General features: G+C 42.4%; 3 protein-coding genes across 3 annotated transcripts; 2 read left to right on the top strand and 1 right to left on the bottom strand.

Moving 5' to 3' along the window:
- Positions 1-276: 276 nt before the first annotated feature.
- On the top strand, positions 277-5,416 carry iba57 (iron-sulfur cluster assembly factor IBA57). Its single transcript, XM_049597642.1, has 3 exons — positions 277-735; positions 4,221-4,570; positions 4,715-5,416. Exons 1-3 carry the CDS (start codon positions 407-409, stop codon positions 5,104-5,106), a joined length of 1,071 nt encoding a protein of 356 aa, XP_049453599.1. The 5' UTR covers positions 277-406; the 3' UTR covers positions 5,107-5,416.
- A 24-nt stretch (positions 5,417-5,440) lies between these two features.
- jmjd4 (jumonji domain containing 4) lies at positions 5,441-7,872 on the bottom strand. The gene is made up of 6 exons (XM_049597635.1): positions 7,185-7,872; positions 6,914-7,079; positions 6,710-6,835; positions 6,334-6,601; positions 6,075-6,221; positions 5,441-5,971 (listed from the first exon to the last, which is right to left on the bottom strand). Exons 1-6 carry the CDS (start codon positions 7,435-7,437, stop codon positions 5,636-5,638), a joined length of 1,296 nt encoding a protein of 431 aa, XP_049453592.1. The 5' UTR covers positions 7,438-7,872; the 3' UTR covers positions 5,441-5,635.
- Positions 7,873-7,901: 29 nt separating this feature from the next.
- Positions 7,902-15,406, top strand: snap47 (synaptosome associated protein 47). Its single transcript, XM_049597636.1, has 5 exons — positions 7,902-8,173; positions 8,281-8,802; positions 8,982-9,490; positions 9,793-9,917; positions 14,268-15,406. The coding sequence occupies exons 2-5, from the start codon at positions 8,306-8,308 to the stop codon at positions 14,412-14,414; spliced, it is 1,278 nt and encodes a 425-aa protein (XP_049453593.1). The 5' UTR covers positions 7,902-8,173; positions 8,281-8,305; the 3' UTR covers positions 14,415-15,406.
- Positions 15,407-60,948: the final 45,542 nt, after the last annotated feature.

The raw sequence follows: 60,948 nt of genomic DNA, 5'->3' as shown, positions 1-60,948 counted from the left end.
AGATATGTCATGTATTGTTTGATGTTACCTGTTCAGGCCTATATTTTTTCAGTGGGGGCCAACATACGGATTGTGATAAGTAAATTAATAAATTATCGATAAATTGAGATTGTGTTAATCATATTCAATTAAAACCTCATGAGTTAGTGTAACTTTACAGCATAGAGTAAAGTAACAAACACTCTTACATGAGAGAGGCTGTGTTGTCCATGTCTGATGTGGCCTGAGCACCACCCACGTGATCTGTTCCGTTATTATGGAGCAGTGCATTGTGGGATATCAAAAATGGAGCCCATGCTGCGCAAGTCAACAGCGCTGTCCTGTGTTATGTAGCCGTTTGCTGCTGTCATAGGCGGAGTAGACCCTTAAACTAAACACGTAACACACTCCTGTGACAGTGAACAACATGGGGGTTCTGTGTTTCGCCCGTGGTGCGTTCACGTCCGCCACAAAATACAGTGGTCGGTTTGTGTGCGTAACGTTTCTCTCCGGTGTTACAGCTCCAGCAGGTGTCCGTGTCCGACGGTACAGCCAGAGACAGGTCCCCGGACAGTATGTGTGCTACCACCTTCCTCACAGGACGTTGCTTAAAATCCAGGGACAAGACACGAGCCCGTTTCTTCAGGGGATTATAACCAACGACATGGGGCTGCTGGTGGAGCCTGGACTCACTGCCATGTACTCACACATGCTGAATGTACAGGGGAGGACTCTGTATGACATCATGTTGTACAGGTACAGTAACACCTCGTTAATGTACATGTTGTCAGTAGACACCAGGGTGGGGCTGCTTATCTTGAGCTGCAGTTGGTGGTGGTGACAGCTGAGTCACTGAGCTGCAGAGCCAGTCTGTCCTAGTCACTTTAAACTGAGCTAAATTAAACACAGTCCACCTCTGAGGTCAGTCAGCTTATGTGTTGTGCTCTCAAAATTTGGACCTGTTTCACATTAGATACAAAAATAAAAGTATTAAAGGAACACTTCACCCAAAACATGACCATTTGTGTATCAGTCAGTCATGCCATGTTACCTTGAACTGGTGAAGAAAACTTTTTCTCATATACCTCCACAGAAAACAGCGAACTTACTGATTTATTGATTGGGGGCCACGTTGGGGGCCAACAGCAAACCTATAGTGAATAGGCATCATGGCGCACTGCATTGTGAGATGTATCGTCCAACTTTTAGGACACGCTTCCTCAACAGAGACAAAACAAGACTGGATTGGTCAAAGACTAAAGGCAGCATTCCCTACAAGAGACTCGGAAGCAGTGATGCGATCAAGTTGTTTGGGTAAAGCTTGTGTTTAGAGTAACTTTTTAATTATCTTTTAGAAACAAAATCAGAGTGCCATAATACAACCTTGACCTTCTCTTCCCCTCTTTGTGTCTCTAACACAACAAGCAGCTCAGGCTTTTCGTAATTTGGCTTTTGAACAGAACGATCAGTTGAAATCTGACATTTAAATCTGTCCTGTCATCGTGTCCTCTGCAGATTTGTAGGGTTGACTTCTTCTATAGCAACATCTAAACAAATCACTGTACACACTGTCAACATTTTACCGTGTTTTCAAGCTGGATAAGAGAGAAGCTCAGCCACGTGTAATAGTACAGTCCTTACTGGAGCTTCTGTGTCCTGAAGTCCCCTAGTCTCGCCACCAGACAATCAGAGATCTCCGCCTCCTGATAACCTTGGGACACTCCTTTCTAAAGTGTGTTTAACACACCGGAGAAAGCGGCCAGCAACAAAGCAACGCCTCTTGAATTTTTTAAAAGGATACGCCCTCCCGTAAATGTGCGCTCCCCCTTTTCTCGTCTGCAAGGAAACAAACACACAGAGAGCTTGAAAATGGATGCCGAGAGTTTTAACTCCATTTTATCAAACGTGTGCTCAGTCCACAAGATTGTGGAACTGAAGGACTGACAGCGACTTTGTTTAAAACTTTTAACACAGTCGGACTATGTTTACGAGCACAAGAGTTCAGCGAGCCACCGAAGGACCGCCCTGCGGATTTACTATTGGTTCTGCAACGTAGGGAGTTTTTTTAAACTCTGAAATTGTATCCGCCCATCGAAACACAAAATCAAGGAGAAAGACATCAGTCTTTAGTTAAGCAAAGGGTCTAAAGACTGACTTGTGAGTCTAGAAGTCCCCAGATGCTTTGTGTTGCTCCCTGCCGCTGACGTTGGGATCCTACTCTCTGTATCAAAACTTTCATTCATTCATTATCAGTAACTGCTTATCCTGGTACATGGTCGTGGGGGGTCCGGAGCCTACCCCAGGAGTCATTGGGCGAGAGGCATGAACACCATGCACAGGTCGCCAAACTATCACAGGGCTGACCAATACAGGTAGATAACCATTTCCACTCACATTCACACCTACAGGTGATTTAGAGTCACCAATGAACCTGCATGTCTTTGGACTGTGTCAGGAAGCCGGAGAACCTGGAGGAAACCTACACTGGTTGGTTCGAACCCTGAACCCCGTTTCTGCGAGGTGACAGTGCTCGCCACTGCAACACCATGCCTCTAAGCTTACAGCACTGGGCATTCTCAGGCGGTCTCTCATTCAAGTATAGACCTGGCCTGACCTAAGTTTCCGAGATCAGATGACACAGGGTGTGCTCAGGGTGCTATGGCTGTATATATTTATTGTATATCAAAACATCCATTTACAAACTCTTAAAGAGCTCGTCTCACTTATCCAGTCGTATGCTGAGTACTTCCAAAGTAGAAAGGGTGTGCGGTTAGTGGTGCGTTCCATGTGCACCGGAAAGTCAGAATTTCTGAGTTACCAGTTGGAAATTTGAATTGAAATGCCCTCTGGAGTGGAAAGTCAGAGGAACGTTACCAACTCCAACCTCAAAATCCAGTATGGCTGCTCCGCACATCAAAAGTCCATTCTCTCAACAGTAGTGAAAGAACCAGCTGCAGCAACACTGTTTATTAACACGTCTGTTTTAAAGATGTGCCTCATTAAATTAATCACAGCACCTTCCAACGTCTGACTGTTTGCATCACAAAATACAGTGTAATGCATTGTTCTCAGCTGGTACTGCTAACGATGGCTCACCTTGCTTGAACTGATACCGCTAATGACATGTTAGTTGTCTGACTTGTACTGGAATGCAGTCAACTCGGGTGTGACATCAATGTTAGCTTCAACGTCTGAGGTAAATGGAGCGCAGCAGTAATATTTGTGCGAGTTGTGTGAGAGTTCGTAAACAGATGTTTTGATATAGTTTTGCTGTTGTTTAACACGGTCCCCAATCAATCAGTATCTTCACTGATTCTCATGGAGGCATTTGAGAATTTTATTTCACAAATTCAAGGTGACAGCATGACTTACTCATGTACAAATGTTCTTAGTGGGTTAACTATTCCTTTAACAGTCATAACTCTAGATTTTCTCTCTTTGTCTTAGTTGTTTTGAATTCTCTGGGAAGGTGTGTCCTCAGTTGTGACCGCATCTTAAGAAACGAAGTCCCTCGTGTTCTCCTTTGAATCACCCTTCCTGTGTTATGTCTTGACCTGATGTACTTTCAAGAGGAAATAGCTTTCATCAAATACAGGAAGTGAGATCCTTTTGTATACAAATGCTATTTCTGTAAGGCGCTAAAACAAAGAGTTGTTTTAAATTGCTGGATCAGCTATTTGTGATGAACCTTGACTAAAAAAAGTCATAATAAGCTCAGGCAATTTAGTTAAACCTCTATTTTGATAGAGAGCACAACCAAGCTGGTCAAAAAATGCAAGGTGAACATTTGAAGGACATGTTTACAAAGTTTAGTTGCCAGTGAAGTTTTCTCAGGTGACTGATGCCAGATGTTTGGTGTGAACTCTGCCTGGTTAACTAGACTTCAAATCCAGCTGCAGATTCATTTATTTACTTTATTTGTGTACTTATCGGCTTGTAGCACCAAGATAGATTTGTGGCAAATTGTTAAACTGTATGTTGATATTCACATCTTCTGAGCTACAAAAATCGTAGACTCCGCCCTGAAATAACACAAGTATAGTAAATGAAAGTGAATCTGGGGTTGGCTTTTACTTATGCTGACAATTCTGTTGACAAACTGTAACTATCAAATCTGCGTAATATATTTTTAACGCAGGTAGATCAGACAGACTGAGTCGTCATGAAAGTATATTGTCATTAACTGACTGTGGTTGATTTTCTTCTTCACAAGGCACTAAAATCGCTGCATTCCCTTTCAGACTAAAAGAAGCTGATGCAGGACAGGGTGTCTTCCTGGAGTGTGACAGCACAGTTAGAGACTCACTCTTGAGACATTTGAAGGTGTACAAGCTCCGCAGAAAGGTCAACATAAACCCCTGTCCAGAGCTCTCGGTGTGGGCGGTGCTTTCCAAGCAGAAGGAGGCAGGTGAAAAGGCCAGTAAACCTGAGCTGTCCTCCCCAGACAAAGCTCTGGTATGGGAGACTGATCCTCGAACTGAGGACATGGGCTGGAGACTGGTGTTGGACAATCAAACTGACCCCTTGGATGTCATTGCATCATGTCAGAAAGGTGACACGGGGGAGTATCACAGACATCGTTATGCAATAGGTAAGACCACTAGGTATGTTAGAATATATGCAGTTTGTTTTAAAGAGAAATAGGACGGCAAGTTAGGATTGTACGCACAGCACATGTGCTCTTGACTCATTTTGACAAGTTTTGTTTATTCCCTCTGCTGTCACTGTTGTCTAGGACTTCCTGAGGGAGTGAAGGACCTTCCGCCCGGGGTGGCACTACCACTCGAGTCGAACCTCGTCTACATGCAGGGTATCAGCTTTAGCAAGGGCTGTTACATTGGCCAGGAGCTCACAGCCAGGACTCATCACACTGGGGTGATTCGGAAACGCCTGATGCCAGTGCGCCTGTCAGCTCCAGTCCAAGACCTCGAGGAAGGTGCCGCGCTGCAAACGCAGTCGGGCAAACCAGCTGGGAAGCACCGAGCAGGGGTTGGAGAGCTGGGTCTGGGTGTAATCCGCATAGCTCATGCCAAAGAGGCTTTGATGCTCAAATCTTCTGACGACACCACAGTGACACTTGAGGTCTCTGTGCCAGACTGGTGGCCTGAAGACGCGAAAATCAAGTGAAGAGGAGGATGTTTTATTGTTCCCTGAAATGTGACATAGATCGCATCTGACAGACTTCTCATAGACACAACCCTGAAGTACAGTATGTTACTCTGTCATTGCTTAATAGCTGTGTGGCACTTACCCATATTTGTTTTTGTTTTGTTTGTAAGAAAACATACTTTTAGAGTGATTTCCTAACTGTAAAGTATCACTAACCACAAACCACAGAATTATGTTATTTAACTGATCTACTGCAGCATTATACAACAGGATATACCAAAGGTGAGATGGTATTGGTGGTTGTTGAATAAATATGCAAGAAAGCAATACAAACTCAGTTAACTTGTGATTTTTTTTTTAAATTTATTCACCAGTTTTATCTTTCTGTGCAAAAACTAACTCCAAACATTCTACGTTTGAGATTGCATCTCAAACCAAAGATGTAGTAACACCTTCATCATCATCTTTTTCACACTATACAAATTGGCACTTCTCATTCAAGCCATTTCCAGATAACGAGAACATTGTTAAGACGCCACTGAACATCTTAATCCTGATAAAGGAGATGCTGCCCCCTGGTGGACTGTATGGTGTCTCGAATTTGCTGTAACATGGTTTCTGGCTGCAAAGTCAAAGCTGAATGATCGAGGCGCTTAAAATCTTCATTGATGAGCAGACATTCAATTATGTGAGCCACTCTTTGCAGGTCAAAGGCAGCGTGGTAAGGTCCAAGTGTGGTGAGGATCTCTGAGAGATGCCGTGGGTAATCGGACGAATCCCCAGAGGAACAAGCATTCAGGAAAGCCATTCGGTTGTCAGCAATGATTTTGAGGAAGGAGGCAAATTCTGCATAGTTAATACCAGAGCAGGCCTTCATAATGAGCTGGAAAGAAACAAATGACTTTTAGATATGATAAACATTCACAGCAGCAGCATTTTTCTAGAAAGCATGCTGGCTGAACAGTCTTGTCCCGTCCCTGAAGTACCTGACAGTGCTGATGCCACGAGTCCATTGTGTTTCTCCACTCATCTATCTCCTTTTGAACAGAAGACAGCTCACTCTGAAGGAACTGCCACATGATGTCCACGTTGCAACCATTCAACCAGTTATGATTAATGGAGATGGTGTCCTCCTGTAAGAAAAACACTGACAAGAGTGAGAATTCCTATGTCTGATATGTCCTCTGGTGTCTGATTTTAATGTAACCCAGCTGCTTAGATTTCTGTTGCCTCTACAGTTCTTACCAGATTATAGACTTGATGATGCCAGCCACTGGGTACGAAAATGATTTCACCCGCCTCTTGAATAATTTCAAGAGGTTGACAGGCTTCTTCAGAGTGTGGGAAAAGACCTCTGTCTCGCAGCTCAGCTGATGTTACATCGTAAGGGAGGTTGCCGTGAGTGTCTCGTAAAAACTCCTCCTGACCCGGGGGATACAGGAGCCATTTCTTCCTGCCACAGATGTTTGCAGACCAACTGTAGGAGCGGAACACATCAGCATGGAACGGCGTCCTGTGAGGAGAGAGTGAATTCATCTAGAGATGTCCCACATATATTAAATTATAATAACAGGAAGCTATTTTTTATGTGACAAATGAATAATATGTTTAATTCTTGCACCATGAGCCTTTAGGTCCCATGTAGACAAAGCGGTAGTCATCAACTTCAAGTGTATCCCAGTACTCATTAAGCCAGTCAGACGAAAAGAAGACTGGTGTGGTGTAAACATTATGCTCTGGAAAGTCCCTGTAAAACAAGAACATTAAATGCATCATATTCTGCACCTTGTGCTGCATGAAACAAATTCCAATCTGCATTAATTACCTTGACATGTGCCAGTCTTTCAGATAGAGGCATCCTTTAGGTGACGAGTGGCCATTCTGGATGTATTCCTTCCAGTAGTGTATAAATTCTTTGAAAGGCATAACTTGTTTAGGGTTTGCATTGTACTCCTTTGCATTGCAGTTTGCAACAGGAACAGGAGTCTCATCTGTGATACAGAACAAATACATCATCTTACAGTACATGACATCATTGCAGCAGCTGCATTATGGTGTGGCAGTTAGTTTGTAGCATGTCTCACAGGCTTATTTACCAAAATCTTGCAGCAGTTTCTGGAAATTCGGCTTCCCCTCCTCTGACACCCACTGTCTCCGACACTTCCAGTCCTCTGTGAACCTTCTTGAAAACATACATGGGTGATTGGGGAGTAAGTATTTCTTGAAAAACTTCGAATAGCTCAGCTCCTTGTCGATGTAATCTACAAAATGTGAGGACCAAAACTGTTCATACGACTGTCTCGGGATTTTGACCAGGCTGCTGCAGTTACGGTACGCCTCCCTGTCCATGATGGTAAACAAGACCTCGGCTAGCCAGTTAGCTAGCTAGCTTAGCTGTCACCGCTTAACAGCAACAAAACGGTAAGGACAAGCTAGCTCGGTTTGTGTGACATTACATAGCGCAGTTCTTTTAATATTAGCGGTAAAATTCACGCTAGAATCGGCGTGAAAGATAACGTTATGCTAAAACGTATTTTTTTTCTATTATAACAAGTCGCTGCATCGGACTCCTTCCCGAGGACCGCAATTTATGGTTCCTGAACGACGCATTTATAAAACCGTCTCTACGTATTTATTTCAAACGCTGCCTTTATAAGCGTATCAATTAATACATATATACATGTATTTGACCTAATTTAGAAACCGCCGACCAAGCTAACAATAACTGTTTTCCCGAAACCTTGTCGCTTTTTCTGACAGCAGCATTTTCGAGTCGGACAGTAAATACAGCCGTACCTCTACGTGACGTCACTTCCGTAATAAACATCAGCGCTACAGAGCACAGTATGAGGTAACGCAATGCTCAGCCCAACGAGGTCATGTTGTCGTTTAATGTGGTGTTAGACGGGTGTAATTGCGCCGAGAGGAAGTGATACATGCTTAGAGGGGTTATAACGTTTTAATGACGCAGTCGTAATGCGCTCAGCTGGATAGAAAGGTCGCTCCTCCACAGCTGAAGCTGCCAGTGTGAACGCCTCAGCTGAGCCCAGCTGCTGCCTGGATCCCTTATTACAATCTACAGAAAGTATGTTCATCATCATCCAGTGCAGTGTCCTTATGATGCAACTGTAGACTCAAACAGCAACATGTGTGTTGTGCATGTGTCATATAAAGGCTTATTTGTCCTTCCAGGTGAACCAGTGTGTCTCCTTCTAAAATGAGCCGGGACGTTCCCATCCACAGCTGGCCCGGCTCCTATTACATCAACAGTGAGAAGCGGTGGGAAAATGGCACCCTGTCCCTCACCAGGACCATGGTGCGCTTCGTCTCTAACCAGAGCAAGGAGAGTCTTGCCAGTTTCCGCCTGTCAAAGATCATGGAGATCAAGATGGAGTCGTCCAGCTTCATCTTCAGCACTCTCACGGTGCTCGAAGAAGGCAATGTGAAACACTGGTTTGGCTCCCTTAAGCCCAACAGGGTGGTGGTTTATAATGTGTTGGAGCATTTCTGGAGGGAGCGCCTTCTCTCGCCCAGCTCAGAGGCCCGGGGGGCAGAGTGTCAACCCTCAAAAGGCAGAGAGCTGATCAACCTGGTGGCAGGGGCACAGAGGAGACTGGAGGACACTGGGAGAGTCCTCAGCCACCAAGGAGAGCAGTTTGACAATATGATGCAGGGGCTGGAGAAGATTGACTCTGATCTGGGCGTGGCTGATAAGTAATTGTCCTCCTGTTTCCTGGCTCATTGATATTATGCACATTTTAAAAATTTGGAAGTCTTGTTCATGTTGTATTCTGTTATAACTAAGTAGCTGCACTCCAAAAACAGGCCAAGTGTAATAGTAAAACAAGTCATACACTCATGAATCCTTCCTTTCCCTTTGTATCATGTTGCAGACTTTTGTTAGAGCTGGAGTCTCCCTCCTGGTGGCCTTTTGGTAAACTCCCCTGGAAGACTCAGCAGGACGCCAAGGCTGAAGATGCTGCAAGAGCTGCAGCTGCTGCAGCCTCTGCAGCCAACAGAGGGTCTGTCAGACATAAGGTGATCGCAAGCATCCCAGCTGTAGTGAGCAAAGGTGGCAGCTCGGACTTAAAACCCGGATGCTTGCTGGTGCTGGTGTCCTCTCTGGAGGTGCGAGACACAAACTGCCAACTCCTCCATCGCTTCGAGCGGAATGAAATTGACGAAATCAGAGTGCACAGTCCGTATGAGATCACTGTTAGACAGCGGTTTATCGGGAAGCCGGACATATGCTACAGGTTCCTGTCTGCCAAGATGCCAGAGGCGATGTCAGTGTTAGAGATGCAGTACAAAAAGAAAGTGGAGTTCACTAGTGAATACAGTGCTTTCAAAGCAACTCCACTTTCATCTCCGTGCGACACAGAGGGGCCAAACTGGAATGAAGGTAAGACGGATAAATAAATAAGGGTGCTTACACTGTTTTCATGTGTAGTATAACACTGACCACTAAGGGGCAGTACAGATCCATGTTTCCACCTCTGTGTATTTATAGGTGTGTAGCCACATGTAAAAACATTTCATCCACATGACTTTGGACATGATTATTGGTGTCTCTCCTTGACAGAAATGTGTTTTGATGAGTCACTTCATCCTGATTGCCTCAGTTACTTTGAGTTTACTGTCTGGTTTCCTCATAAACAACATATGCACTCTGCACTTTTTCACCATCTCCACCCATGGAGTCAGGTTTGCTGCAGAGGTGCCAAGACACAGAGCTCCCGCTGGCGGTCCCAGCAGGGGAGCTGTCCCAGTTGCAGGTGCACGTCCTCCAGCCATCTGTCAGTCAGGCTGAGGCCCAGGAACTCAAACAGGTGAGACCTTTGTGAATGTATGACTTGCTCTATTGTGGCAGTGAGATTTTTGTTTTTTATATTTATACGTATGAAAGCAAACAGCCCGGTGGTTTCAGTGACATGTATTTTGATAGTTCCATTCCAACCAGAAGTACACCAGAATGATTCTTATTTTTCATCCTGTATGATTAAAGTGTTATTCAGTGAGACCACAAACCAAAGTCCATCCTGGTTTTAAGAGAAGGAAAGAAACCTGTTCTGTCGTTTGGTCAGAATTTACAAAGTCTTTCCATTCAGAAGCTCGCCGCACTGAGAAATGTTACGGACATGGTCTGTGGTGGTAAGACCTACACAGTGACGCATATTCAGACCTATGATTCAAACAAATGTTTTGTGTGTGACGCACTATTTCAGGTAGCTAAGAATAATTTATTTAAGGTAGAACATTTTCAGTAGTCTACTTTTTTGTTAACTCATGCGTAGATACACATTATATACGGTAGTTAGAAGAATGAATGGATGCAGACTTAATGAGTTCACACCAAGGCTCTGCTACATGGAGCCAAGATCATATTAAAGCTTGCTTTATGTAAACACCTCCAACACACGAGTAACAAAACCATCTTTGCAAAGAATGCCAGTCAGAACTAGAACCCCACAGATAGCATTATTCTAAAGGCTGATACAGGTAAATATTTGAAAGTCCATAAACACATAACATAAGCAAACGTTGTTGATGATGATCTCACAAAATCGTATTTCAAAAAATTGTGACTGAATTATAAATCAATTTACAGTTAAAAATAAACCTGCCAGTGCTCTCTGGTTGACAGAATATTCTAATATTAATCTTTTGATATTGTTTCTGTTCTGCCAGTCATTGTTGCGTATTTGCCGACGTATGCAGACATCACTTTATCTGCAATCACCTAATATCGGCCGATATATCAGTCGGGCTCCAGTTACCAAAGAGGTCATGCTGTCAGTTGGGTTTGTTGGTTTGTCTGTTCCTCAGCAGGATTATGGAAAAACTGCTGGCCCAGTTTTCATGACACTTGGTGGAAGGGTGCAGCATGCAGATCCAAATCACAGTGTGGATACACAAAGTTTTTTTTACTTTCATTTATATTGTGAGATAGGGTATTTGGCCTGTGTGGAATAAATGCAATACATCTAAAATCCAGCAGATGGTAGTAACGGTGAACAGCGACAAAACATAGCCAGTTGTAGAAATACAATTATTTCATATCACCATGAACGTCCATAGGTACCAGTAATCCTTTAGGGTAGCCCAGTACACATGTAGTTGTTCAAACTTCATACAGCAAGCAGTCGGTATGGAGCACTTAGAGACAGTAGTCTCATGGGAGAACTGGTATCATTGTAACGCCGCCACAATTGTAAGAACGCTGTTTATTCAAACTAAGCTGTGGCTATGGAAATGTAAAAACACAAATAATGGAACTTCTTATAATGTTACTCAGTGTTGGGCAAGTGTTGAGTTATTACACTACTTTTGCGTTACTTTAAGCATAATGACCTCAGAAGAACGACTAGGCATTTTAAATGGAAGAGACTCATGTTGTTTCACAGCAGGTACTCAAAGCACAGAAGCTCCAAATTATTACAGTTCATTTTAAATCCAGTGCTGCAGGTCTGACCCATTCATGCATTCGCATACAGTTGTCACCACTTTGTGTTAGAATCCACTGCTTATATGAATCATAGCGTGATTATATAGAACAATTAAATAGCCTAGACTGTTTAGAATAAGTGAATAGGGTCAGGCAGAGGATCAGAGTCTATAATCATGAGATATGGATAAATATTTGTGGGCCTGTGATAAGAAACACAAAAAAATATATTGAGGTCAGCACAATAAACAGAATGGTGTGCGATCAAGTCACTATGACTTAATACACTGGAGCTGGAGGACCCACTGCCGGTTCCCGGTGTGCCAGAGCTGCTGGAAACACATCCAACATATACTAACATCACTTATATATGTCGATCACTGGGAGCAGGAAGAAACAAACCAGATACCAGCTCTTTATTCCCGTTGCTTTCAGGCAGCCTTAGGATGCAATTGCTTAACGGGTTATAGTGTATGTATGTGAATGGAGACACACTGTAAATGATAACACACACAGGGTCACTGGCACCCTTCTGTAAGGTAGCTTAAACCACATGACGACACACAACAACCTTCAGGGGATGTGTTTTCTCAATGAGAAAAGAAATCATTTTATTTCGGGCGGTAATGCCTTACCTGACATTGTAAATGTAATAATATTACCCCAAAACCTTTTTGGTAACGTGTTATATTACTTCATTACTGCTCAAAAGTAACATATTACCCCTAACACTGCTGTTATTCGTATCCAAACGTGGACTGTCTGCAGTCAACTCCACCAGAAATAATACATGGAAATGTATTTCTGGAAATATATCCAGACGCAGTGGTTGTGCTTGTAGATTTGCATAACCAAAGCCTGGACCACTGGCCTTGGCGGAGGTCTGCGCTCTCTGAGTGCCCTTTTAAATGAAGCTATGAGTCAGCTGAAGAAGATACTCGACAATCAGCTCTTTGATATGTGAATTATGAACGCAGTGTGTTAGAGACATGTTGATAGAAAGCTGAAAATGATTCAGTATGTTAAGAGGAGCTGCCAAAAAAATACAGAACATGATTGGCATGTACAGAATAATGGAGTTCCTGGGCATTTGCCTGCGTCCTTATGTGACCCCACCTTTGTTGTATTATGGTTTAATTACTTAACAGTCCCATTTTATCAGACATTATTGTGTCAACTCACTGCATGAATCTTATCTCAAACGAGGCCCTGTTAACACTTTATACCTAATATTTAGTTAATCATTGTACATAATAACAATGTACAATGTCCCACTGTTGTCTTTGCCTGTATAATCATATTTTAAACAACTTAATCATGGCAGTGACAGCACAGGGCCGGTCACACAGGTTGGCTCGTCCATTGTGTCCATAAATGGCGTATTGTCTGCAGCTGATTGTGGTTCAATCTTCAAAGGCTGCCAATTTGGACTTAATGCTACGCTTCTGTACACACCCTACTCTTAATGTAATTCATGTCGAGATTAGAATCTGCAACTTGCACAGAGGCTCACTCAGTTTAATGTCCTGCTGTAAGTGCTTTATCAAAGTGGGTTTCTTTTTTTTACACAGTTTTATTGTTTGAGGTTGGAAATCCCTGGGTCACTCATTCGTAGATTTCGTGTGCAGCACTCTTCTATTAAGTCACAGTCCTGAAACTACCCCGCTCATGCACAAGACTAGCATTTTAGCTCATGTGTTTTTCTATCAGGTCTAGCCTAAATGTTTAATTTCAGGGCTTTCTACATGACTTAAGTCCTCTAACCATTGTATAAGCAGCGGCTAAAAATAATCATCTTCTGTGTTTTTCCATGACACACCAAAACTGCTGTGAATGTTAACGGCAAGGTGCGATTCAGTCATGTCCTCCCAGTCGAAATAGTAAAGTCACAGACCTGAGTGAGCGAATACAGTCATTCCTCGGTGTGTATTGACACACTATCTGTTTTTCAAACTGCTGTCTGGAGCTGTGTCTTTGCTCAGTTGCAACGTGCGCGTTTACCAGCCAGTGAAAACTGACATAATGTCGGTGGGTGTGTGAGAGCATGTGTAGCATAACATAATATTAGTTTAGAAACCATGGTGGTGAAGTTTGGAGTAGTGTTTATTAGGTTTTGCTTGGCACATCACCTTATATTTAAGTTGTTCCATCAACCATAACATACACAGTTGCTGGACCATGGAGACGTAGTCGCAGTATTCCTTCAAAACCACTGAGAGCAGAACACAAACAGTATTGTATGATATCAGTGATCCCAGGAGATAAGCCAGGACTTCTCTCTGAATATCTTCTCAAGCTTCATGCACTGTATAATATGCAGTATTATCATATTTGCAACGTGAGTAGCTGTTATTTCATCATGGCTGGTGTTGAACTGTAAAGTTTCTTCTCCCTCATCTGCAGACATTAAGCAGCAGGCTTTTGTGTTTGTTGCCAAAGTTTGAAGAATGAAATGAAAATGTCACTCTCATCTACTCGTCTTTCTCCGTTTCACTAACACACTCGCTTTTTAACTCCCTGACCCCATCCTTACACCTCTCCACATGTGGTCCACATGTTCCACCCTGCAGCGGCACACCGACTTTCTGCAGGTTTCACTATTTAATCTTCTTTTATTCGTGCCTTGCTCCTCAGTTGTCCGTGTTCACTGGGGGCTGGTGTGTAATTACTTAAACAAAGAGTGTGCGTGCGTCTCCACAACTGTTTACACATTGGATTGCGTGTGTGTGCGCAGATGCTGATGCAGCTGAAGAACCTTGCCCTGGAGGCAGAGACGGAGCTGGAACGGCAGGAAGATGTCCTGGACGACCTGACCAGCTCCACTGACCGAGCCACCATGCACATAGAGAAGCACACCTGTCGCATGAAAAGACTGTTGTAGCTCTGAGAGTCCAGCGGACACATGCGGCCACCATGTCCCTCCTGGGAAGAGCACTGTAAGCTTCCTCATTGTCCTCACGGGATTAGTATAATGTGAGAACAGCAGAATGCAACCGCAGGGACTTGAATATACTCGAAATAGTTGGTAGGATTTTTGTTGCTTAAAAAGCACATAATCGCTCGGGTTCAAGTGTCAGTGGTTTGTGGGAAGTGCAGCAGTGTTCGTTTAGTACTCAACACGTTCACCAAAATCCCTGAAATCTGACATAATAACTTTAAATAAGGACATATCCAAGTATGTCTCAACAATGGTTCTGTCTTTAAGAGAAATTAAGTGTAGGCAAATACATTTCTGTGAGTAAACCCTTTTATGACAATATACATTAGTCTTTTTTTATTCCATGATTTTATTTGAAATAATTTAAATGCATAACGGGATAAATAAGCCATTTTTATGAAGGGTAGAGTCTGTGCTCGGGACTCGAAACTCACTGGCTATTGGACTGACGACAAAAGAGTCTCTGGGGGCAATGGCTGATATTTCTGTGGTCCTGGTGTAGCCAGTGGATTTCCAGGCCAAGACTTTCTCTTTCTATCTCTCTCTCTCTCTCTATTTACAGTTCGATTAGCAACTTGAGATAGGTCCAAATGATATATGAATGCAGATTAAAAGTTTTAAAAAGCCAATAAAAAACTGTCAAATCGCCAAATAGCCAGTGGGTTCCAAGATTGCAGCGTTCTGCCTGTTTGTCTGCAGGCAACCAAAACCTGCTTAAACATGAGTGGTAAATACTACTCTGACTACAAAGGGAAACCAGAATACCAAAATATTGTCCTGTTGCCTAATAAGTCTGCACACATATGCAGATATCTGTTTATAGAGATTAGTGCGCTGCCCTCTGAATGTGTGTCACTAAGCAGCCGTGCCTAGCATTGACTGGCGGCTGCACAACATTTTGAAAACACATTTTTGTCTTTTTTTTTTTTTTTTTTAACTGGATTTTCCTGATAACTCAATCACCACTTGGTTCAGATTCTGTGGAAACAAAGGTGCGCTCTCAAAATTGAACAATAGGTATAAAACCAAAATGGGCACCTGAGTCCCCATCCAGCACCAGGCGCAGTGCCTGGTAGTGGGACTTATGGCTTGAGCCTATTGAACCCTATTTTCAATGTCATGGTGGGAAGCCAGTGAGGGATCAAATCCTGCTTAGTCAATATATTCTCACTCCCAACTCGTCAAATATAGACGCTTGGTCAGTGTCCCTATATATCTAACTATGAGGCTCTAGGTACCCCTGTCATGTCAGTTTTGGATGTTAAAGGACAGCGTATCAGTTTGCACTTGTTATTTTCATACTGTTGTGTGTAATGTTGCCGACTCTTTCCAAAGAGAACTTTAAAGGAGCTGTATGTAAGAAATCTAAAGCAAATAGTCGTAAAATCCTCCTAATATGTCACAGAGACTAAGGAATAATGTCCATATAACATACTGATCTCACCGACAACAATAGTACAGCCAGAATATTCGCATTTAAAAGAAAATTTTACGCTCCGCAAATCATGTTTATGTTTTGAATTTGTGTTTTGGCCTGTTGCGCCACCCACCGCCGTCTACCAGTCACACAGTCAGTAGAGTCTCAGCATCAGTTACAGTTACGACTGAGCTGCAGCAGCACGGCAAGCAGCATTAGCAGTGTCCCAGTACATAGCATTAGCAGTCTCCTCAGCTGTATCCCGGCAGCAGCGTTAGCAGCATAGACTTGCTCGAACGGTCCGCTGGAAAACCGAAGGTCAAGGACACGGCGATGCGGCCCTGCCACGGCAGCTGCCCGTGGGCAAACAAATCAGTCTCCAGCGTGCCGCTGTCCAGCAACCTCGAATCTGTAGGGGAGGAGGGGCGGACACGACTCGCGCAGTAACCGTTTTGGCCACATTCTTACATACAGCGCCTTTAACTAACAGAGGTTTACTTTGTTTTTAGAGTCATGCAAGAAAAGTACTTGGTTAGGTTTCGAAAGACGCTCCTGGTTTGGGTTAAAATGAATATGTTTGTTATTAAGGTAACGTGGTGTGTATAAGCTGTTTTAGTAGTATTTCAATTACCTTTCAGCTGTAAAATTATTGTTATCATTACTATTTTTTTCTTTTCTGACACTTTCTGACTATTTTGTGTTTAATCTATTGGTTTTGGTTGTTTGTTTATTGTTTTTTTTATTATTGTTTTGTAGTTTTGTTTCTTGTGGTCTTGGATTTTTAAATTATTATTAGTTTTATTCTCTGATGTAATGTTTGCTTGTGTGGACCCCAGGAAGAGTAGGTGCTACCTTGGTAGTGACTAATGGGAATCCAAATAAATAATTAAATGCTTACGCCGTGACATACATAACATATGTCACATGACATACTTTGGGTTATGTAGTTAAAATAACTCACCGTTGACTTTTGGTTTTACATGGGACAGGAACAGCAGTCTCCAGGGTGAAAGTCCTGTTTGTCCAGTCCCCCACTGTTCCTTCCTGCCCTACACAGACTGCCTCGCTCTACATATGTCAGTTGCTCAGAATGTGATACAGATGCTAAAGGGTGCCTTGTGCATTGGTATCAGACACCGAGCCCATTGACGAGTTGGGAGTGAGAACAGCCTGTGTCGCTGCACTCTTGACTGACTGATTGGTGACACCCGAGAGGGATTTAGGGAAATAGCATGAATCCTCATTGTATGTCAAGGGAAGCTGGCAGATGAAAAATAAGATGCTGATTTAGTTTACACTGTTCCTAGGCCTTGTGGGAGACAGCAATGGCAATGACTACAGTGAAGGGCAAAATGGACATTTGAAAAGCAGAGAAAAATTGTCTATTTATTCGCTCTGCACAAACTAATTTTAAACAAGCTGCATGTTGCTTTCATTGCAAATATTACTGAAATAACTGAATTGTAAGAGATAAAATAACCTTGACTTGAGCTTGTTAATGTAAGTTGGGTGAACAGATTTCCCAGTTTGCAAGTAATAGACTGACAGCTGAATTTTCCAGTGTCACCACAGTACTATCTGTGTCTCTGATGATGTACTGCCATTCTACCTTTTTCTTAAATCCATTTCTGTCCTGATGACTTGTCTTTCTCAGGTTCTACTCATCACTTATCCTCTCCGGTCACAGTTTCCCCGTGGCTTAATGTTGCATGTCTCAATATTGCTGCTTTGTATTGCACCAAGTAAAAATGTCTTCACCAATATACAGCAGAAGACTGTAAATGTGCAACTAAGTTCTGGGAATTGAAAACAGAAAAGAAAACACTCCCTTTGTTTTTAAATATTATACACAGAATGTCCCATGTTATCCTCCACATCTACTGTATATGTCTAGCTAAGGTTTGCTACTGTTCTGAATCTGTATCACCTGTAAATGACAAGCACATGTATTGTAATTCTGTGATTTTATTGTGGTTTCACTGTCAACTTGCAATTAACTGGAAGTTAAACTTGAAATGACTGTACTATGTTTTTGAAATAATAATTTCAGTGCTGTAAAGAGGCTTCTTTTTGCTGATGATGCTAAATTAATCCTGAAATTGAAAACAACTCACTGATTAGCTCTAAATATAAGGCTGAAAATACACCTGCATCTTTTTCATAGCAAACGAATGATTGAAAGATGAGACACATCTTGCATTGTAGGTAAATTATTGGAATTAATTTCTTCTTATCAATTCAGCTAAGAAGTCAACACCACTGAAAGTCTGTAACAGCATGTCATTTGCAATAAAAGGACTCATTATCATAAGAAAATCAGTGGTCAGTTTATTTGGATCCTTTTGTTGGTTTAAAGCTTCTATAATAATTTTTTTATATATCTTAACAGTGGATCAAATTTTAAATATGCATGAGAAAGGTGTGAGTCTTTACGGTTGCCTTCAGGTCTGTGCGATGTTTTAGCAACTTTGAGCTCATTGTTTTGGTTCACTCAGCTCTTTCGTCAGCATTTTTAGCTGCAGCTTTTTGTAGAAAAATTGAATGAATCCATTGTAGACTACCTGCCCAGCACCAAATACCACACAGTCACAGTTGTATCCAGATTATTTTTAGAAAGTCTGGACAGCAAAAATCACATGAAATGCAATTTTGCATATCCGATCAAAACCACATTTGGATGCAGATGCGTCTCAGTCCAGACGGAGAGAGCAAAATACAGCTGAAAGGAGAGTCCAAATGAATTGTGTCTTAATTCATTTTTTCCATCATTAATCTTCACTTAAAGGGAAATTTCGGTTTATTTCAACCTGCCTCCTATCGTCCTAAATTTGTTTCAAGTGACTAGTGACATAAAAATAATAGTTAACATGTTAGCCGTTAGCCTAGATACAACCGGGGTGCATAGTAGCGTCAGACCTGTTAAAACGTAAGTGAACGGGCAACCTTCAAGTGCAAAGTTAGTCCACTAAACAAGCTTTTTCTCCACAAAGACCGCATCATATCTTTACGATAAATGTCAGAGAACATATAGAAAACGACATGTAAACGTGTTGTCTTACCTTACCGGTGTGCTGCCATGTTTGTTTACCATTTAGCTCTGCTTTCCAAAGCGTGGCCGAAATATCGGGAGAACAAGCAGCGATCTCATACCGTGCCTGAAATCTCGTGAGAACAAGCAGCAACAGCTGGAAGGCAGAACCGGACAGTAGCCTGAAAAATTCATTCAGCCCCGGCTGTATCTAGGCTAACAGCTAACATGCTAACTATTATTTTTATGTCACTAGTCACTTGAAACAAATTTAGGACGATAGGAGACAGGTTGAAATAAACCGAAATTTCCCTTTAATACCCCATAATGACAAAGCAAAAACATTAATTCATTCATTCATCATCCATGACCAATTATCCTGTTAAGGGTTGCAGGGGGTGCTGGAGCCTATCCCAGCTAACATGTTGGGCAAGAAGCAGGGTACAGATACAGGTACAGGTCACCCTACTATCAAAGGGCTGACACAAGCTCCTTTTACACCACCTGTTCAAGGCGGGAATATCACGCCGTTATGCTGTCTCGCTGTGCTGTATATAAGGTACGATCTCGGAATGGGGAGGACAGAGTGGTCTCGCCTTTAATCCGCCACAGGTAGTGACAGCACTGAAACAGTGTCTGTATGAACAGGACAGTCTGCGGGATGGCATGCTTTAACAACCTGTTTAAAGAGGTTTAAAAAGTAGCTGTTAGCAATTAGCAGCTAACTCAAAGAGGAAGAACAGCAAATGTAAAAGTCTGCAAATTGGGAAAACAATGTGGTCCAGGAGTCCCTTACCCTCTGAGCCGAAGACGAGATCAGCTGCCGTAAAACAGGGAAGGGAAATGATTGTTACTGACACGTTAATGCCATTGTTTTTGTGTAGAAAGCACTGACACCCTTGCAAGTTACATGTCACACAGGAGGCCGACGCTGATATGTTACATGTCTCGCCCATCACATCTCTTTTGATTCCGCAAAGCTACGATGCAGTGTTTAATCAGACATTGAAATGAAATGATGCTGCAGCCATTTGGTTCTGTGTAAAAATGCAAAGGAGGCATAAAGAAGGGACTTTATAGCAGCCAATTAGGGCAATCTGTGTAAAAATGGCTACAGAGACAGACAACCACTCACACTCACATTCACACCTACGAGCAATTTAGAGTCACCAATTAACCTAAAAAACAATAACAGAATTTTCAAATTCAATACTGGAGTATCACATCAACATAAGTATTCAAACCCTCAGGTGTCTCCCATCTGTCTTGATCATCCTTGAGATGTTTCTACACCTTGATTTAAGTCCACCTGTGGTGAATTCAACTGATTGGACCTGATTTGAAAAGGCACACACCTGTCTATATAAGGTGTCACAGCTGACAGCTCTTATCAGAACTAAAGCATGAGGTCAGAGGACCTGCTTGCGGAGCTCAAAGACAGTGTTGTTTGGAGACACAGACCTGTGGAAGGCCCACAAAAAATATGTTGTATCGAAGGTTTCTGAGAGCACAGTGGCCTCCATGAGTCTGTTACTCTTCCTAAAGCTGGCTGATTGGCCAAGCTGAGGAATCAGGGGACAACTCGAGTGGCCTGATGGAACTTTCTGCTCACTGAAAGACAAATCAAAGCCTTCTTAGAGTTTGCAAACAAAGCACCTAAAGGACTCTCAGACTGTGAGAAACAAGATGAACTGAAGTTAATTTGAACAATCTTAACACAAGGCCACAACATAAAATGTGAAAAGTGGAGGGGTCACAAGGCACTGCAGGGAGCATGTGGATCTAACTTGTGAAGAATTTTTGCTCTTGCAAACCACGTAATATAACTTTTATCACCTTTTAACACCAGTTCAAGACGAGTGCCTTGGAAATATTTTTAAAGGCAAGCTTAAGGTTTTTGAACATCCAATTTACTGAAATCAGCAGAACACTTGAGTATAGTATCCTGGCACGAAATGACCATTAAAGCCAAAGCAACAGCGTAATTTATTAACTGGAAAGCAAATTAGGGTTTAGTTTTTTTGGAAGAAAAGAACGCCAGTGAAATGAGCCTCCTGAATTCTTACCAGTCTTTATTCCTTAACAAAAAGTCAACAGACAACGCCCCTCATAGTCGGCTCTCATGTGACAAATTGCAACAGAGAATATCAAAACACTTGCAAACTAGAAGCGGATGTTAATTACTGTTTCAGCCGCTGTGCATGCTGTTGTGTGGAAGTGGCTCACTTTATACACTCTACTAGTATAACATCCTGTTGGCACCAAGACTGTTGGCATCAGCTGACCACCCCTGTTGGATAGCTTTCACCAGAGAGGGGGGGGGATGACTTTATGTCAACAGTGGACCAGATTTGATTTGGCAAGTGGCTGAGCAGTCAATTATGAATCAGGAAGACGCCTTACACAAAAGGGTTTGAAAGAAGAGCGACAGCCTCACTCAACAGTCTGGTCCTAGTTAGCATGAACTTATCACTTCTATTAAACAAAGCCCACCATGAAAGACGTGACTGTAAGCAAAGGCACATGATAACAATAAAGGGGTGCCTAGTTATGACATTACGAAAAGTTCTTCCAGCACGGTTAAAAAAGTTTGGACTGTTTATTTTTGTTGATTTGAGTGATAAACAGTGAGATTCTGGAAGTCCCAAACTCCAGAAGCACACCACATGGTTATGTGAATTCCAACCCTTAAAAAAAGGTTAGGGAAATAGAGCACACACTGGCGTGGTTTTGAAGCAGCCTTGCAATACGAGGAAGTGGTGGCGGTCTTGTCTGACCACAGATACATGAGATCCGGCTTTGCCTTCCTAACGGATGGTATGGAGACACAAGGGATTTTGCTGGCCTTGACTTCCAAGTCTGTTTACTTGATAGTTCTGTGGCGAGCGCTCTCATTCGAGGAGCATGTCTCCATTGATGGCCAATCAATCAACTCTCGCTGGGAAAAAAAGCAGCTCGAGTTTGTGGGCTACGAGGGCACATGTGGGTTGCACTGAGCTCCAAAATATGGAGCCATGTGACTGCAGTACAAATAGACTGTAGTCGTCATGCAGAGGAATATGTTTTTTGATGTCTCTTTGTTACATATTTGTAAAATTAAAGCACCTCACTCTTTCTTGTTTTATTTGGCAGTGTTGAAAAAGCTTAATAAAGTATTTTGAGTCATGTGCTTTCATTTGGATCATGTGTTTTAGCAATGCATAGTATTTGTCATGAATTACACGCAAGCGTTGATGTTGAGCAGACCTAGAATATATTAACAAAATATTAGAGAAATTTCACTTGCAGTGCACTATTAGACCGTGTCTCAGTCTAATGGCCTGATTTTTGACTCACGTCCTGGCCGGCCTCTCACTAGTGCAGGTGTTGCTGGGTTTCCTTTTGCTGAGGGAGTTTCTGGTTTCAGGAAATAAGGCCTGTTGGTTAATGTTAGAACTGGGAGAAAACGTTCCTGGAAGGAAGGTGCTTGAGTCCAACCAGGGGGTGTATATGTAGTCTACAACAGAAAGTGATATGACACCCAACATCAACATCATCCTCTTGTTTCTGGCTGTCACCATGGTAACATTTTCTCCTCTGCTTTAGTCAAAGATGGACATTACTCTGCTCTACAAGCACAAGTCAACCTGTGGATTCACATGTGACTCCATTTCTTGTGGATATACATTCTTTGCACATACATTGTTTGGATTTGGATCTGTCTTTGGTTTAGTCAAACCATAAATGCACTCCGCATGGCTGTTAATATGGTACTTTCCCAGATGCTGAGCTGCATGATGATATCATGTGCTCATGTGCTTATTGTTATGTTTTCTTTGGTCTTTGAGGCGCACTTTGGTTTTCTGGCTTTTGTTTCACAAACTTTTCTCATTTCTGTGCGACAGAGTTAACAGCCAGGCAGCCAAACCAAACTTGGCTGTGGTCTTTTACAGTAGTATCAGACTCAAATCAACTCCAGGTGAAATCCCACATTACAACCTACCTGAACACTGCTCAAGTGCTTTCCCTCCTAACATACGCACACTGTTACTTGCTGCTTTGCGATACGTGCACAGAATGGCTCAGCAGAAAAACCTAATATAACCATGTATGCAGGGATATGCGTTACTGCTTGTAAACAATATCACCAATGAAACTGTAAGTGAAAGCCAACCCTAGATTCACTCTTATTTGCTATTTTTGCATTTTATTTATGTTTTTTTCAGCGATTATTTTGAGCTTCCTCTTCAATGCAACAGTTTACAGTCTGGCACCTGGTCACTACCTTTGGATAACATCCCCACCTCTGCTGCGCGCTGTGCCCAGGAACGTCCTGACCACAGCAAATAAGAGTAAAATACAGGCAGATGGCAGAGTCTCAAAAATCTATCTTTGACAAAATGATGATTGTTAATGTGAGCTTACTGGATTCAGTAGAGGGCAGCAGTGAGTTGCTAATGGTGAGTTTCCATTCATTAACTCCAAGCACTCAGTGCATTATGACCTTTGCACTTTGTGTCAGAACAGTATTATTGTATTTACATATTGTGGGGTCTGGTTTGGTGCTGCACTGTCTGCTTGGGATGAACTATGCATGTAAATAGTAGCAAACTGTGTCCTCATACTCACTGGATTCAGGGTCATAGATCTGATCTTAATGGCTGCTCAGCATTTTAATCTTTGCATGTGCACAAGCACAGTAACAGTAACCAACAACAGACATTTCTGTGCAGGTCTTGCTTATTTTCTTTGGGAAACCTTTTTTTAAAAATGCATCCCACTTCTCTGCATAATAAGAATACAACAGTCCAGAGTTGCAACGTTGGCAAGTGTGAGGTGTCCTTTTTTTGTAATGACTGGATTATGTATTCATTAAAACCCCATCTATACAGCTCCTCAAACAGGTTGTCAGGCCGTGAGCCAGCTCACACTGCATCAGAACTTTTACAAGCGGGCCCCCCAGAAACCTTCAGCGAGTCTGTTTTTAGTGGCTCTTACTGCAAATGGAAACACTTAGCTCCCACAATAAATTACCCACCCGACTGATGCCACACTGCATAGACCCCCAGCTAGTTGCAGACAGACTATGGATTTATATTTGAGCATTAAAGCCTCTTGGAATCTGCTGTGTTACAGTGACTTTGGGTCACATGAGCTGACAAGAGGACAGGAACAAAATTAATCACGCGAAGGCTGTTGCACTAGCGTGCGGCCTGCAGGGCCTGCGGTTTGATTAAAGTAAAGGATGTGTCCCCCCCTCACCTCGGTGGGGTTGACACTAGGGTCATTTCAGGATAAAAATAGACTTTCTTGGTTACTTATTTTCCCTTGAAAGTAAATAGCCATTAGTGCAGCAGGCCAGTGATCTCGAGGGCAACGCTAGTGTTCAGTCTAAACTATTGTTTATACTGAAGCTGGATGATTAAAAGAGACAACGGGGTATAGCAGGCCCTGCTGTTAAATACAGCATCCCCAGCAAAAACAGTAATGATGGTGCTCCTGTGAACACAGTCCAGCGGGGTCAGGTTCAGACACTGTGAAAACATACTTAAAAGCACTTGACTTAAACTTCTGTATTCAATGTCGAGGTGTGTTAGGAAATAAGAGCAGCGTCTAGGACCCTTGCTAAGACTGCCCGTGAAATAATCCTAATTATCATTCCAGCAAACTAATGTGTTTGACCACCTAGTGATGTAATTGCAGCTGACCAAATAGATTGTTGTTGAAATATTGCCCCGCTGTTATAGCTACGTTGTGACAGCGTTGTGTGTTCACCGAGGGCCGGCGCAACCATAACAAACACAGCTGAATCTGGGGTTTACATTTCAGCAGGATGACGGCGCACGCAGCGTCTGGGTGGAACTTGGGGAAAGGAGCCTGGGCCAGCAGCCTCGTCTGGCTCCCTGCCAGCATGGTAAGAACAGCCTCGACAGTGGGACCTGTGAAATCATTGTCCAGATGCACCAGTTTATGAATGCAAATGAATGAATGGACAGCATTATATCTTTGCATCCACACACAGCAGAGAGCATGTTTGACAAAGTAGGTAAAGCCATGCCAGGACAATAGTTTGGGCCTGTAATGAGGGTGCGGAGCATCAAGTTCAGGTTGGAATTATTGTGACGTGCTCTTTGAAGAACTTCCAAAAGGAAGCCGCCAGCCTAATACCATGGGCTGGGACATTTGAAGTCAATACAACCACAAACGGAAAGAATAATTGTGACCATCTTTGGTCTAAGAATGGGTTTAATTTAGAAATAAAATGAAACTTCTGTAACACTCTCAGTCCAGCAATTCATACATCCTCTCTTCTCGAGTGCAACTAAAAACAAACGAGCCTTCAGATTTTTGTCTGTTTTTACTTGAACGTCTGTTGAAAGATTTTGCCTCTTAAATTCCTCCACTTCATCACAGATTGAGAGATGAAAAGTTAAAAACAAAAGAAAAAAATGAAGCCTGAACGCATGCCCATGAGCTTGTGCTCTCTACTTTTCTGAGTCTCTATCGCTTTCTCTTTTGTGGGTTTATTTCCATAACTGCGAGGAATTTTTGGACAACACCTATTTTGTGGAAACTCCTTCCGCAATCCCAAATGGTTGGTCCACGTAACCTCAGGGGAGCAGCCAGCAACTATGTAATTGGAGAAGATTGAGTACACACAGAGACCATAGCCTGGTGAGCTATTGAGAAGCCGAAACAAAGATTACCAGATGTTTACCCAGCCCTGCCATATGTGAGGTGGTTACTGAACTTATGCGCAAAATGTGTGAGTGGCAGACAGAGGGAGTGTGAACCTTTGACCCAGTGTCCATTACAGGTACAGAAAAAAACTGCAATGTCGATTGACCATGAAGCCAATGCAAAACAATGACGTGTTACCCTGTTTGGTTTTCCTCTAAAAGGAAATCTAGTGTTCCTCAGGATATCACTCAGGAATCCCCTTTTACTGATGGAAACCATGGAGCCGTCAAAACAGGGCTCGGTAATTCTGCTGCCTGGTTTCAATTAAAGCATTGAATATCAAAGACAATCACTCCCATTTTAATGTGCATTTTTTATGCGTTCCCAGTTTATTTTGATGGAAAATTTGTGGGTGGAGCACTTGCTAATTGGTATGGAAAACTTGCACCTGTGGTAGACCAATGTTTTGAGAGTCAGAAACATTGAATATTTGCTTTTTTTTTTCATGTGAGAAGGAGCCCGACCATATCCCCAAAACAATTCCAGACTGGATCTGATGTGTAAGATTAGTCTGGAACAATACTGTCACACAGCGGTTGCGAGTTTTCTGAGCTTTGCGCTTCATCATGCAGTATAATTTGTCAGTCATCATGACCATTTACAAACCACTGAACCATTCACTTACCATGAGATACTGACAACAAGCATAACAAAACCTTGATAGCAGACGCTTTGATTCCAGACGCTAAATGTAAAAGACCATACTGGTGGTATCACACTGGTGGTAATGATAGTTAATAGTGATGCCATCCCCTGTCAGAATTGAGTGTTAACATGCATTACATCATTGTTTTTGCAGCACACGTCAACCTTTTTGACACATCCTGTATTATGTCACTGCGCTAATGGAGTGAAGTCTGTGTGATTTGCACGGCCACACTCATACACTTCACTCAGCTCAGTGCTACTTATATCCAACACACCCTTCACAGTGAGGTGGACTGTTTGCTGCTGTCGGCTTCAGGATGGCATTGTGACGGAAATCATCATTCCCCACTGCTGCTGCTGCTGCCAGCCTGTGCAGACTCTCATCTACCATTCTTCATAATAGCCATCCTGTTTGTACCGCACATTTAGGAAGCATTATATTTACAAGAATGACTGCACATCAATTTTCAGGTTTTTATGTTTCTGTGTGTGTGTGTGTGTGTGTGTGGGGTGGATATATCAAGACATTCCTTCCATTCTGGTGAGAGAGAGAGAGGTGGAATCACCGTGTCTATATATATGACAGCGTGCGTCACTCCCCGCCCTCCTCTCCTCCTCTGTGGTTTTCAAGACTCAAGGGAGATCTATAAGTTACTGTGGTGTTCTGTCATTAGTGGTGAGCTTTAATCTCCAAATTAGAGGGGTAAATCATTAAATATTGCTTACATCTGCAAACAGGAACACATATGATGAGAGTTCCCCTTCTAATAAAACAGCTGGCTGACATGTAGTTCATGCTGCGGTACACTGGCTGCTAAGTGACTTATGGCCATTCTGATATGAGCATATTACTTTTGCAATGCAATAACATTACTGTAAAGAACATTTAGGAAAAAAATGGGATTTACTGCATCTTATCTCAGTTAATATAGGCATTTAAATTATTTGATTATACACATGTTTAAACTGTACATCTGGGTGTGAACTAACATTATGTAAAGGACATTAATTATGCAGTGTAGCGTACTTTTAGTTCCAAAGTAAACCAGTTGTATAATCCACATTACGTTCGACCACACATGAGGCTGTATGACGTGCTACATTATCCATCTTGGGGATTATCAGAATAAAATCATAATCTATAGTCACCCTAGTAAGCTCTGTTTTGACAAAAAAAAGTCCAAACCCTGATTTTTATTGCAATATACATTATAAAGAAAAAAATCTGTCTAATTTGAACCCAGTGCATATGGAGATAGACAACTGGTCTCCACTTCCTCCCACTGCACAAAAATTAAGCCAAAATATCCCAAATATGACCATGCATTTTGCGCTGGTGACGTCATTTGAAGCCAGAGTGTGTGCAGTATCAATCTCCGTGGTATCCAGGCCCCCAAGAAGTGTGCTAGGCTTTGAAGCCAGCTTTCATAGTGGCCAAACAGTGTAATAACAACTGCCGAGTGCACCACTTAATGCAATGGGGCCCAAAAAGACTTTTTCCCGTATACTTACATTGTAAAAGAGATGTCTGTAAATCAGTGGATACATTTTTTGAGCATCACAACCCCTGCGAAATGATTCATTTCAGCATCAGAATGTGATCCATTTCATGTGATAACATTTGAAACAACTAGAAGCCCACAATTAATCATGCCATTTCAAGTTAGCGGACCACTAAACCAGAAGCTGGCGGAGGTCTCTATGGGTCCAATGATGCAGAAGCAGCGCGAGTATTGTACGAGTATTTTTATTTTAACATCTTTGACTTCTTGCACCACTCAGCAATTTTCACAGGAATGAACGGTGTCCCTCCTCCAATGCTGTATCCAGTTCTCTTTACACCTCCATGTCAATATTGAGTTCCCAATGTCCGACAGTTGCAAGCAAGGCCGCTGGTTGCAGACACTTGATTGGCACAGCTGTCAATCATGATGGGATTTTTTTGTCAGGCGGGGTACACCCTGGACAGGTCGCTGGTCTGTCGCAGGGCTAACACATAGAGACAGACAACCATTCACGCTCATATTCACACCCAGTAAACCTAACCTGCATGCCTTTGGGCCTGCAATCCTTGGAGCACAGAAACACATCAGTCACTGACGATATGAGAACGTCACGCCACGCTGACGTGAGGAGAACATGCAAACTGCTCCCAGAGGGGCTCCCCAGCCCAGTATTCGAACAGGAACCCTTTTGCTGTGAGGCAACAATGCACCATGGATGTGCTGACCACATCCCCTTGTTATAGCATCAAATAACTAATTAAAACCAAACCTATCAGAATAACGAACACATGAACTCACATCAGCGTGATTACAACTCCATAAAATGACAGAAACTATCTTTGTAAAGAAATGTATTCGACATGTAGATCTTTAGTTCTGCCGATGTCCCATTCACTAACATTGAGGGGCGGGGTTTATGGCGTGTACTGCAGCCAGCCACCAGGGGGCGATTGAGATGTTTTGGCGTCACTTTTGGGGCACTATGATGTCGTCCATGTTTTTATACACTCTGTTTGGAACCTATTCGCATTTAGACAGTTCAGGAGATGTTGGTATCAGTAATTGTTCTATCACGTCTTCAAAGTTAGTCTGCTGAAATATATAAATTGCAGTTGCAAAGCTCCAGACGAAATATTTAATATCAATAATATCACAGTAATGGAGCATGGCTTGTAGAATTAGGGAAGTAAGGACTCTTCATTATTTCATTCATCTTTCCATCACTCTGTGGATTTTAAAAAGAAGCAGATCAGAAACATAGCGTTATTATATTATGCTAAAAAAATGTTCCAATCAGTTTTTAAGTCCACTTTGTTCAGTGTGTATTACAGAGGACATACTGTATTTCATGCACTGTGCTTTAATTCATTCTTATGTAACTCCATTGAGTGAAAGACCAGAGTTTTGGTGGGTCACTAACTCGCTCACACCCATTGTTGTCAAGTTCTTAACTTGATTTATTGCGGTCTGACATTTCACGAGGAATTACAGCTAGAATTTATTAGTTTAGTTTGTTTTCCGGAGAGATATGACGGACCTCTGAGAGAGGAAAAAAAGTAAATTTTGGGTTTGTTAGATCAGTTGCAGAGTTATGAAGCAGCCTGGGCCATCGAGGTCTGCAATCCTTGGAGCACAGAAACACATCAGTCACTGACGATATGAGAACGTCACGCCGAGGTGATACCAAAAGCAACCACCTAATCGCAATTACATCATGTCTCTCACATGATCGAACCACATGGATGTCACAGCTTTGCGTAAGCAGGAAATTGGACCATCCTCAAGAAAATGACTTACTTTGTTATAGACTCACACGATATCTGAACTGTTTTGGACTGCTTTACGATAATATTTCTCTTTATGGCTATAGACCCCTATTAACCCTCGTGGATGATTGTTTTACTTTCATATGCCCACTGCGCAGTATTATTACCATTTTTTCCAGGTGTCGAATAAAGTTACTTAATCTCTTCATTTTGCAAAGTCATATGCCGTGATTTTTGTTATAGTTTTTATATGTGCACACCTGCTCTTGATGCATTCTCCTTGAAGTCTTCGGGGAGGTAATAACCAATTCATGGGACAGATCCTGCATTTTTACAGTCCATTGAAAAGGTACTGAGAACCAGAGACGCAGTAAATGAGTGTTCAACTATGAAGCCACGTCTGGTTTTATTATTACCCTCATATGTCAGTTCACACATTACTCCCTCATAACAAGTCATTGTCTTGCACATCATTTAAAGTAACTGCTGTGCATCAGATTTAATCTTTGAATAAATTTTCCTGCTTGAATCATAGCCAGCGTTTCTTTCCTTCTCAACTATCGAGGGATTCACTCCATTCTGTGCTCTCAAGGAGCAGCCCTTCCTCTGTGGAGTGTTTGTGGTGATCAAGTATCTTCTCTCAAACTGAAGCTACATCTGGGAATATTTCTCTACAGTGACCAAATTGTAATTTAAGACTTGCAACTGACTATTGGAGATGGTGACCTCTTGTGATTTGGGCTTATGCTGCAGCTTACACAAGGCCGACACACCAGAGCAAGGGGGGACATGGGTTTTACTGGCCCACCCGCAAGGAAAACGCAACTATTTCCTCTCCATAAATCAAAACGGACACGCTCTGTCTGGGGGCTTTCAATAGTAACAGAGCGTGTTCAGAGTGTTCATTTTTAAAATGAAAATAGGCTGAAATTAACTTTTTTTGTGCTGAGGTGAATTTGGTCCTAAACAGACACACACAGTGCTTATAGTATGTATGCTTACTTCACTTAATTTTTTACAAAATGTCAGATATTTCATTGAAAGCTTAGTGCACAGAGAAAACAACAAGTGATTCCTTGAAATACTCCCACAAAAGAGCAAACTCATTAAAAAAAAAAAAAAGAATAACAACCTGAAAGTAAATACAATAGCCAAAAATCTATTTCAGTCAGGACAACTTTAGTCAAAGAAAACTTTATGTGTATTTGCAGTATTACATTTGGTAGTATGACTCTGTTCTGGGGCCTCTCTGCCTTTCCTCAGGGCTACACAGAAAGCCTCTTCCACACGCCTATGTGGAAAGCCTTAAGGCAGAGGAAGCACACCTCTCTGCCCTTCCATGTGCAAATGAGGAAAGCCTTAAGGGAGGGAGGGAGGGAGAGAGAGAGAGAGAGAGAGAGAGAGAGAGAGAGAGAGAGAGAGAGAACCTCCCTGCCCTTCCATGTGCATACATGGAAAGCCTAAGGCAGAGGGAGCACACCTCTCTGCCCTTCCATGCGCAAATGAGGAAAGCCTTAGGAGAGAGAGAGAGAGAGCAAACCTCCCTGCCCTTCCATGCGCAAATGAGGAAAGCCTTAGGGGAGAGAGAGAGAGCAAACCTCCCTGCCCTTCCATGCACCTACATGGAAAGCCTAAGGCAGGGAGAGCAGCAGCAAAGACCCCCGGGAACAGAACAGAGCAGCATCAATGACAGAAGTGACATTGATAAGTCAGACACAACATGAAAAGGAGGAGCTGGGGTGGAGGCAGGTTGCAGAGCAGCTTGTAGAGGAAGCAGCAACAGTAGGCAGGTCAGAGCAGTTTAAATAGGGCGCCCTGAATGAGATTTGCCAACTGGTTGCATAGAAATGAATCATGTGATCTATCAGCTGACTCCCTTCCATCAATCAGCTGATCCATCAGTTGACTGGCTGTTTGAGATCAGCTGATGTAGCTGGGATGTGAGCTGAGCTTGACATCGTGTCCTGCCTGAACTAAGGCTGTGCTCAACTTTTACAAAGCAGATGACTAAAGATAACAGAATTGGAGTTATAGGATCCATAAGAAGTCAACAAAACCAGACGTTAACTCAACAAACAGACCTCATTGAAACAATGGGGCAACACATATACTGGCTGATCAGACAGATAACAGAGTACAGATGGCTCCTGCACTGCTTTCCTCATGAAGTTACTGGAAGTTTTTTCACACGTAAACATAACAGTGAAGTTCAGTTTATATTTACCTCACAGATAAAAGGTTTGACCATGCATATCAAACATCAGAAACACACCTTTGATTGCTGAGCTGGACTGACGTCACCACTAACACAGCAGTCTTTTTGGTTATGTCTGGTCATTAATATTACTTCCACTCCGCAGACTTTCCGACACGGTCTTTGTCTGTGCTTTGACATATCTAGATTCCTCCTCCCTTCGCGAAAAAACAATCACCACCATTTTCCTTGTAATGAGATTCTCTGCAGGGACCAGAGGTTATGGAACACACATACAGACGAGTCATGACATGACTCACCCCACCAAGCAGCGTCTACAAATATGTGCCTGATGTCAATGACACTATGTCTCGGATACTAAAAGCACTCACATCCCTGAGAAAATATCAGGGAGTAATTACACATTTCCTTTGAGATACCAAAATTATTAAAATCTGTTTTAGACGTGATGTGTCACTGAATGCCCCTTTAGTGATTAGAAAGGGCAGAGAAGACATGAAGAAATGATTCCCGCCACAATGCAAGTCTAGATTTACCAGACACTTACTGCAGCTGGCATGTACAAAATCAATCCCCACGTCCTCTGTGTATTGGTTGGTTGATGAAAAACTGTCAGTTGATGGCGGCCCATATTTCCAATGTAAACCCACATGAGGATGTCCTGGAACAATTCAGCCAAAGCGTCTGGCTGAGACTCTGCAGAGCTGCGTGCGTGGGTAATTGGTCGAGCAGCAGAGGAACGACCTTAAGTTTAGATTCAGACAGTTAGGAGACCTTGGAGACGGCCTTGATCCCCAGGCTGTCCCTCATATGCTTATACTTTGAGACTCTGCTTATAGTTTGCCACTGGGGGAGTGCACATAGACATTATAGTGCCTGTGCAATGACAGTACAAGGCCTTATATAAGTGCTGTAATAAGTCCTTTATTAAAGAAGTTTGAGTACTTACTGAATGGCTGTGGAATAACACAGTTTTCATTTCTCATACTGCAAAGCATGCGCTCACTTCACTGGCTCTGCTGGGGTCTGTATGAGCACATATTTTAACACTGGTGTAGTAGAGAAACATCAAATAGGAGAAGTGCTCAGTCCTCCAGATGATCTGTGTTGAGGAAACCATTTCTCCTGGATGCCCATCAGTGTCAGGCGCTTATAGATGCAACAGCCAGGTTCATACAGGGAAAACTGGCTCCCACTCAGCAAAGAGCTTGATGGAAGAGCAAATCTCACCCCCAGCGCCCCTCCTCCTATTCAATTCGGTCAATATACAGCACCACTGGTGGCTGTAAGCGCAGGGAGCTCCCCATTGATCAGTAGTGGAACAGAATCCAGATCCAGCCAGCTGGGGCTGTTAGCTGGGGAAGCCGTGTTCTTAGCAGTGAGGTAATACTTCAGACATCTGCAGCAGGTTCTAATTATGCCAGAACAACTCAGTGTCTGGCTGCGTTTGGCTGGAGGAAAAGCCAACACAAGCCATTCTACTCTTCTCTGTGCGTAAGACATAAAGGCCAAGGGGATGCCCTCATACCACCCAGCTTCGTCATCGGCTGTGTGTGAAACTCTCAAGAGGAAAAGTTGCCTTGTGCTAAATGATATTCGTAAGTGATCATGAGATTATGTGATGCATTTCTGGTCTTTACTCCGTCTCTTTAATCTTGAATGTCTTTAGACTCCTGAAATTTAGGTTCCCAGTTTGAGAAAGATTAAAAAAGAGGGGGTACTTTTGGAGACCTTTTAACCTTTGACTGTGCCACAACACAAGGTGGTGCTACTGTATCTTCCTGTCGTGTTGCTACGCAGCAGCACGCCTGCAACACAGTCAAACAGGCGAATGGGGTAAAGGCCACATATTTAAGGTCAGGACCTGTTTCATAATCTCAGCATCCAAATTGACTTCCCGTAAGTGGGGGATGATTAAGAACGTCATCCTGTACTTAGACTCCACTGCCTGAGGGGTGATGCATTGCCAATAGTTCTAGCTACATCATTTTTTTCATAGTTGACTCACTTATTTTTGATCCTTACCCACCTCGAAGGTGTCTCTCATAAAAAGGCATAGCGTGGAAAATGTTTCATTTTCATAATTAAACTGATATTTCCTTCCATGAGACAGAAATTAAAGGTTAGTCAACAACACCCTGCTTTTAAAATAAGATGGTAATAAGAGCAAAACTGCACTTTGCAGCGAAACCATTGATTTAAGTAAGCTGTAAACTGTAAGTTGACAGTGATTAACACAAAAACATTTGCTGCTATAGTAACCAATCACCACACTGTGCAACAGAGATGTGTTATGGTGCAGACAAACATACCTGGCAATTATGTTTAATCTGTTTTAACTGTTCTTTCTAAAGGACTATAATTCTGCTTTATTAAAGAGTTGTAGATTTACAATAAGTCAGTTGACATGTTTGCGGGTCTGTTACACACTGTATGGGCCATGTTTTTGTCCTCTTTGACCTCATCCAGCACACAAGAATACATATGAACAACATGTGCCCGCAACACCTCCACATGCACATACTTGCTGCAGCTCAACAGTAGCTGCAAATGCAATCTTGAGTTTTGATTACACACACAGCAAAGTGGCTGACTAACCTCAAATCTCATCATTACCAGTGCTACAGGGGACGAGAGAAATCCCTCTGTAGTCCCACCACAGAAATAGCGTGGTGACAGTTTAATGGTCTCCGAACTCAGAGCACCACACCCTTGCCACTCTATATTAAAGACCTGTGCTCCCACCCCAGCACGTGACGTCAGGTGCTTGAACCTGCTCTGCAAAGCTTTCTGGGATTGTAAATCTACAGGGGGGTTAAATTCCCTTCAAGTGATGACATTATTGTGCGTGACTGCGAATGGAAATTTTGCAGCCCTCCATCACTGTCGAGCCTCCTAATGATAACATTTACTTCTCATTTATTTATGCTAATCAGTAACAACTGGATTTTTTTCTTGTATTTTTTTAAATGATTTGCAATTTGATATGTCTAAATGATTCAAAGCTGGAAGGACATGTACAGTTTTATCATGCTTTGGGAATTGTTTCTCTGCTGAGATGAGAGCTCATTCCATTGTAATGAATTCTGTACGCCTGCATCTGTCCCCTACATCCACTCTGAATATTCATTAATTTTCCCCTTCACGGCCTTTCCAAATAATATGACCACTTTTTCCTGTGCAGTCAGTGAGCCATGCGTATGGAGAGTTACAACCCACAGACTTTCTGTCTCTCTAAGAGCCTTATATTCAACAACATGGGGACCTGCTTGAGACAACTGTTGAAAGTTTGCTGGAGCCTCAGCAGCCCCTGTGGCCTGACAGTCTTTTGTGTGAGACACTCCAGATGGGATCCCACACTTTGAGCTGTCCTAATGACCGGCAGTATCACCAGAACCACAAGTGAAAACCTCTGATGTGACAGAGAGGGAAGGAACATCATTAATAAAGATAATGAAGCAGATGGGTGCTCTAATGGGTGGCTGGAGGAAAAGCTGAGAAGTCAGTCAGGGGTGAAGGCCTGGGGCGTGCTTGTTGAGAGACACTCGGATATAGAAACCGGATGCTCACCACTATGTGTTTTTGACCTTGAATAACCACGGCAAACACGTGTCCGCCAGCTTCGCCAAGGATGAGTCAGTGAATACATTTTATTGTCTTGATGGCCTCACGAAACTGTTTTCTATCTCTGATATGATAAGCAGAGGAAGCAGCACTGAGGTGTTAGTTTGGCCCGTGGCGGAGGGGCTTTGTCTGAATGAGAAAGGGATGTACCCTCACCCAACACTGCCAGACCAAATCACAAATAAAAATTAGTCTGGAAGTTCATTTTCAATTTCCAAGGGGCATTATTAAGGGGGTGTCAACACGTGATGTAGTGATTCATTCAGCCCAGTGTAGATGGCCAATCACAGCAAAGAAGTACAAGCCAATCACAGCACATTAGGGCGTGGCCTGATGCAAAGTGAGGAAAAAAATAACACCTAAGCAATAAAAGATGAGCTGGAATCACATCTTTCCTCTCAAGAAAAGCTTGAAGTGCAGTTCTTTATTTTGCAAAAAAATACCGTCGTTCATTCAATACTGACGCGGTAGCAGCTTCAAGAAAAAGGTTCACATCAGCTGCAGCAACTTGGTTGTTTTCAAAAATGCGTCAGCGACCCTCCTCCTGATTTTTGTCTCAAACACGCCCCATATTAGATAAACAGTTGTGATTGGCCCAGCACATCTCAGGCCGCTGGAAATCTGTCCAGTGGTGAGGGGGACCGGACGCATCTGCCAGAGCAAATGAAACATGAGCTTGCAGATTTGTCTCCCAGGCAAGATGGGTCCCATCAAATGGCTGAATTAGCTCACTGAACACAGTTCCAGGAGCCCAAGAGGTCAGAGGGCCCAAAGATAGAACATCTGTATGACACAACTTTAACTTTTTTTTGCTGGAAAGTTGAAGTATTTCATCAAAAGTTCCTCTGAAAATGTGAGATGAGAGGGGTTTTTTTTTTAGGAATCTGTGCTCACCAACATAATCTGTCAATGCTAATGACCTATAAAGGTACTCTGTGGAGATTTTCCACCAGTGGTAGCGTTATGGAGCCATGTTTTGATGTGTGGGTCCCCTTTTGGTTGCACAAGGCCACATGCAGAAACACACATTTTTGCTACTATTCCAGTTATTGACAGGTGGTGCCAAGAAACACAGCAATGTGCCAGCAGAGGCAGGAAAGACGAAGCCTTTTAGCAAGTAAACATAGACGTAAACAAGTCAGGTTTCAAAGATCGTCTTCGCAGATGTCCTATGAGGAAGGAAATGCACTCATCACATTGTTAAACGTCAAGGATACACAGAGTGTGTTTTGGTGAGTGATAGTGGATGTAAACAGAAACTTTGTATGTTTACAAGAAAACTCTGGGGGGGCACCTTTAAAGGAATACTTCACCCCACAAATGACCATCTGTATATCAGTTACTCACCCCGGGTTACGTTGAAATCGAGAAGAGCACTTTGTTTTTACTTGAATGCTTCCAGTAAATGACAAAGTCAAAAATGGAGAAGATTCTTCATGAATTGGAGTAAAAGGGCTCTGCATGTAACAACAGCAAGCTACGTTGAAACATCTGGTTACAAAGTCTCATACAAGTTGTGCAGTGTAATCCATGTCTCATTTGTCCAGTCATACTCTCAGTACTTCCAACACAAACAGCTCTTTCCGATGGGAACTGAACTGAAAGTAAAACTTGTGTATGCTCTCTTCAAAGCCAGACTCCATTGACAAAAACAGTTACCTTGCTGAACAGGGAAGCTGCAGGTCTACCACTGCCTTGTTTGTTATGTGTGACTTTGGAGAATACAAACTTGCCCTTTAGAACAACAACTACTCAAGCTGTGTGAGAGTTTGTAAATGGAAGTTTTGATATAGTTTTGCTGTTGTTAAATCCAAACCCCTATGACTTCATTAATCAAGAATTTTTTTAATTTCCCTACATGGAAAGCCTGAGGCAGAGAGAGCACACCTCCCTGCCCTTCCATGCGCTTACATGAAAAGCCTACGGCGGAGAGAGCAGCAGAAAAGATTCCCTGGGAACAGAGTGGAGCAAACATCGATGACGACCAGAAATTACATTGATAAGTCAGATACAACATGAGAAGGAGGAGCTGGGGTGGAGGCAGGCTGCAAAGCGGCTTGCAGAGGAAGCAGCAACAGTGGGCAGGCCAGAGCAGTTTAAATAGAGCAAAATGAGATTCGCCAATTGGTTGCACTCCTCGTGGGGCCTGAACTAACACTATGCTCAATATTTGATTCAAGGCCCCACTCCATTTACCTATTATCCAAAGAAGATAATTACATGACTCATGTTTTTTCCAGTCGGACAACTTGGAAGAAACTAAAACATCATATCTAAAGAGTTATTACATAACATATGGATCATAGCATTTGTAGTCTCACTTGCATTAGCTGATTGGCATCAGCTGTTTAACTCATGCATCGCAATCACTTGCCCCTTTTACACTGCCAGATTTTCCGCGAATGTTGGGCCGTTTGCCGGCAAGCTGTGAGCGTTTAGACACACAGAGCCGGATTGGCGAGTTGATCTGAGGTGCCAATTTTCCGCCTCGTAGGGTAGACATATTGGCAGAACCCTTTTAGTTTAAACAGAACAAGGCGGCCTTCCACAACGGGAGGGGCTGTTGAAGACTTGTGGGAGGAGCTGTTGAATTAGCGAGGAATTAGCAAGCAGCTAGTAGCAAGAGGGAAACGCAAACCTGACAGACACTGTAAAGATGAGCAACTGGAGAGACAAGGAATTGTGCTTCCTTCTTGCCTTCGCAAACGAAGAGGCCATTAACCGTCAGATGACGGGGACGGTGAAGGACGGGCCACTTATGAGAGAATCGCCAAAGGACTGACCAGCCGCGGCTTCCCTCCCACGTCACTGTTTACGTCATACGCTGAGCTACACGTTTTGTTACTTGCTCACGCCCCCCATTGCCCCGAAAAAGGCGCATTCTGTATAAACAAAAGTAGGCAGGCGGCATTTTGCTGCACTCCCCGATTTTACAGCTGTGCAGTGATCTGCTGACTAGTTAATATTCAGTTAAGTTTGCATGGTGGCCACTGAAAACAGACACTTGCCAATAAAACTCTACTCTTGCCTCTGTTGTTTGCTGCTGCAAACAGCAAGTTATTTCAAAGAGCAGAGCCCTTTCTGCCTAAATTTGCTATAAATGATCAATTCCTTAATGAAAGTGCTTCTAACTGACTTTGTATTTTTTGGGGGTCTCCATGCGACAGTACAAATTAACATGAAAGAAATGACAAAATTCAATTCACCTTCATAAGCATTTACTTTTAAGCCATGTCTATGTGTCGAGCCTCACAGTGCGTCTCCACATTTTTAGCCCTGAGGCCGGGAGATAGAGCCCTCTGAGAAGGGAAACAGTGTGTTGATACGCCCAGGGGCAGTGGAAAAAAAGGCCTGTGTGAACTGTCAGCACCAGATAGACACAGGAGCAGCTAATCTGCTCCCAGGCCACCATTCACTACCATGTGCCACTTGCACTCTCACTGACCGACTTCCTCCATATGCACACAGAAGGAGGTGGAGAGGGTCTGGGTGTACCCGCAGCTGGAAATCCTGAGTATAGATATACATGCATGAGGAGACGATTACCAAACATCAGTTGCAATTGAACACTGGGAAACACACACTTCCTGGCGAGGGACCCCCGTTCGGAAAACCACTTTGAGTGCAGACTTCAGTGAGGGTCGTCTACAGATTGAAGACGCAGTGGCATGTAAACACAACTGTATTATCTCATTCTGTGCAGTGGGGGAGGTGTTGACACAGAGCTTGTGGTTTAATTAAATATACCATTTTCCAGACAATGGAAAATGGATCATTTAATCAGTCACTCCTGGCTGAATGAGAAGAGCAAATAAAGGATTGTTTGCTCAGTGACTAAGAATTGGAGATGGATTGAAGATGGATAGCTACAGAGTAGACCAAACCCCATGATATCATATCCTTTACTGTAAATCTCCTCCATGAAACTTACTTCACGATTCATTAGTGCTGAACAGAGTCTGTCTTGTCATTAAGACTGCTTGAATCCTTTGATTGCTGTTGAGTGATCAGTAATAAATAATACATGATTTGGATGACGTAAGGAAGTTGTCATGACACTGAACAACAACATCATGTGTAGGTGTGCTTTGGGATGAGCTGTAAATCATCTACAGTGTAACATATTAAAGCTGCATGACTTTGGCTGCACCTGCTGCTGTTCCTCAGAGATGCAGGAGCATTTCTGCGTTTTATCTAGACAGGTGCAATCAAGCCATCATGCTCGACCCCTTGTGGCTGACACAGTGACCTTATGGCTTCTGCTGCCCACAGGGCGGTCCAGGAGCTGGTCTGCAGTCAGATCAAAGTGGGAATCATGCCCCACCAACAGCGATAAATACACACTTCCTCTCTTCCCTTTCACACTGGTTTTTCCCACAGTCCTCGAACCCCCATGCTGCAGCTCGGCCAGCTCAGAGGAAATGACAGACCACATTAAGAGGCTTGCCGTTGCTTTGACAGGAGTTCTAGCGCCAGCCTTCAGGAGAGAGAGGAGACGCTCCTGCATTCATCAGGGGGGTGCAAGTTATTTGTGTGTCTTTTGCAAATGTTGGCAGTGGAAGCACAGCATATCCAAAAAAAAAAAAAAAAAGTTTCACACTCATTTTTAACCACGCGTGACCTACATTCACCATATTCACACCAGATGCTGTGAAGGAATGCCATTAAACCAGTGCCCATTTTGTCAGTATTTATACACTGTAATCAACTATAATTAGGTCATCAATTGCCCTAATGACCTTTCACAAACTGAGCCATTACAATGGACTAAAAAAAAAACACAGTCATGGGTGAACATAGTGAAAATGAGGTTTTGTTTACTTTCTAATAATGTACATTGTCAAACCAGTGAAGTCCATTACAAGAACTCACTCAAATGCACATAGCCAGCAAAACTTTTTAACGGTGGAAGCTCATCCTTTAGACCCTTCTACAGTTTTTAAACAATGATGACGTACATAAGCCCTATTAAAGGGTTCTTTTTGGGGCAGGTGTTTTTTAAACAGCAGCCGCAATTATAAGCAACAACAACACACTCTGCTGAGATTCATCAAAGAGTATCCCATTTTTGTAGTGGCCAAACATTGGTATTCAAACTCCCAGGACCATCACATGATGCCATTAGGTCCAAAAAGCCTTACACTGGGAAAGAGACACCTGTCAGTCATTCATTCATTCATTCATTCATTCATTCATTCATTCATTTTCCATAACCGCTTATCCCGTTGGGGATCGCAGGGTGCTGGAGTCTATCCCAGCTACACTGGGCGAGAGGCGGGGTATTTCCTGGACAGGTCACCAGACTATCACAGGGCTGACAACCATTCACACTCACATTCACACCTACGGACAATTTAGAGTGACCAATTAACCTGCATGTCTTTGGACTGTTGGAGGAAGCTGGAGCACCTGGAGGAAACCCACGCTGACACGGGAGAACATGCAAACTCTGCACAGAAGGGCTCACCCACCCCAAGGTTTGAACCCCCCACCCTGGGATCAAACCAGGAGCCCTCTTGCTGTGACGCAACAGTGGTAACCACTATCTGTCAGCCACATAACCCCCCCAGTGATTCGTTTCATTATCAAGGTTTGATTCATTCGATCTGATCACATTTTCAAAGTCTGGTAGAGTCGCACAATTAAAACATTTTATCACCATTTAAGTTGGCAAAGGATTAAACCAGCTGTTAGCCACTGAAAGTCTGTCGTGCACTGGCTCTATGGGCCCAAGGATGAGAAAGACCTGGAAGTTGAATCTGTTTGGTTTAAAACACCACTGAACAACTTTAATAGGAATGAACAGGGCCCTGTCTCCAATACAGTATCCATTTCTCTTTATGCATTCATGGCATAGAAACACTTTGGAGTCACCAATTAACACTTTCACTCAATAAACCGAAACATCTGTTGCTCTGAAACAGTCGTGATCCGGATACAATTATGTAGAACAAAAGTCCACTGTTGGACTATTGATTCTGACGACCGAACACACATCAACAACATTTTGATGTTGGTAACAGTTTTAAATTCAATACTTGCTAACTCATCTGGATCACTGGGGCAAATCGCCACTTCTGTTGCCAACACATGCACCCATGTTTTTGATGACATCAATTGTAAAAGGGTTTACTGCTTTATGCTTTAAGAGTCGTAAATAAAGAGACATAGAGTTAATTAGGTCAAATGTGAGGAATTTGCCTAAATGTTAAAGGAAAAGTTTCACATTTTTAGAAATGATCTTGTTGTAGATTGATTTACTCTTATATTTGTCAATTAAAAATGAGGCTATAGCCAGGAGATGGTTGGCCTCACTTAGCTTAGCGCAAAGACTGAAAACAGCTTACCTGGTTCTGTCCAAAGGTAGAAAGAAAAAATCCTACCCCTATCTCTAAATGTCTCTAAATAACTAATAAATTCTTCCATTTTTCTTTGAACAAAAACTGAAATGGAAAAAAGTGTTTGTTTTTTTTTCTCTTTGATTTTTGTACAGACTCAGCAGTGTGTTAATATGTTAATTCATGAGTTGGGTGTTGGGTGTATTTTTGAATTTTAGCCAGAGCCATGCTGTGTCTCAAATCGCATACTTCTGTACTTACACTTAATATTTTGAGTGCATAAGTGCGTTCACATTGAGAAGTATGGAAAAATGCAGTGCACTATCAGTACCCGGATGGTGCACTCAAAACGGTCAAGAAGTTGAGTGTGGAACTATGGACACTTCTCGCACTCAATGGTCGCCATCTTGGCTAAGTAGCAGAAGGGAAGGGACCACTTTTCAAACTGGAAATAGCGGCCTAGGGCTGCGCAACCGTGAATGTCGCTGCATTGTACAAATACATGTGTGTTTTGCACTAAGCACGACTATACTGTTGTCGGGTATAAGCTAGCAGTATGTTTATTGGGTTAATTTAGCAGTCTGTAATACCGCGAACAATAACGCGAATGCTAATGCTAGTTTGCTAACTAGCTAATTTGCAGTCGTCACAACGTAAGTGCACAACGGCCGTGTTTGGTTTGAGACAACACTACCCTGTCGAAATTCGCGCCAATGAGTACATAGTGCACATAGTATACTACATAATCATAATCAAACATACATCTCTATGCTATGCTAAGCTAAGCTAACCGGCTGCTGGCTCTAGCTTCTTATACACACATGAAGGGGCTATAGATCTTTCCATTTAACTCTCAGCAAGGAAGTCCACATGTGTAGTTCCCAAAATGTTAGATTATTCTTTAAGCTGCAAGCTTATTAGTAATGGGACACTTTATTTTAAACGAAACCACAAACTGAACATTTGTTATTTGTGTAACCTCTGAACGCCCTGACACTTTTTAAATAATTTATTGACTTGACCCCTTTAATGACTGACTGATGTTCTTCCCACTGAATGGCATATCACAGGCAAATATCCTCTAATGGCTTAGTTTTACTGCCTATTAGGCTGCTGGCAATGTAGCACGCCAGAGTGCATTTAAATGGCATGTAAATCCTACACGTCTGATCTCATCTGAGCCATATAGACTCGACAGGCCTTATTGGAAATACGAATCTTGGCAAACTGCTGTTAGAAAAAAGACAAATTAATATGAGGGATTTTCTTCTTCCGAGGTCTCCAGTCGTTTTATTATCCATCCCTTCCGTACTTTCTCAAACTGTCCATCACAAACTGCTAAAATGTAGACATGCCTCTGTCCCTGACATCAAGAAACAGTAGCTCAAAAACAAGTTGTTTCTCTGGGTTTGGCCTTGATACTTACCTGTTTCCTCAATCGGTGTCCAGCAACAAAAAAACTCTCATTTTGAGCAACTCAGGGAGTAAATCAACTGCACTTCTAGCCAGTGTTTGTCTAATGTGATCCTTCTGAGACACGTACTTGTCACGGCAAAATATGGCAGCTGTGAGGAAAAACCTCTCCTCAAGCAATGAATTATGTTTGGGCATTCCCTGAACAGCGGCTGTTTATATTTTCTTGGGGGGATATGCAAGGCCACCCAAAACAAAATTGTGTAATGTTATATTATTCCACTGCTTTACTACAAACAGGAGAAAACGCCAGATTCTCCTAATAGGGCTGTGCTGCTTTTCCAGTTTTCTGCTCTATTTTATGCTTCTTCTCAGGAAATCCACCCATGCTCATAAGTTTCTCCACCTGTTTGGAAATATATTTGAATCGTTTCTGGTCCCTGTGAAGGATCATAAGCGAGGCCCTTAATGAGCAAATAAAGTTTGGCAATGCTTTGCATCCAAAATTGGAGAGAATGAATCATTCTGCAGATTCATCTTCTGCGACACCTAATATTGTTTGTGATTCATGTAGACATGTCCAAAGGAGCTTGTGGGAGAATGGGAGAACTGAGCCTTGATGTCCCGTAGCCGAGTCCAGCTCCGTTAAATCTAACTGAACATATAATATTACACACAAAAACTTCACTGCTCATGACTGGAAGACATCTGAGAGTGAATGTGCTCTGTATTGACAGTGCTGTTTCTAAGAAACGTCAGCCCTCTGCAGACTGCCAGCCCAAAGTGATTTTTTTGTTGTTGTTTGTTTCTTTTCTCTGTTGTTTGGTTGTTTTTCAGGGGAGGCTGGCAAACCAGATTGTGTCCAGATTGATTTTAGGAAGTCTGGACTGCAAACAAAAACTTCACATGCGAGCTTCGAAAATGAGATCAACTCCACATTTGGAGGTGGTTTAAGATGTGATTCCAATCAGATTTCTGCAGACGCATTCATTCCAGACACTCTGGATGCTCAAATTGGATTTCACAGTGCCTTTGAACACAACACACAATGACAACGTCAAATCCAGAGTGACAGAAGTGCTGAGCAGATCCATGCTGCTACCAGCAGAGCGCTAAAGAGGAAAGCATGAGAAACATCAGTTCACGAACAGACACCAGAATAAACTGTTTGGAGGGCAAAATGATGCTCCTCCATTTCTCACGCTTCCACGTCTGAAAGCCACATCAGATGTGTCTTCAAACACATCTGATTTGAGAAACACATCTGATTTGCCTGCAGTCAGAACGTAGCCCTGCCATTTGATGGGATGGGATGGGATAATTGAAGTCTCAATTCAGTGCCTTAAGGAGTCATATCTCAAGACGGTCAAATCTCACAGCACTCAAGTCTGAGTCAAGTCTCGGATATGACTTGGGCTCAAGTCTCAAGTCCACAGTTCTGTTAACACATTATTTTAACAAACACTATGCATAGAGTCACATTAAAAGAAAGGATTACATGTTCTGAATGCAGACAGGTATCCGTTCTTTTGATTTCTGCACAGTGCAAGCGAAGACCTTTTAAAAACCACTGTGAACTGAACTTCTGCCAGCCAGGTTTAAGCCATTTGAGCACAGCGGCTAAGAGATGTGGAGGGATACCAGAAGTATGTCTGGCCAATGAAAAACAGGTGGCTGGACAGAAGTAAACCAGTTGTAAGGACAAGTGCAAATTGCTGTTGGCAATAATTGAAGGACTTAAAGGCTGGGTGGGAGAAGTCCAAGGAGGCGAGTTATTCGAGATAGGACCATGGCCTCTGCATGCATTGATGCCGACTGTTTAGCTTCTTCATCATTCTCTTTGCTCACAGCTCACTGACCTAATGGGTCTTATGTCATGTTCCTGTTCATCATCAAAGAGCATCAAGAACACCAACCTCAGCTACCTCTACTCTGACAGTCAGTGTCAAGGGAATGTCAGGAAAAAAAGTGCCAGAGCTTTTTAGCAATCTGTTTGTTTATTTTTCTTTTAGTTCCTTTGTGGCTCTTTTAAAGCCTTTGGCACGGGACGATTCCGCCTGGCAGCCCCCCCTCCTCTCTACCGCACACCTTCCCTCTTGCCATCCGTAATTACCACACTGTTCGAGTCCTAGCCTGTCCAAAAGCCACTGCAGGTCTGATTTTTTTGGCTTGGCTCCTCTCTGACATGCCTGGGAAGGGCAAGGAAAGGAAATGGGTGGACCAGCCGCTCTCCGTTCCCCCAGAGCAGGCCTGGGAGAAGCCAGCCCAGTGTTTTTCGACTCGGCCGAGCTTGTAAGGGAGCACAGCCCATCTGGTTCTAATAAATCCTCCATGCGGCTTCGCAACTGGAATTGCCTGACCTGTTTGGGGACGTGATCACTGATACAGTCATTTTTGCAAAACAACAGGGAAGAGCTTGAGAGCATTTGTGGACGTCATCAGACTTGTAGTCCCCAAACATGTTCTGAAGAGAACAAAACTCACACTAAGCAGACCCCCAAATCCTGCACGGCTAGGTGATGGATGTGTGGTGTAATGGTGACCATATTGTAAATATGCATTCCTGCCAACGGTGGGCAGTGTGTCACTGTTTCTTGCTCCATGACTCCTGGTAATTTATCAAACACAGACTAAGGGGTCATGGTCGGACCAACACTAATTTTTGTAATGAGTCTTAAGTGCTCAATCAGCCAATTTGTAATTCCATTGCTATCATGTAAGTGTTAGGTCAAGGACATCTTATTGGCATGACACCTGGACTAAGCACAAAGTATAAAAACACTTTCTTCATACGTCATGCAAGTGTAAATATTCCTCCAACTTTCCCTCAATTTGCATTCAATGTTTTGTTTTATTCCTCAAATTTTTATTAGAAAAACTTCTTGATTAGAATCACCTCTACTCCTATTACACCAGAACAGTCAATCTATTTTACTGTGTGAATGAATGGTAGTACGGGCACACCAAAACAACACACTACGCCGTCTATAGCCTGCCAGATCATTAGGTCATGCACCGCTATGTTGGTAATGTCTGCCTCCCGATCCCAGGCATATATTTATGACCTGTTGGCTGTGAGAGTCTTGCTGACTCGCACTTATGAGGTCAAAGCCATCAAAGTGACCTCACCATCAGAGACAACACAACATCTGTCCTCATCTTTCACACCTTCGGTGGCTGGGTTTCCTCAGACCTCCCTGCCTCTCCCTGCACTCACTTCCCTCTAATTAGAAACAGTTTTATTTAGCACTCTGAACACGGGAGATAAAATAACAGGAGTCAAGCCTATTACCACCTAACAGGGAAACATTTACAGCGGCGTGTTTTACAGATCAGCGTAATGCATTTGAAGTAACACTCCACATTTAGCAACAGTATCAGAATCAACTTAATCACATGACTTGAAATAGGAGTTATCTTCCAATATAAGCTTGTCCGACATTTGACTGCCAAAGCTTGTGTGGAATGTGTAGGACTCAGTGGTAGCGCCTATTTCCCACTTACAAACACATCTACTGTATTAACAGTGGCGCTCTCTGTCCACATATTTGTCCTCTCAAAACTAAAATGGCATCACAAAAGCAAAGCATGTGATGCATGTCAATCAGTTGTATATTAATAATATTAGCAACAATAATGATACAATATCCCACAGGTATTATCCTGTAATTAAAATGGGTAATAATAGGATTTGGGTAGGGGTTTAGGGCAGGAGACCACACATTGGGTAAGCTTGTATTGTACATGCTTAATCTGATTAAAACTTTAAATGTGATTATGAAAAAGAGTGACACAGACTTCACAGGAGTGTTGACATCCACTGGGTTAGTTCTTACAGTCCCTCCTGATAGGGCAGGGCTATTAATGTTACTATAATTCTCCTTGCTGCAGCTTTAAGAGACATTTTTTGGAGGATTTACACTCCAATACGGGCTGACAGAAAGTCAGTGAGCTGCTGGTATGGATTTGCACATCTGGTACTGGATCATTTGGGTTCAGTAAAACATAGCAAAATGTAATAGGGCTTGCGCTTTGAGGCAAGGGAGTCCACCTATATGATTCATCTGTGTCTGATGAGGACGGGCCATTGTTATTGCTGAATTGTGGGGGTGAATCATACTGGGTTGGTGTTTGGTGTTACCTCCACTAATTAATGTGACAAGGGCCTGTCCTGGCAACTTTATCTACTGGTAAACATGACCATTACCTCACTTGAAGAAGTCATGCAGCCTCTCGTCAAACACCCTCTGATCCACAGGGACTTGAAATTAGCTGAGAAATTATTATTTTTCCCTCTCCGTACCAAACTGGTATGACAGATATGAGTGTATCACTGTGATAAATTTACAACAGCCAACACTAGAACTTCACCCCACATTTTCCATGCATTTTTCAGTGAAGCATGTGATACTGACCACCCCTTGAGTTTTAAAGGAGACACCCATCAGCACAACCTGACAGGCAATGAACAAAGTCATTCCTTTCCTCTTATCTGTTCATTATCTACGCACTGAAATTCTTTCTTGTGGCCATTTTTGTTCAGTTTGTTCATTGCACTATTGGCCTTTGCAGCATGTCTCGGGGGGAAATTCATGCCTTTTTCCTTGACTTTGTGTCCTGGAACTCTGCGATAATAAATTGTCTTAACACAATGGTAATAACAGAAACATCTGAAGGCCACATGGGATGCAACAGACTCTGAGACAAAGAAATTAGAGTTCATTTCTGCCACAGGATAGCACAATATATTTCAGGGAAAAAGGCAGCCTCTTTCGCTGTAGCACACCAATATGTGTTTTTTCTTTCTTTTCTTCCAGGAATGAAACCTTTATCTTGAGAAGGCGACATGAAAAGTATAACACCTGGTATGTATCAGTAAATTGAAGGGAGGAAAGGGAAAGCCATATGTCCACCTTCAGTCTTCAAAGCAGCCAGAATGTGTATCTAAGTGCATTCGAAGATTGAAACAATCCAAAAAGGAAATTTATCACTGAGCTGAAATTTCTGGGCTCTTAAGGATTTAGTTTCATAAACATTGCATGCTGAATGTTTTTCAGCTCAGGCCGATGCCATTTGAACTCAGGCTTCTGCAACTGTCAGGATATTTTCAGTGTATTTGCCAAGGCCATTCATGAGTTTCTGTAATAGTGCTAATGCCATCTTTACTGTCTTTTCACACATTCAAAAAGACAACTCTTACCAATATTTGTAGCTGTGCACTATTTTCCAAACTGTTAAAGAAGCAATTTAAAATTTTGGAAAAATGTACTTTCTTGTTGACAGGACTGATATCACTCTCATGTTTGTACGGTAAACATGAAGCCATTACTCAGCAGCAAGTTAAGGCCCGTTTCCACTGAAGAAGTTCCTGGTACTATTTGGGGGGCAGGAACTACTATAGGAACGTCCTCTCACTCGGCCCTCTCAACCGCCGTGTCTCCACTGAGAGAGCGGAGTAGGAGGAAGGTTCCTGTAAAGTTACCGGGCTCTGTATGTGACGTAATCGTTGCGCAACCATTTTGACCGGGGCGACGTAGGGGCATAGGGACACCGTTAGCTGTTAGCGGTGTCTGTAATAACTCCGGTCACGGTCCGTGAAAAAAATATTTTTTCCAGCGGATGTCTTAGTTACAACATGATTGAGCTAACTGGAGTAGTTTCATGTCGTATCCGCCAACGGGAGGCTTTTAACAGATGACGTCCTGATGTTAGCTTTGCTGCTGCTGTTAGCTGTCGCTGTCAGCTGATGCTTTCTAGACATCGTGATTTCCCAAAACTGAATAAATACCACACATAGCAACACAAAACTGCTTTGCTAGCTCAATCATGTTGCAACTAAGATATGTGCTGAAAAAAAAAAATTTTTCACGGACCGTATATTGAGTTAATACAGACACCGCTAGCGGCTAACGGCTAACAGCTAATGGTTAGCCCAGCTAATCTACGATAACCATGTTGTTATTTACAAAATGTCACATCCCTCCTTGAGTATATCCAATCAGCACCAAGTAATCCCCAAGCCCCAGCCAGGAGTTTTTCGGGGCCGTTCTGAGTACCGACTCCGAGGCAGGGACTTGTTTAGCCCCTGTAAAAGTTCCGGAACTCTGTCCTTCGGGGGTGGTTCCTGCGGTGGAGACACGCACCAACGGCCCCGGCCCCATAAAATTACCCCGAAGTTCCTGCAGTGGAAACAGGCCTTTAGTTTAGCATAAATACTGGAAACATGTTAGGTGCCTTGAACCTGCATTCTTTCTAATGGCCAGCAGAGGGCAACTCCACTGGTTGCAACAAGAAATCTGAATGGATACAAGTCAGCAAAATGATCCTAATTCTCACTTGATTTATGACCTTAGTAAACTTTGTCCTGTTGAGTTTATGGTCTCAATCGCTGGTGTAAAGTCTTCTTCAATATAGCGTGATGTTCTTTTGGTAAATTATGGTCCCATTTAGAGTAAAATAGATGATAAAGCAGGGTCTGCTTTAGGGCATGGCTACCTTGCGATTGACAAGTTGCTACCACAGCCCGTTCTTATTCCAAGGTTGGCAAACACAGACGCTTTGTTACTCCCCTCAGCTTGTGATATCAACACCAAAGGCACCCTTTAGTGTCTTTATGAGACACACCATGTTTTCAGCTAACTCTAGTGTAAACCCATCCGTGGCGATACCTGACACAAAGACAGCTCCACCCATCCATTTTCAACTGCTTATCCAAGTCGGGTTGCGGGGGCAGCAGGTCGAGCAAAGCCCAGGAGGATCTTGATCAGGTGCCCGAACCACCTCACCTGACCCTTTTCGATGAGAAGGAGCAGCGGCAAAACTTTTTCTAAAACTAACCAAGTTGGCTAGTTTTGTTGCTTAAACCTAACCACGACCATTTCACATCATTAACCATGTTATACAAGGTGTGTCAGCTGTGCATCACATAGATACGCTAAAGGGAGTCCTGTGCATCCCAATTAGACACCAATGGGTTTCATGTAGATGAAGTGTCGGCATTCAAAAACTTGAGAATGAGAATGGGGCGTGCTTCCACAGGTGGTGTCCTTGAATTCTCAGTCAGATCCACTCCTTGCTCCTCCACAGCTCTGTCCCCTCATCCAAATATGGTCATTTCTGGGTCCAAAAAAACAAGATGGCAATAGCCAAAATGCCGGATTCAGTGTTTTGAAACAGCAGTCCAAACAAACCCGGTGATGTCACAGAGGTTGTGTCCACTTCTTATGTACAGTCCATGGTAAACATGTCGAATAGTAAGCTTCAGAGAATCTAACAGGCAGATTTTGTTATCATCACACAGAGCCAGGCTAGTTTACCCCCCTGCTTGGTCTTTATGCTAAGCTAAGCTAACCGGCTGCCAGCTGCAGCTTCATATTTACCATACACACATGAGCGTGGCATTATTCTTCTCTAACTCTCAGCAAGAACCCAAATAACTGTATTTCCCAAAATGGCCGACTATTTCTTTAACATGCAGCTTATTCACATGACATGTTATTATGTCACATTTGGGATAATGTTTGGATTATTGTGACTTGATCTGGACTCCACATTAGTAAAACAGGCTTGAACATAAAACTTCTCGCTGGCTATCCAGTTTCCTCCTCCTTGTCCACCAACTGTGACATGATGTTGATAGCATTTTTAACGGTCTTCCTGTGTCTCATAGTCTGCCTCCATGAATCATGCCCACTGCAGTAGGCTCTCCGGACAGTGAGGTGTCATTTCATAATAAATAACATGTGCGCCGGTGGGGGGGCGGATGATAAGTGGACAGAGAGAATCATCATTTACTCTGCTGGGGAAAACAAATACATATGGTAGTTAGATAAACTTCAAACAGGGGACAGACATCCTGAGACCAGAGGGCTGCTTTGCGTGTCTCTTCGGACCAGAGAGGAAAGGGAGATTTGGCTGTGTTTAGAAAGCAGAAGTCTTCCCTGATAAGATATATTTAAGATGTCTACACAGAGATAAAGGTATTTGTTGTGTTTTGCTGCTTTTAATGATGCAGTCTTTTCAAAATCGCTGTAGCAGTTCAAATATTTATCATGCTAAATTTACAACCATTTTCAGTTTAAAATATTTATGTTTTCCCTCATTTAGAGGGTTTGGTTAAGATACAGTTCACATAGGACAGAAAAGACATTTCTGTGGCTGCCAGAAAGTTGTCATATTTTAACTGAATACACAGTTTCCACTTTATTAGGTACACCCAGGTAAACCTAATGCAGTCTAATATGACAGTCCTGCAAAAAAATCATGCAGTGCTGTTAAACTGTATTGCATTATGCATTTATTTCTGTTATCGTCACTGATATGAGATGGACAAAATAATAAATGCAACCATTATTTTCACATAATTCAACAGCACCACAAACTGCAGCTTCCAGTATTACCATACAGTTGAATCGACACCTTTCAAAAACAGTTTCAGCAAAAATGGAAAATTCTAACCCTCATGAAAATAGAATTTATTGCAGGGCTGCAAAAGACTGCTTCTCCCTGTCACTCATCAGTATACCTTTACAATATTTGAATATATTATGCGTTTTCTATCTATGGAATGTAGTTTTCAATGTAGGAATCCTAAATTTGTTTTTAGGATGTTAAAATAAAGGTGAAATTTCAACCTTATCTTCATCACGTTATGCTCTCTGCTTTTTCCTTTACTGAATCTGCTGTCCTGCACCTGGGCTTAACACAGTATTTAATATGCTAAAACCACTTTTTTTGTATGTTTTATTTTCAAATTTTCAATTCAACTATTCAAAAGGAGTAGGAGGTAATCGAAAAATGAATCGATTATACAAATAAATAATGAAAAAATAAAATTAATAAGTACAACATAAATTAAGAGGCAATATAAACAAGCCTGCCATCAGAGGACTAATTGTGTTTCAATCTGGTTTCCTTTTTATAACAAATCTGATAGAAGTGTTGGTAAAGTATCAATAAACGTCAAGTATATCGTGATCTTTCAAGTGGAATACAGCTGTTCATTTCCCAAAACCAGCTGGCTATGGAAAGATGGGTAGCAGACTCCCATGTTCCTGGTAATGCTGAAAGCTATTTCCAAAAACCTCTTTTGGAAGTTCCGTAAAGAAGCACCAATGGTTGTAAAGTTCCCCAGTAGGCAAATTTGTGGGTCTAATAGAAAAGCAAAGCCTACTAGTTTTGTCATGACTTCACTAAAGTCGTGCCAAAATGTACTGAGCTTTCTACACGACCAGGTGCAGTGCAGAAACGAGCCCTCCTCTGTACCACATCTGTGCCAAACTACCTTTTTGCAAATAAATAAATAAATAATGCAAACAATGTTAAAGCGATAGTTTATGGTTTTTTGTTTGTTTGTTTGTTTGAAGTGGGGTTGTATGAGATACTTACCCACAGTGTATTACCTACAGTAGATGGCAGTTGGCACACTCCCACTTCAGAGAAGCAGACAGGAACACCACCACTGAAGCTAAGCTATGCACTTCTATGAACAGGGGTTAGCAGCAAAACCTATTTAAGCCACTTAAACAAAAGGTAAAGTGGACACTGAGATTATTTTTGTTGGCATCATTTTTGCTGTCAAACAGCCCCTTCCTTCGGTGCTACATTTTCTCAACTGTAGAGCTTCTCTCTCTTTCAGCTCTTGTAGTATCCCTCTGCAAAATTTCCTCTGTATTCTCTGGTTCAGAAGGAATTCTCTAGTCTTCGCTGTCACACTCACTCTTTTTAAAATCTTCTTTTATTTGTTGTCTCTTCCATAAACCCAGACAGCTGGTGTGATACAGCGTATTTGCATTTAAGCGTAGGAATACAGAAGTTCAGTGACGATATTCTCAGTTTGGCGTACACTTTCTTTAGACTTTAGATTTATGTTTTTTTAGATTAGCCTTTTTTAAGGTGGCTAAAATACGTTTTGCTGGGGATGCACCGAGCACCATGTACTGAAGGTAATACACTAAGGATAAGTACCTTGTAAAACACCTCTTCAAATAACCTGAACTATTCCTTTAATGACAATTCTTTAATGAGAGGTCCTGACAAATTCAGCATTATTATGAGTAAAATCACAGAAATACAATTTAAAGTCAGACAGTCAGAAAAATATAGAGACAGTTAACTCTAACATCTGAAGTGATTTTCTCCTCTCATTCAGATGTCCCTCACATTTGAGCTCATTTGCTGGTCAAGCTGGGAACAAACGATGAGTCCATAAAAACGTTCAGTCCCGATGAAGCAGCTGCAAGTTGTAAATCTCCATCATATGAAAGATTAAATTATTGGTGTTGAAGTCTTAAGCAAGTTATTGGCTATCCCAGGCCAGAGCACAATATGTATTTCACTCTAAGAGGTATTCCCTTCAAAACGAGGGGAGCATTTTCAAATGTTGCCGTTGTATAAGTCAGACAGCATGCAGAAAACTAAACAAACAATTAATTGGTAAAACAAACACACAAACATGTTGACGGACAGGCCTTATACACTGCCTGTTCAGTGTTTTTCACCTTAGGTCATCTCTTACCTCCTGCTGCACCACCTTTCCCCGTGTAACTGGCCCAAGGTGTCTCTTGGCCCTCCGCCCTCACAGGGCCTGCAGCCTACATGTGTGGCACCCGTCAAGCTTACACCAACAGATAACATCATCTAATCCTGACAGAGGCACAGACAGTGAGTGATGGTTTCCCCTGTGTAACATTTGGCCCACAGAGAATGGAAGAGCTTGACACACAGGGAGGGAGTTTCCCAGTGTTTGTCTGGTACCTGCATTGTCAAAACAAAACATAAACACATTTCTTGGTGATATTTAAGCTTTCCAGTGACCCCCACACATGGTGGAAAACAGCATGTCATAGAACTTGGGATACCCTCAGACCAACCATAGTAACATGATAAACATCATGCCTGCCATTAGACGGAATAAAGCAAATACAGTGAGTCACTGATTCTCACTTTTCAACCCTCTATCCATCCTGCATCAGCAACATATATGCTAAAGAAAACACGTGGGCCAAGAAGCTCTGGGTGGGTTTGTGCTTCAGTTTCAACCTTGGCTTTTCTCTCATAAAAATTGGTGGGGGAAAATGTGAGCTGAGGACGGTCACGCCCAGTCAGCGTCAGGTGAGTCATTTTATGTGGCAGTTCAGGTTGCAGTCAGTCCAAACCGCCTGCGTCTTCCTGTAGCCAGCACAGGTCAAATGCTGGTTGGGGGAGAGAAGGGAAAAAACGAGGTAGACTTAATTCATCCTGGCCTGTGACAGGTGTGTTTTCATGTTTTCTGTTTTTTCTAGTTTGCCTAAATCCTTCTCTGCTGGGCAGGAGGCACTGCCAGATGACTGCATCTGTCGCTGTGAGGCTTTCAAGGACTCTTCACCTATGATTTGGACAACATGCTGAAATGTTGTTTTGAGAGAAAATGAGTTAGATCAAAATCATGTCCCCCTTCTCCTTTCGTACCGGCGCAGTCAGAGACAGTGCACAATTGGTTTTGACTGTTCACCTCCACTGCAACTTTTATAGACATGACTGTGCAGGTTTGACTGCTTCTCTATAGTGGCCGAAATCTGCTCCCATTGGACAGCTACACAAGGTAGGGTGAATAAACAATAAATACTTTTATTATAAATACTTAGGCCATTATAAAACCTTTCACCCTGCCAATTAAAACAAAAAAAGATCATGTAGACATAATTTTAACAAGACTATTGGATACTTTAATAAGTACACTTGCGTGTAGTCTGCTACACTGTGGACACTATGTACTTGTAGTGCTTGAATTTTGCCAGGGTATCGTTGTCTAACTTTTAACACAGCCATTGTGCACGGTCAGAAATGACAATCAGAACGTTTGACTGCCTCTTCCTCTTCTTTTGAATCAGTCCTTAAACCCTGATATGCGTTAGCATTTTTGCACTCCTGGTACAATCTTGTCTCAAAGTCAATGGGTCTATTGAATGGGTTTTTGCTTAGATAACTGAAATAATGTCTATGGTTAACTCATGTTTAACAAACTTTCTAATTATGTTCTATGACATAAAATACATGGGTAAATATCCCATTCATAAATGTTGAAGCATTTACAAGTCTTAAGAAAGACGGTGGCTAACAAGTGGCTAAGTAATCACACCAAGCATGACTTTACAGCCTCGATGTGGTGCTGACGCTGAAGTCATGCAACTACGGTGCAGTTCGTTGATAGCCCAAAGTTAGCCCCTTACCTCTGGCCATTGCCTTTATGCTTTAAAAATGATCAAGCCATGTAGCCTCTAATGGAAAAATCCCATCGGCTTTTTGTCAAGGCAACTAGGGTGATATTAAAGGAGCTGTATGTAAGAAATCTAAAGCAAATAGTCGTAAAATCCTCCTAATATGTCACAGAGACTAAGGAATAATGTTCATATAACATACTGATCTCACCGACAACAATAGTACAGCCAGAATATTCGCATTTTAAAAAAAAAATTATGGTCCACAAATCATGTTTATGTTTTGAATTTGTGTTTTGGCCTGTTGCGCCACCCACCGCCGTCTACCAGTCACGCAGTCAGTAGAGTTTCAGCATCCGGGTTGCCAGTAGTTACGACTGAGCTACAATGGCTGACGGTGCGACTAAACCCAAACGACCTCATTTTGATTCCCAAAAATGGCAAGACAAAACTGGAGGCAAAGCGAGGGTCTATATAGGAGATGCTTTTGAACGGTGGAGACGGTTGAAAGCGGAGAAGAGTCTGAAATCGGATGTTGAAGTGGATACTCTTCTCCTCGACAGGTAAGCTTTAGCCAAAGTTGGCTAACTAGCATCATAGCTAGATGGGGATGGACATTTTGAATACTTTCAACTGTTACTCATTTTCGGTCATACATTGTAGCCCATGTGCAGGTGGGTCATCGACCCGACTGATTTTATTGAGAGACAAACGTTAGCAGCACGGCAAGCAGCATTAGCAGTGTCCTGGTACACAGCATTAGCAGCCGGCTCCTCCTCCGCTGTATCACGGCAGCAGCGTTAGCAACAGAGAAGCCGGACTTGCTCGAACGGTCCGCTGGAAAACCGAAGATCAAGGACGCGGCGACACGGCCCTGCCACGGCAGCTGCCCGTGGGCAAACAAATCAGTCTCCAGTGTGCCGCTGTCCAGCAACCTCGAATCTGTAGGGGAGGAGGGGCGGACACGACTCGCGGCAGTATTTTGAATTTGAGTGCAGTAACCGTTTTGGCCACATTCTTACTTCCACGATAACCTACAAGTAAACATCATCCTGGCTGCACTTTATTGCAGACAGATGGAGCATTACTACCAACATTTGACATTTGATTGTCGCTTGCTAAAACATCTGCAGTCTTGTTTGTTCGTTCACCAGAGAAACTGCAACTGCTGCAACTTCCTCGGCCACCGTTGTCACAAGTTTGGTGATCCACTTCATAGCCAAGATGCCACCTGTTGAGTGTGACAAGTGTTCTGCATTCCACACTCAACTTTTTGACCATTATGAGTACTAATAATGAACTGCATTTTGCCATAGGGCTACTTGTGAGTGTGAATGCACTCAAAACAGCCAGTGTGAGTGCAAACTGAGGCACAGTATAAGAGTCTACAGCCATGCTAGCAGCTCTGTAAGGCTGTAAACATGCTAACATCAGCATGCTAACATGCTCACAATATCAAATAAGATGTAATGTTCACCATGATCATCTTCTTAGTTTTTGTGTTAGCATGCTAAAATTTGCTAATTAGCACCAGACGTAAAGTAGTAGCAAAAGCAAAAATAATTCATGGTAATCTGTCCAATTGAGCTCTTCACTTAAAACCACAAAATGTAAATCCCATGTTGGTGACAAAGGAAAAGTCAAAGGTTACAAAGTTTTATGCTAATCCATCTGGTAGATGTTTAGATATTTCACTGGAGAGGTGAAACATTTGACCTGTTGGTGTTGCTATAGGAAAAGTCAGGGGATCACCAGTGTTAGTAGGCTTGTAATATTTTGTACAATATTTTTTGGTAATCCATCCAAAAGCTGTTAAGAATTTTCAGCCTGGATCAAAATGGTGGACAGACGAACACAGCTATCTCTAGAGCCATGCTGCTAGCAGGCTAAAAACAATGATTACAACAAATGGTATCCCTGTAAGTAAGCTCTGACTGCCCAATTAGTTTCCAGCAGTGTGAAAACGTCAGTGTGTGAATTTCCCACAACTATTAGGAGTAGGAAATATGTAATGTCTCACATTAAGTAGCAAGTCCAATTAGACAGGAATTTCCATGCAGATTATCAAGAGCTGCTGCTCGCAACCAGGTGACAACCATCAGAGAGGACACGGGTAGAAGGGCTGTGGGGGTGCGGTTCCATCCATGTGTTTTTTATTTTAACAGAAATTTATAAAACTCTTTGTTTTAGAATCCAGGGGTCGACCTGTGCCGTGTCTCCCCCCTTCTCACCCTCTCCAATCTCGTTTAAGCCTTTAATCAAACGGACATCTGGATTGCATTGAGTGTTGCAGAGAGAGAGGCCTGATTGCTGTTAAGCAGACCACGCGATGATGTCACTTTTCATTAATAATGACGCTGCCCATAGCACTCGCATTTATCTTCCTGTCTAACAATGAAGAGACCACAGGCTTAGGACATGACAGTGACCGTGGACACTCGGCTGGCCAGCTGAGAAAACACGCAGAAGCTGCGTGACGGCTCTTTGGACCAACTGGCTCAACAATGAAAACAACAATGAATCCAGGAGAGGGCTACTTAAAGAAGACAATACCTTAGTGACCACCAACAGCACGTGTAATGTGAGGATATGCTCATTAAGTGGCCTGACAGGTAACTAACAACTGTATCTTCAGGATTGATGGTCTGTGAAATGGGCAAGAAACGTATGGTCTGACGGGTACCAGACAATTTCAATTACAAGAGCTATGACTTCTCACATTTTCTCACGTCCTTAGTCCCTTACTTTTACTTTATTTTCACCCTTTTAGTCATGCTCTTACCGCGCATGGGTTAGTCAACAGCTATTGCAGTGTTTCTACTTAAAAGCCCCCCCACCGATGTCATCTTGGCTGTTGTGGTGGATTCTTTAATGATTTTCTCTGAAACCAATTATTGCACAAATGGTTGACAGCAGAACCTATTACGAAATCACTGAGAAATAAAGCGAAAATCAGTGAGATGCTTATTTTTCTTGAATTTGGAGACACCTTTGGTGGTTTCCTTGGTGTTTGTTACATTTTAAACTTCACATCACATGAGTGCTGCCAGTGCTTTGAAGTGACTACAAGCAATCAAATCCAGAGCTGATTTATGGTGGCATTTAAAGTGAAGGGGAACAAATTGCTCACACAGGTAAAGAGCGATGGCAGGTCTTCCTCGTAATAAATGATGTTACATGCGTGGAATAAAAGTTCATGTCTTCATGTGCACACAAACTGGACGACCCGGCAAAAGTTCATTCCTGACACACAACTACTCTGTGAACTTTTCTCTGCACTCAAGTTTCATTTAGCTTTGACAGTCAGGGGTGGGCTCAGCTTTAAACCATTGTGTCCATAAATTTAATCTGTTACTGTTAAGTCTACGCCCTTTTCCAAAACTGTGTTATGACTGGCTTATATGCTGTGCAACAGCGTCAATGCAGATTAAAAGCAAAGTGAAGAAGAGGGGGGTGGAAGTAGGCCTTTTTCTCTACTATAAAAAGTTAAGCGCTATGCTAGAGGAGCCTGTCTCGGCACGCCCGACTGGACAGTCTTACTTTAAGTTCATTTTGGTGTATTTTCGTTTGCAAAGGCAATGCATTTTTACTTTAATCATCTTAACTCCATAATTAATTAGTTAATTCAATATCATTAGTGTGCACCCTCGTAATGCTCATTTTACGAGCAGAAAATTAACTGCAGCACATTACGGATTAATCCCTCAATAAAATAAAATGAACTCACTTGCAGCACCTGTTGCGCTGCAAGCCTCACTTCAAAAAGCAGACTGATGAAAATGTTCTGTTACCCAATTATTTCCATCAGGAGATACAAACTGAAGTTAAAAAAAAGAAAACGTTAAATTCTTCTGTCTGCAGATCACCTGATCTGTCAAATGTGGGAGAGAACTGAGCACCAGGAGAAAACTCATGCACACAAGGGATGTATTTCTTGCCAATAGGAAATTATAATCATGTTGTACTAATCATATATTAGAACATGTTTAATTATTTTCTTTCGTAGCGAAGGAAACTGAAGTCCGGACTTCAAAAATCTCTATTTTACATGTTGCAGGGCTTCACAGACAGACCTATTTACTGATGTTTTCTCAGACATTTCACTTAGACCAGAGCACATCAGCGCGCATGGAGAAAAGAAATTGTCTGGAGATGAAAGGGGAGCAGATGTACAAAATTGTTTACTGAAAATAATTTACTAATTAGTCTTCTGAGGAATTGCAATAAGAAACATCTCTGCTTTATGTCCAGCTGAAAGGTAGTCGTGACACTGGTTACATGTTTTAATGTTTTTTGTTTTTATTTTTATTGCCTCAAAAATGGTCTTTTGTAAAACTCAAATTTGAAAGTTAAAACAGTGCATCCTTGTACGTGAACTCAAAACTTACAGCAATCAATCCAAGGCAGCAATTAAACCTCAGTATTTAAGTTGTCTCTATGAAACACACATATAACAAAACATTTTATTAGAGACGAAAATGACAGTCCCTCTCTATCATGAGCAAAATATAGTTCATTCAGGTTTTGTTTGAGTTCATTGTTTGAGTTTTTGAATGCAGTACACCTTTAACAAGCTGGCTCAAATTTCAGACAAATGATGGAAGACCACATAATTTGGCTTCAAGGCAAAAAAAATGTTTTCATCTAAATAAACACACACTCACACACACAAAAAAGCAAAGAAAAGAGCGCAGGGCCGAGCATATGCCATCATCAGCTCAGCAGCCCAGGTGAACCTCATCTCACTTACGACCCACCAACACTCTGCAGGCTCACTTCCTAACAGGTGGGAAAAACATGTGGCAGAGAAAACCAAACCAAACCAGGTCACATAGTGTGTACACTGACATCACTGGTTAAAGGTTAATGAACAACCTGTTTACTTGCTTTTTATTGCAGGCTGAGCACTCACATATTCTCAGTACTCCAATATTATTATAATATATTATAAGGTTTTCTCTGTGTCCTGGTACTGCACACACACACACACACACACACACACACCAATGTGTGCTACACTAAAGTGCTTCACCTTTTTGGTAGAATGGTAAATGACTAAATTTTTGTGCTATTTTCCCTTTGTGTTTGCAGTCCATTGCAACAGAATCAGAAATACTGTATTGATCTCCGAGGAGAAATGATTATCAGTAGGCATGTTTCCATCAGCCTGTTTAGATGCACATCTAGAAATATCACATCGGAAAATTATGACGGAAACGCCAAAATTCGAATTAAAATCCCCTGATTCGCACAAACTAAAATACGCTCGCTTTAGCCGGGTTTTGGTTGATTCGACAAAATGTTCATTAGCAAAACGGGGGATGGAAACAGTTATGTTTGAATTAAGTCTGACGTAGCGCACCTCTCTCCATGGTGATATCCACACTCCGGGTCGGGAAGGCGGTAATGCATTTTTTTTTTTTTTTTTATTTGGGGGGGGCATTTTGCCTTTAATGGGGGGGAGAGAGAGAGAGAGAGAGAGAGAGAGAGAGAGAGAGAGAGAGAGAGAGAGAGACGACATGCAGCAAAGGGTCGCAAGCCAGAGTCGAACCCACAACCGCTGCGGCGAGGCACCACCTCCACACATGGAGCGCCGGCACCACCCA

The sequence above is a fragment of the Epinephelus fuscoguttatus genome, linkage group LG15 (genome assembly GCF_011397635.1).
Source record: "Epinephelus fuscoguttatus linkage group LG15, E.fuscoguttatus.final_Chr_v1".
NCBI classification, from domain to species: domain Eukaryota; kingdom Metazoa; phylum Chordata; class Actinopteri; order Perciformes; family Serranidae; genus Epinephelus; species Epinephelus fuscoguttatus.
The sequence above is the reverse complement of the archived record's forward strand: the minus strand, read 5'-3'. Positions and strand labels throughout refer to the sequence as shown.

Coding starts and splice junctions, on each gene's coding strand:
- iba57 (XM_049597642.1), top strand. CDS start 407: ATGGGGGTTCTGTGTTTCGCCCGTGGTGCGTTCACGTCCGCCACAAAA. Junction 736..4,220: donor TATGACATCATGTTGTACAG/GTACAGTAACAC, acceptor ATTCCCTTTCAG/ACTAAAAGAAGCTGATGCAG. Junction 4,571..4,714: donor CAGACATCGTTATGCAATAG/GTAAGACCACTA, acceptor ACTGTTGTCTAG/GACTTCCTGAGGGAGTGAAG.
- jmjd4 (XM_049597635.1), bottom strand. CDS start 7,437: ATGGACAGGGAGGCGTACCGTAACTGCAGCAGCCTGGTCAAAATCCCG. Junction 7,080..7,184: donor GAAACTGCTGCAAGATTTTG/GTAAATAAGCCT, acceptor TCTGTATCACAG/ATGAGACTCCTGTTCCTGTT. Junction 5,972..6,074: donor CGTGGCATCAGCACTGTCAG/GTACTTCAGGGA, acceptor GTTTCTTTCCAG/CTCATTATGAAGGCCTGCTC.
- snap47 (XM_049597636.1), top strand. CDS start 8,306: ATGAGCCGGGACGTTCCCATCCACAGCTGGCCCGGCTCCTATTACATC. Junction 8,803..8,981: donor GATCTGGGCGTGGCTGATAA/GTAATTGTCCTC, acceptor ATCATGTTGCAG/ACTTTTGTTAGAGCTGGAGT. Junction 9,491..9,792: donor GGGGCCAAACTGGAATGAAG/GTAAGACGGATA, acceptor CCATGGAGTCAG/GTTTGCTGCAGAGGTGCCAA.